Source organism: Protopterus annectens, chromosome 2.part1 (genome assembly GCF_019279795.1).
Source record: "Protopterus annectens isolate FY-2018-M chromosome 2.part1, PAN1.0, whole genome shotgun sequence".
Lineage (NCBI taxonomy): Eukaryota > Metazoa > Chordata > Ceratodontiformes > Protopteridae > Protopterus > Protopterus annectens.
This window is the reverse complement of record NC_056729.1, coordinates 965,831,144-965,903,232: the sequence shown is the minus strand read 5'-3', so window position 1 is coordinate 965,903,232 and position 72,089 is coordinate 965,831,144.

Below are 72,089 nucleotides of genomic sequence, written 5' to 3'. Positions count from 1 at the left end.
TACAATTACAGGTTTACTTATCAAAACATATGTGCAATTAGCACAGTACACTGTCATTTACATACAAAAAGAGACAAATGATGTACAAAAAACATACATTATATCATTATACCTGCCTTGCTTTCCTCCTCCCACTCAACGTTTCTCATAGTTTTCCCAATTCCCTCATTTCCAGTAACTCAGCAAAACTTGCTAAATATTCTTCCATACCTCCTCCCCCAGTTTTTGCAATTGCACTATTTCAGGATCATTACAGATACTTCCACATTTAATCATATTGCAGTGCTCCTTGTCAACTGACCTGTTTTCTTTCCCCTTGTTTCTACCCTGGTCTGTGCTAGTAGAACAGAAACAGTCACTCAGTGCATGCTCCTGTAAATTACCCGTTATACTCACACCATGTATGCCCTGTCTGCATTTGCAAGATCTCCACCTCTTCCTAGGGTTGCTTATTTCTAAACATCTTTCTTTGAATGTTAATTCCATTAATATCTAAATCTACATGGCCTTTCTCATTCACTTTTCCAATGATATCACTGAAGAACCCACCCCCCCATTTATTTATTTATTTATATTTTTTTTCAGGGAAGTACACTGATCGATATTGACCAATTTCAAGCTCAGCTTGGGTGAAATACAAAACATTTCTCAAAAATAAATAAATAAATAACAGAAATGTAAGTGGTAATGGAGTACTGCAAACTATTTACATAGAAAAAACTAAAACTGTGCCATCAGTAAAACAGAGATAAACAATTACGAAAACAACACTCAACAAGGGAATTTATTTTTAATTTTCAGCCATGGTTATAAGTATTAACTGCTAAAAATATGTTCAGGTTCAAGGTTGGTTCGACTACATTGGTTGCATTTGTGTAAATATATACTTACCTCTATAGAGGGTCCCTATTACATCATCGAAAGAACAGGTCACTGAACAGCATTTCGAGCAGCATTTTGTCGAACATGCTGTTTGTCTGACTGCTCTTACTGAGATCACATTACGATAAAGCTCGGGAAATTTGCCCTTTCCCCACTGTAGTGCGATCTTGGAGTTGGGGTATATAATTAGCGTGGGGTGTGGGGGGGGGTTCAATGAACAGCATTTCTGATGAAATGCTGTTTGTTGAAGTGATGGTTTGATGATATAATATAGACCACCACTATAGCACCATGTTTCGTGTATGTATTCTTCCCATAAGTAATGAAACTATTTGTTTGGCAGTGAAATAAATACTGCTTTTATTATTAATTGCCCACCCTGCAACTTAGACCTACTCAAATATTAAATTATGTAAGCTGGGATTCATATATTTAAAGACATAGCATTTACACTGCACCAAAATGGTCTTCTTTAAATATTTTAGTAGTTAGTAAATAATAAGTTTTACTGTTACTTGTGAAGCATTCTTTGTTCATCAAGTAAACTAGACTGTCACATTTAATCAAGTCCAGTGTGAACTATTAATAACATCAAATAATGGTGCCTTACACAATTAATCACAACCAGACCCTTGAAGAATATGATAGCAACTGCACCTCTATTCCTGGAATTATTATATTGCAACAATACAAGGGGCCAGATTAATAAATGGTTAATGTCCTCGCAGCTGACATGCATACAATAGAGTGCTGTTCTATATTCATTAAATAGCTTTACACATCACGTAGACCTGCCAAGCAAAGGTAAATGGCAGAATATGCTAATGAAAGCATAACTAGCTGAATCATATGCTTATTAACTAATTCAAGAAGGCGGAGCCATTCAGGAAGCTATAAAGTAATCGTGTAGACTTGGTGTATCTCTTTGCCATGAACCTCACAACCTATTTGAATACAGCCACCATCACAATTAGAAAAAAGCAATGTTAGGGGCTGAAGCAGCTTCTCTTGTGTATGTGCAACAGGCTGAAATCTATGCTGCTGTTACCGGTGCTACTAGACCTCATCCAAGGAGAAGAAGGTGTTCAGACCCCATTTAGCACATCATGGACGGCATGATATTGAAATATTAGAGCACTACATGGTTGATAGGGAACCACTACAGGAACTCTACATCCTCTGCTGACCCCAGCTCAGACTCAGAGGAAATCATGAAGAACCTATAACAGTGGAAGCTAAGGCATATGCGTAACATTAAGGATATTAGCTACTGGTACATTGCAGAGGTTGACAGGGGATATACTATGGGTGTCACAGGCCTCAGCCTCCAGAATATTGCACCAGTGTCTTAATGCTATGATTGATCATGCAAGGGAGTACATTTATTTTCCTTGCATACCAGAGGAGAGAGCAAGAACAATGCAGGAATTTTATGCTGTAGCACACTCTTGACGTTTTGGTGGCCATAGACTAAATTCACATAGACATAAAAGCCCCACCTGGTGAACAGGTAAGAACATACATCAACAGGAAGGGGTTCCACTCATTCACTGCTAAGTTGTCTATAATGCCCAAGGGATCATCCTTAACACATTCACTCCAATGGAGCTCAAGAAGTTTGCACTGTAACTTCCAATGGGTGAAGCCTAAGTCTTTTGACAGAATCAAATTATGAACTCACATTTCAAACAAATGTTCATATCTCTGGAACCACAAGGGTTATGAAAGAAGTGTAAATGGCAAACTCTTCAGCACAACCTATTTTTACAATGGTAGTATTCCTTAGGTTCTAGGTCTTAACCTAAATTTTGTAAGTCATAGTAAACACGATAACTATTACATTGTAATATTTTATAAACAACTTAAATTATCTCAGCGTCCACTCAAGTTGCACAAATACTGTCAGCAGCATTGTATTTATCTAGCTAAGGGCTTTCATATGAGGCTAAGGAGTTCTGTCTGTGTTACTAGGTTATGGAGATATTTAGAAAAATATGAAAATTATATCTATATAAATTAATAATATAAAAACAACAGTTGATATCTATTTATCTGCACTAGACAGATGTCAAATATTAATGCAGTTGAGTTTCCCATTGTGTAAGCTTCAAGATGAAATCTTTTAAAACCTTGTACATAGAAAGGTTTTGGAATTATTGATGCAACTATGAACAAATCATATTTGACACCTAGAGGCGTCAGCAGGATTTAACTGCAAATGCACCTGGAGGCATCACTCGGATGTAATGAGTTAATGTGTGCACAGGCAACCCATGCAGTTACCATAATTCACACATATGGCAAATCTCTCAGCTTTACACAAGGTTTGTTAGGAGTGATGTTTCACAAGGCCATCTACTTGGTGATGCAGGTTATACACTGGAACAGTGGCTCAAGACACCCATCAGAAATACATACACACCCAACTAGTAACATCAAAGAGCATGTGTTTGGCATGCTGAAGTCATGGTTCTGCTGTCTAGACATATCAGGGGGTGCCCTGCAACACAACCCAGGCACCAGAGCAGAAACTCTTACAGTCTGTGCCATGTCACACAATCTCATCTTGAGCAAACAGCTACAACAGGGACAGCAAGAACTAGGACCACACATTCCTAGACCACAGGTAAGGCTAGCACATACAGATGAGGATTCTGAGAGAGAACGTCCAGCTGCAGAGGGAGCCATCAGACCTAGTCATGCAAAATATGCCTTTGTCCTGGCTAAGAGGCAAAGGATAGCACACACACATCCACCATCTACGAGTCAAAGGTCAGCGCACACATTCACCAGCTAAGAGGCAAATGATAACACATGCACGTACCACTGAATGATACACATAACAACCTAGGCACAGTACCACTGAATGATACACATAACAACCTAGGCACATACAAATATTAAAACTGATGCTAGCCAATGTCCACAAACTTTACCTCCCCATGTAACATCTGTGTACGGATTGCATCAGACAGGGACAGCCCCAAAGCACATGACTCGTAACTGCAGTAATATCAAGAGTGTGAAACCTGTAATATAAGAACAAATGAGTAAAATGATAAATGTGCATGATATACCTGCATACTTTTAGGCATAATGGACTCAATTAGATCCTGTGTGATGTGTTCACCAGTGGCATTATTGGCTTATAGGGCTGATATCTGCAATATACAGCTATGCATTGTACACAATAACTGTCATCAAGCTAGACATTTACCCACTGTGCACAACACAGTCAAGACAATATCAACAGTTCCACAAGTACAGCAGGAAACAGGAATGCAATGTCCATGATTTGAATGCATGACTTACAATACTAACTGAAAAAAATGCCTTCCAAAATGAGTAAGTACAAAAACATCCAAAATCCTCTTATCTAATAAATATGCATAAAATCAACACAGTGAGAATGACTCTGTTAGTAATCCACTCTGTGTATCAGACATATATGCAACCCTAAGTCAAACAATAATGAACAAAGGGCATGACACAGTCATCATCAGTTGCACGGGAGGTAGGTGGAAGCAGTAGGCCAAGGCTGACACCAAAGCAGTGAGTATGTGTGAGTAAGAAACACAGAACATTCAGCAGCACAAGAAATATCTCAGGGCCACTAACAGGAGATGTATCCCAATCAACATCAAGGCTTTCCTAGCTTGCATGTGAGTGAGTTGGTATGGGCAGTTTTTGTGAAATGCGAATCTGTGTCTGCATGAACACAATCAAGTTCTGTGCTAGCACTACATCCCAGCATATCAGACAGCTATGATCCTTGCATGGTAGAGTTGTCAGTTCAGTGCCATTGCTCCTGACCATGCAAACTGCCTCTGCCAGGAGTTGCACTGTCACTTCCACGTCCCTGGTTCAAAGTGATAGGTGCTACCTGAACATGAGCAATGTTTTATTTTATTTTTTATTTTATTTATTTATCATTTTGTTAACTGGGCAAGTCTGACTAGGACAGAGACTATTTTCAGCAGAGACCTGGGGAAAAATGCTCCAGATGCATGTCATTGGATTGTGGGAGAAAACTGGAATACCCAGAGGAAACCCATGCAAACGCAGGGCCAACATGCAAACTCCACACAGAAGGCTCCCCAGCCGAGAATCAAACTAGAGAACCTCTTGCTGTGAGGCGACAATGTTTACTGCTGCACCACTGCACCACCCTGTCTGCTGAATGAGCTCTCTTCATGACTATGTCCAGGACCACAACCCTGTGGCTTACCATATCTAGCTTTGGACACCTCAATCACTGAAGGAACAGTGGAAGTAGTGTCACTATGGGGAAGGATCTGGCATGGCCACATTGGCTAACACCAGAGGATGCTGTGACTCTATGGACACATGGATGCCAACCCTCCACCAGCAAAAGTTCCATCACAGACACTGCCCAAGCTAGTGTGTCACTCATCCTATCCAGTAAGTCACTCAGTAAACTTTCCCTGCCTGGTACAGCTTGCATTATTTACCCTATATAGCTCTTCATGTTGTCCATGCAAGCACACTTAACTGGTTTGACCATAGGCGTTTTTATGGCAGCCAGCACTGCTGCTGGCAGTGAAAATGTGCTTGTATTCATATAAGCATGACGAGCAGCATATATATGCGATAGCAATGCTGCTCATCACACTAACACATAAACATTGTGTAGGCTTCTTGCAAAGCCTGCATGATTGTTCATGAAATAACACATATAGACAAGTGCTGCTGTAATATACATTGGCTCATATTAAACATTGTTAGAGCCTTGGGAAATGAAAAAGGATCTAAAACAATGACAGCTTGCTGCCTCTTTGACATGCATAGCATTTGCTGATGACAGTTATGGCAACCCAAAAACAAAAATTCCTCTAACACAAAAAAATGATAATACAGCATATACAGCATGCAGCCATAATCATAGGTAGGTGCAGAGGTACAGACAGACAATCTGCTACCAAAACAACATGAGCACTCTATTTCTAAATGTTCACAGCAACTTGACACCTGAATAGACGAACCATTCTGAAGTTAAGCTAACTATGGGACTCCGTATCTCCAAGGCAGCTGCTGACCCTTCCAACACCCCATTAGGCAGCTCTAACATCTGCATCAGTGTTCTTGTTTCTGACTCACTCAAAATGAAATGAAAAGAACAGTGTTATGTTTTACGAGCGCATGGAAATATGATAGCAACAAAATAATACTGACGTATTTAATTATTTTTGTTAGCTATGTTTTAGGGCCTAACTGAAGGATAGGATAAGGCTGTGCAGCCAGAAATTATAATGGAGTACTGAGTACAGTTTATGCATTATTACTATCAGGAATTTCTAGTTATAACAAATCAATCAGATTTCTTGGCAATGACTTTAACAGCAAGATAATAGTTGTGTGCTTTAGTAAGGACAGCCTGCCTGTTTTGACCAAATGAAAGTTCTCTGAATATTTGACTATTTCTATATTTTTAGTTAAAAATCATTTCGAGAAGGAAATCAGCATGATCATCTTTGCCTCAGGAGTAGTGATAGTACTTGTATATAAGAAATCATTAAGCTAGGTGTGCTCATAAGCTTTACAGAATGTTATCATGTTGACAATACTGTGTTACAGCAATTAATAAACTCCAGTCCTTAAACCCCTAAAATCATTAAATGTGTATCAATACGTCTAGTAGGATTGTGACCTATCACCTCCAGGCACCTAGGGTATTAACAGTCAGAGCACAAAAAAGTAATTTGGTTGATTTGTTAGCAACAGCAGTCCCTGGATTGTGACGACTTTGCATAATTTACAGTATAAATTCTGCCATTTCAGTTTATGACTTATAAAATAGTTTCTAAAGCAACAATATGTAAATATGTGCCCACACACACACACGCACACACACACACACACACACACACACACACACACACACACACACACACACACACATGCAAACACTCTTTTTAAAGTATCATCAAAGAGATACACAAATATATATATATATATATATATATATATATATATATATATATATATATATACATACACAATGTCTTGCATATATCTGTTCACAATTGCACAGGCACACGTGTGTGTGTGTGTGTGTGTGTGTGTGTGTGTGTGTGTGTGTGTGTGTGTGTGTGTGTGTGTGTGTGTGTGCAGCACTTTTGTCTGCTTGTAGGAGACAGTCTTATATGTAGCTTAATTTTATTTCACACCAGTGTGAATATAGCCTGCATTAAATGTTTGTTTGCAGCAGATGGCTAGGCAGGACCCAAAGGGCCCTTTTCAGGCACAAACTAATACTACAAATAAAGAATACATTGGCAACTTGAATTTCATAATATAGCGAGATAAATATGTACAGAGAAGTAAGTGTGCACATAATAAGAATATTATAAAATGTAGTTATATGAAAGTCAACTAAACAGGACAAAGAAATTAACAAGAGGACATTACCTATAAGGAAAAGTAAGGTCACCACCACCATATTACAGAGTAGATGGGGTTATGGTGATAGGAAGTACTTTAAAGGATGATTACAAAGTAACTCAAACTGATGTTCAACAATGTCCTGAAGTTAAATATCCTTACCTTACCTGCCATGTCCAATGTTATTTAACCAACATCTTTATGTTAAACTTGCTGGAGATCATAGTGTTAAAGTGATCACTTCAGGTAAAATATAAACCCAGTTTTGTATATTTGGAAGTGGTGGTAAGCATCCTTTTTTCTTAAACCATTATTCAGAAAGTTTATAGAAAGAGCCATCTTGAAAACAACCCATAACATTAGCGTACCTCTCAACTGTCCCTGAATTTCCCTCACATTTTGTCTTGTTCTTGATAAAATTATTGATTTTCTGATAAATCACTAAGGATTGCAGTCAGTCAATAGTAACCGGCAGTGTTTCATATTTTCACACATCATTCATAAAATGCATGCTGACATGAAGACTATTGTTCTGTTGATGTCTTAAGTGAATTAGAGCTATATTTAAAATGTCCCCAGTTTTGGACCTTTGCCCCCCCCCCCATTATTTTTTGCTGTGTCCAGAATTCCAAAGCAAAGAAATTGAGAAGTATAAACACTAACAACAGAGTGACTACATGCCTATTAAAAATGAAACATCTTGCCACCCAAAAACATTGATTGTTTCAGTTGTTTATATCAGCTGTATCACAGGATTAACTCACGATTGATGCTGTTTGATCACAAGGACGAATGTGCTGCACACCATATGATGTAAAAACTAAATAAAAACTCCAGCCAAGCTGGAACTTCCAATGAGTGACCTCTCAAACCTCTTGAATCAGAGGCACATAGGATATATGCAAATTACCCTTATGAACACCAGGTATTTCAGCTAATTGGCGATTCTGAATGCCCATGACTTGTTTCTTTGTTTTAATGGACGATTTCAGGCCAATAAAGCCAAACACCACTAGCTGTGGATATGTATATCCACAACTAGTGGGGTTTGGCTTTATTGGCCTGAAATTGTCCATTAAAATGACGAAACAAGTCATGGGCATTCAGAATCGCCAATTAGCTGAAACACCTGGTGTTCATAAGGGTCATTTGCATATATCCCATGTGCCTCTGATTTAAGATATTTGAGAGGTCACTCACTGAAAGCTCCAGCTTGGCTGGAGTTTTCGTTTAGTTTTTACTGATTGGTTCTTCTGTGTGACCTTCTCACTCATTGTTTTAGTTTGAACTCCATATGATGCATACGTCCCCAGACTTGCATAGAACATCAAGACAAAGCTAGGGAACTTCAGGAGAAGAAAGCACTCTAGTAGCAGTTTGCTTCTCCTTCATGTTTTGATGTGTGTGTGTGTGTGTGTGTGTGTGTGTGTGTGTGTGTGTGTGTGTGTGTGTGTGTGTGTGTGTGTGTGTTTGTTTTCTTATTTGTATTTGTTTTCCTTTTCCAAAAGCTTCAGCAAAGTTTAAACATTTAGACGGACAGAGAGGAATATGAGGAAAATGAGATATGCTCTGCTATATTTTGGACAGTTTAGAGATAAGCGGATTGTGATAGCTTGTGCTATTAGTAAATAAACCTTTTAACCATCCAGAGTTTTGCAGACTGCCCTGATTTTTTTTTTTGACATTTTACTTTATCCCTCCTGAAATGCTGAAATATATATTTTTTTTTTTTTTGGAAGTATATCCTAATAGAAAGTCTGACTTCTCAGTAATAGTTTATCGGCCCGACTTTTTCCTACTGTGGTTGGGCTGTCCAATCAACATGCTCATTTTTTCATTTTTGAATAGTAATGAGTCATTATTGTATAATTTTTAATTTTCCCATTAATTTTTACATTCTTGTCATTGCTATGTGTGAAACAACGTATTCTGCAATTCTATATAGCTATTATTCAGGGCCACATTGTTCTTTTGGTATTATTTGCATGCCCTTTAATCATGATGGGTAGGATTATTTTAAACTGTAACTAAACAGCTGCAATGATTGCCTTTTTTCCCAACAAAATAAATCCAAGATTTGTGGCAAAGATCTTTGACAGCTCCAAATGATTTGTGTCGCAACATGTCTTGTTATAGTTTATGAAATTTAGACTTGTTTAATTCACAACAAATTAATGTATTTATTTAGAAGTAATGTGAAGTCACATATTGCAGGGAAATTACATACAGCAGGACATAACTGTTTGCTCAAAGTAAACTGTAACAGAAAATATGCAAGTCAAACCTCAGAAAGCACAGGCACACTATTAACACTATTAACACATTCCTTGTATGTAATTTTTGTAAACTTTTCTCAGGACTATATTAATAATTATCTTTGTATGCAATTTTGTGAAGCTTTTCTCCGGGCCTCCACTGAAAATGGGCTCATTCTAGGCCCAGTGGACTTTCCCAGTTAACAAATGCAATAAACAAATAATGGCACATTCATTAAGGCAAATTACAAAAGCACACAAACACAAATGCTGAGGTATCCTCTGTTCAGACACTGTTAGAACCATAGAAGTGAAAAGAAAATATTAACTTATATGGGGAGAAACACAGCAAGTATGGGAAAGTGTGATGTTAGCCACCATGCTATCTGTATTCCTCATGCGGTTCTCTTGCTATTTAGTAACTTTCCTGGAGAATGCCTTGGGCATATGCATTCATACACTTAAGTTCCTAATTTATGTATCTATTTAGCACTTTCATTGGTCTCCAAACAAGACACTTTATAAATGGGTAACAGCACACCATGTTAAGTCATGGTGTGTATATCAAAATACCTAAATAGCCACAGTTCTGCAGCTGTTCCTGAAACCATACTTCATTAAGCCCAGCTGATCAAGTTTATGGCATATGCTGCTGTTAAGAAAAAGCTATCAGTGTGTTCCATTCTTAGTATGCCCTTATTCCAGACTGTGATCATTTGCATGATATTACAAAAAAACTAAAACAGAAAAAAAAAAAAATGAATGCAGCTAAACAATGTTCTTCTTTAATGTGAGAAAAATCCATCTTTACAATATGTCCTTCAAATATGAAGCAGTCAGCTCACGAACGACCTCTACACAATGTCATGGACGGTTCCAACTTATAAATGCACAACAGAAAGGAATGTCTGGTCAAGGGACTGTCCTTTGCACCTTCAGATAACTGATTACAATCTGACACATGAAGACTTTTAGAAAAGTCTGCTTGATAAGTTAATGGCACTAAAACTGTTAGTCCTCAAAGAGATAACAACAAAAACAAATTTATACTTGTCCTTACAGTTTTGCTCTTCTAGAAATATGCTAAATGTTATAAAGAAGATGAGCAGAAATATACAATGTGGCTTCTAGCATGCAGGTTTTTAATGTTTTAATAATATAAGCAGTAAAGAAAGTGTTAAGTAATAGAATGATGACCATAAAAATCTGCTGATATTGGAAAGTATTATATTAAAAATATTTCAGAATATGAAGGAGGTTTTTTCATTGTTATTAAAAAAGTCAGTTTCTGAAAATTTTAAAATAAGTCAATCACTGTTGTCTAAGCTGCAGGATGGCTGTATAATGAAGGACATGATTTTTATGCATCAGTTAGCCTTCAAGGAGACTGCCATGTATACCTTTTGTAATGCATACAATGTAAGGCAATCTACAATGCCAACTGATGATCATAGAATAACAGTGTTGTTCATGGCTTCTGTTCAAAGTCAAAGGCAGATGTTAATGTTTATTACACAAACAGGAAATCTGCATTTGAGACATACCAGGACTGTGCTGTTTTTAACGATAGAAAAGTTAAAAAAATAACAGTGTTAGCAGAGTACCTCGGTAATGACATCATGACAGTGCATGTATGAAAAGTACATTTTAAACAGAAACTAGAAGAGCAAATATAAAATAAATACTAATATGCTTGTTCAGTGATCTACTTTCTTCCCTGGATTTTTTATATCTAAATTTATAATTTATATAGATTGTAAAACTACTGAAGACTTCCTAGCTGCAATGCCACTACAGGGAAGTTAAAAGAAGCAAATATTAATTAAACAGAGAACAGTAAAATGCATGTTACTATAAAGTGATAAAGGAACTTTTTTTATTGATGATGTGTAATAACATGGGAAACTTCATAAAAAAGTTGGATAATTCTATAAAATATCTGGAATGTTAAAAAAAACATAATTGAACCTGTGAAGTCATGGTAAATGTATATCATTTTGTCAACACCAAGGTCCAAAAATGTTCTCATGTTACATTTATTGCGGAGTTCTGTTAAAGGTCAACAAATAAGAGCACCCTGTTGCCAACAATCAAGCAAGCATCATTTTCTTCAAATATTTGAAATCTGATTAAAAACAAAGGGATTGCACTAGACTGAAGTGAGTTTACAGGAAAGCAGTGCTGCATTTATAAAGAGTTGTTGCACTGGCAAGCAGATTAATAAAAAGAAAAAAAAAACTAAATGGCACTTATATACACCCATACTGCATAAGTCAGTAAAGAAATTAAAAGAAGTGCATTAGTGTCATAAAGCAAAAGGGAAGGAAGCAGCTTAGCTATGAGGCAATGCTGTAACTGTCACTGAGTAACCTATACAAAGAGTCAAGATGGAAGATAATGCCCAAACACTTTCTGTAATCATTTCCTCATACTTCTGACAATGTACTCATACAAGGATGTTCAGTTATCACCAGTTTTGTTTCTGTTGTATGGATCATATCTAGGAACCATGATTTTCCATGTTTCCATAAAATATAAAAGAATGGAAATGTAGAAATGAGCTTTCTAAATGGATTCTAATTTCAGTACTAAAATGTTTGTGTATGTTTGCAAAAATGAGGTCATGAAATGGATTCTAGGCTCAGAATTAAAATGTGTTTCTGTGTGGTGTGTGTGTGTGTGTGTGTGTGTGTGTGTGTGTGTGTGTGTGTGTGTGTGTGTGTGTGTGTGTGTGTGTGTGTATGCGTGTATATGTATGGTTATTTATATATACATAATATATGTGTATGCGTGCATGTGTGTGTATATTGTTTGACCCCCCCCCCACCCACAGTGTGCCCTCCTTCTAATTATCAGCTGCTCCCCAGTGCTCTTAGCACAGCTTCATTTGTACCTTAGTTTCTATCTGCACGGCTGGGACCATTGCATTGGTGGGTTGAGAAATGGAAGTGGCACAGATGTCAGCAGTTAGCAGTGTCGCATATTCTGTCCTGCAGTCCAGGAGATTTTTTTTATGCTGTACTGGGCAGAGATACTGACAACATGCACATAATTGCACATAATTTCAGTTTGTTCCTGCTCCACTTTTCTATGCAGAATTTTAACAGCAATCCATTGTTTAATTACAGCACTGCCCCATCAATAAGAACATGTAAGAATAGTGGCAGAAACTCCTCCATTCCACAATAGTGGGCAAGCTGACAAAAAAAAAAAAAAAACTTTCCTACCTTGCCCATCTGGCTCTTCCGGCATCCAAGCCACAAACTGAACTCACATTGTCTGGGTCAAAGCCAGCTTTTCATCGCTCTGTGTCACAGGGCTGGGTCCACAGCACCATAGATTGGGAGGGTTGGCATAATGGTTATGGTTTTTACCTTTAAACACAAGGTACAGGGTTTGATTCTCACATGGGGTAATTGGCTAGGCTTAAAATGGCCTACAAGGACAGTTAGCCTAGTAGTAATCTATGAACTTATAATATTAATGGAACTGTCTCTTTGATATTGTGCTTATATTATCAAATATATATTTTTAGTCTGTTAAACGTGTTTCTGAGAAGTATCCCACATTCCTACTGGAAGCAATAAGCTATTTGCTGTTTGCCATTCACATTTTATACTGAATAGATGTCCAGAGTTTTGGCTGGGTGTCCATCCCTACTTTTCAAGGGCCTTTATTCCTATTTTCAATATCAGCAGGTTGAGAGGTGTCCATGTGTATGTCTTGTTACAACAGACAGGGAGAAGATGTGTCTTAGTTGTCTCTCTGCCTGAACTAGTTTAATTCAATTTCTTTGGTGGCTTTTCTAGCAGTAACAGATTTCAGAGCAGTGGTGCCAGCAGAAACAGGAATATTAAGAGTGGGGAACTCCATTTTGTTTTTGGTATTTGTCATGTCCAGCACTTGTCAATAAACTAAAGTGACTTTAATTTCTTTGGGAGTTTATCCCTTAGATTATTTTCTAGCTATTTAATCGGTCCTTGTTCACATGATGGCATCTTTTCTCTTTGCTCTAGAAAAATATGACAGTGCATCAGATTTAGTACTGTATTCTGTACCTAGAGTTCATAGGTTCATAGGTAGGTACTAGGCTATCTGCCCAAGGGCATTTATAAGCCTAGCCAGAGTGTGTCAGTGTTCACCACCCCATTGATTAATTAACTGATCCTCTGTCAAGTAGACCCAATGAAGTGATCCCAGGGGTGTATTTTCTATTACCCATCCACTCATCAAGGTTTCTCTTGAAGAGTGTTAGTGAGGGGCTCTGCCTGATGTAATTTGGAATTATGTTCCAAAGCATGGAGATTCTCTATGACAGGAATCTATCCCTCCAGCATGTTCTATTTATTGTTGTGGCAAGGTTTAGCTCACTAGAGCACGTGGCTCGAAGTGACTTGGATTTCTTTAGGTGGAGCATGTCCATCAATTCTGAGTTGGACATGGCTTTGTAAGGCAGGCAGAGATCACCTCTGAGAAAGCGATATGCCACTGAGTACAGCCGGAGTTTTTTCAGTCGGGCTGCATAGGACATATGTTTGAGACCAGTAATCCTCTTGGTGAGGAACTTTTGTGGTCTTTCCAGCTGTTGAATGTGTCTTGTGAGGTACATCCCAAATGGGGCATTGTACTCTATGATGGGTCTAATGAGTGATGAGTAGAGGGGCACTATAACTTCTTTATTTCTAGATGTGAACCCTTTAGTAATTAGATGGCCCACATAGAAGGACTTCCTAACTACTTTGGCAATATGATTGTCAAAGGAGAGATTACTATCTACCTGGGTCCCCAGATATCTTATTACCTCTTCTGTATTAAGGGGGCTGCCACCTATGTGGTAATTCGTGGGTGTTTTGTTTTTCCCAAATGGGATGACTATGCATTTTGTGGCATTTAGCTTGAGGCCATGACTTTGACACCAGGTATCCATCTCAGTAAGGCCCTTTTCGAGGATGTCTGTGTCAGCCGGAGAGTCAATTAAGGCTCCCAGTTTGCAGTCATTGGTGAACTTGGTTAGCCATAGTCCTCCTGTGTTTACCTGTACTTCTGAGAAGTATATGCTGAACAGTAGGGGTCCCAGGACCGAGCCTTGCGGGACACCACTTGTGACTGGTTTAGAGTCGGACCTGGAGCCCGTTATTCTTACCGTGTGAGTTCTGTCTGTTAGCCAGTTGACAACCCATCTCATAACGTAGGGGTTTATGTTCAGGCTGGTGAGTTTTTCTGCAATACCTGAGTGGGGAATGGTGTCAAAAGCCTTGGCAAGGTCAAGGTAGGCTGTGTGAACCACCTTTCCCTCATCTATGGCCTTGGTGACTGTTTCGAAGAAGTCAACCAGGTTTAGTAGGCATGATCTGCCTTTAACAAAGCTGAACTGGGTTGGGTCAAGTGTTTGGAGGTTCCCAATGTCTTTGTTAATGAGTTCCATGATGATGCGCTCCATAGCCTTGCAGACCAGGCTAGTCAGGCTTATGGGGCGATAGATACCAGGGTCAGTTGTGGCCCCTCCTTTGTGGAGAGGAATAACTGTTGCTGTGCGCCATTCTATGGGCACGTAGCATGTGGAGAGGCTGAGGCTGAACAGCGTGTTTAGGTGGGGGGTTAGTTCATTCTGTAGTTCATGCAAGACGCAGCCTGGAACACCATCTGGTCCCACTGATGCTGTGTTTTTGGATTTTGAAAGGGCTGTTTTCACCTATGCATCTGTGATTTTTGGGGCACTACACTTTTCTGGTATTGTTGTGGGCCCTTTGGAGGTGAGGGGGGGGTGAAGTTTGCACTGAATCTATCTGCCAGGATGTTGGCAATATCTGTAGGTTCAGTATATTTTGTGCTATTTTGCACTAGTTCAGTGCATATCTACGAGTTACCACTTAGATTCTTAACATAGCTAAAGAAGGCTTTGTGGTTATCTTTTGAATCCTTGGCTATTTTTCTTTCAAAGTTAGCCTTGGATGATTTCATGAGGAACCTCAGTTTCTTACTGATACTGATCAGGGATGTCTTTCCTTCTTGGGATTTGCTTTTTTTTTTAACTAGTTTCCTCCTTCTATTGTATAGCCTGTTTATTGCAGGGGTCCACCAAACTGGTTTCTTTCTCTTAGACGAGTGAGTCTTGGTTTTGCTAGGGGATGGCACAATCCATGCATCCTTGTAGGTGCTCATAGAGTGCATTTGTAAAGGTTTCTGCATCTTGGGCAGCGTTATCCTTTAGCGTGGGGGCTGTGAAACTTATCACCTCTGTCTTAAGTAAGGTGAAGTTTGCTTTAGAAAAGTTTTTTACTGTGGTTTCCTTAGTTAGGGGTGGTGGTGGGGTGTGGACATCCAGAGTGATTAGTTTATGGTCTGATCTAACCAGTGATGGGTTGACCTCCAGTGTGGAACACCTGTCGCCCATGTTGGTGATGACCAGGTCCAATATGTTTTCACCTCTGGTAGGGGAATTTACCAGCTGATCCAGGGCATTTGAGTTGCTGAATTCCAGGAAGCACTGGGCCTAGGAATTTGTACTCGAGTAGTTTTCCCAGTGAATGGTAGAGTAATTGAAATCGCCCAATATCAGGGTGTTTCGTAGGACCTTCATGTTTTCCAGTGTCTCCAGAAAGGTGGAGTGGTGGTCCTGGGTCATGGAGGGTGATCTGTAGCAGGCCACAATTTGCATTGCAGATTTGCCCGATGTTAGTTGCACATGGATGATCTCAGAGGTATCATGCTGTGCTACTAACCTGGTGCTGTAGGTATCCTTGATGAATATGGATACACCCCCTCCTTTTGTGTTTCAGTCCGTGTTCTGTGGCCAAAACGTGTGGTATGAGTTGTAGCCCGGTAGTGCTGGGGTGCTCTCTGGAGTTTTATACCAGGTTTCAGTTACTGCACAGATGTCAACGTTCTACATACTGAGGATTGCTTTGAGCGGGTGCATTTTGAGATTTAAACTCCTGGCATTGAGTAGCATAACCTTCAGTTTTTTGTTAATTGTGCTGTTTACGGAGGTGGGTTTGACTTTTGAGCCTTACCTAAAAAAGACACTATGGGGGCAGCAAGAGCCTTGGCCAGTATTCGAAAGCCTAGGGGTGACAGGTGCAAGCCATCTCTTGCGAAGCAACATGGCTTGTCGAGCATGTCATCCCAGGCTGACAGACACTGGATCCCCTTTGAATGACACCAGAAGCTTAGCCAATTGTTGAAATTGATCATTTTTTCTTTATACTGAGGTATCATTCTTGGTGAGGGAAGGATGCTACTCAGGGTCAAGGTCATACCAGCCTGGGCTACATGGTCAGAGAGCTCTTCCATGTCTCTTTTCATGTAGTCCAGGGAGGTACATCTCAGGTCATTCACACCAACATGAACAATGACAGAGTCATATCTGTACTTGTTCTGGATTGACCTGAGTGCTTGTGTTATGTGGTGGATTCTGGCTCCCGACAGGCAGCTAACAGTAACCTTCTGCTTGTCCAGCCTAGTGAGTGGGACGTCAGTTTGCCTGACTATAGAGTCACCTATTACTAGTGTGTTAGGTATGTTATTTCACCTTAAGGGCTGTGATTGTGCGGCACACTGATTTTGTGTTTTATGTGTTGTCTGGTTTGTGACAGGAAGTGCAGGTTGTTTGGTTGTCTGCTTTGGAGGTCTCTGATGCTTTTGCAGGTTTTTATTTAGAGCCTCCAAGTATGATTTTGTGTATTTATGTGTATTTTTTGCCAGTGCTGTTATAGTAGGTCTGTGTGCAGCTGGAGTTGTGGTGCAAGTGTTAACCTTCTCCTCTTGACTGTCTGTTCCAGTCTTGGGTGGAGACAGCTTAGCTTCCAGTTTGGCTGTATAATTGCATCTCTTGCATATGTTAGTGTTTTGTGGTAGGAGGAGGGAGTTGTCTGTGTACATAAGGCAGTTGTAACATTGCCTCAGGATACCCAGATTCACCAGCTGGACTGGAGAGTGCACCTGAAGTTGCCCTTTGGTCATGCCTGAATAGTAGGGTGAGCTGCTTAGCCACTTGGTTGGTGAGGGGTGAATAAAGAGCCTTGCCGTGCTGGGCAATCAGTGTCAGGGTATATTAGTACTTGCTATTAGGTCTGAGCAAGTGCTGGGCTGTAAGATGCTTTTTGAGTGCTTAGGTTGAGAGTTACACTAGTTTCAAGAAAAAAACTGAAGACGAGACTTAGTGGAGCTGGGAATAATTTAACCATAGCTAACCGGCACTGCCCAGTGCACAAAACCATGCAAAAGCAGGTTTTATAGTAGGGAAATGAAAGAGACAGAAATTAGCCCAAAATGGCCAATAAACTACTAACTTCTGGGCTGAAACTACTACTCCAGGGACAGATAGGTTGCTCAAAGCTCCCCTCTCTCACAGGTGAACAGAGAAACTTCCTTCTATCCAAGTAAGGTATGGGCAACTCAGAAACTAGTATCACAGCCCTGAATTCAGCACTAGCCTGAAAACTGGACTATACTAGCTTAGAAAGGCAGGAAACAAAGATTTTTTTTTTTTGAAAAGATAAGGCAAAAACAGTAAACAATACACTTAAAACAGCTTTAAATGACTACAAATGATCAGAAAAGGCTATCGTACTTTAGTGTGTAGCCTACAACAGTTAAACAAATTATTTAAACAAAAAAAAACTTTTTAAAAGTGCAGGCAGTCAAATAAGTACAATATGTGAATAAAACAAGCTTTTAAATCACAATAAACCCTGGAAAGTTTGTGTTTAGGTGGAAAACAGTTAAGTAAAGCAAGAAAGTACAGAAAACTTATACTTAATCACTCCAAAGTCTCTCTCCTAAGCTAGAAGGCTTGTATCAGTTCAAGGCTTTCTAGTGCTACCCAGTAGGTTAGTTACAGGAAAGATGGGAAAGAAGTGCAGATGTGGTCTTTTAAACCAGAAAGTTGAAAGAGACGGACAGACTGTCCAAATGTTCAATAAACTACAATTTCTGGTCCAAGAACCTCTCCTCTCATGGTAGACAGGCTACCTAGTGCTTACCACTCCCACTGATAAGCTAGAAGGCTTTCCTACAACACAAAAAGACTTCCGGGGCTCAGAAGTTTACCAACAGTCCTGGATACAGCAACTCTGTATCTGGACTTGGCTAGTTACAGGAAAGGTGGGAAACAAGCACTAGTGTGGCTTTTAAACCAGAACATTGAAAGAGATGGAAAAAAATGCCCAAATGGCCAATAGCTATAATTTCTGGGCCAGGAACCATTCCTCTTGTGGTAGATAGGCTACCTAATGCTTACCACTCCCACCGATAAGCTAGAAGGCTCCCCTCCAACACAGAAAGGCTTGGGGGGCTCAGAAGCTTACAAAGAGTCCTGGAATACAGCAAATCTGTACCTGGACTAGACTAGTTACAGGAAAGGTGGGGAACAAGTACAAATGTAGGCTTTTAAGCCAGCAAGTTGAAAGAGATGGAAAACTGCCCAAACGGACAAATAAACTACAATTTCTGGGCCAAAACCTACTCTTCCCATGGAGCATAGGCTACATAGTGCTTACCACTCCCACTGATAAGCTAGAAGGCTTTCCTCCAACACAGAAAGGCTTGGGGGCTCAGAAGCTTACTAACAATCCTGGATACAGCAACTCTGTAACCGGACTAGGCTAGTTATAGGAAAGGCGGGAAACAGGCACAAGTGCAGCTTTCAAACCAGAAAGCTGAAAGAGATGTTAAAAAACTGCTCAAACAGCCAATAGCTACAATTTATGGGCCAGGGACCACTCCTCTTGTGGTAGATAGGCTACCTGATGCTTACCACTCCCATTGATAAGTTAGAAGGCTTCCCTCCAACACGGAAAGGCTTGGGGGGCTCAGAAGCTTACAAAGAGTCCTGGATACAGCAAATCTGTACCTGGACTAGACTAGTAACAGGAAAGGCAGGAAACAAGTGCAAACACAGGCTTTTAAATCAGAAGGTTGAAAGAGATGGAAAAGCTTCCCAAACGGCCAATAAAATATAATTTCTGGGCCAGAAACCACTCCTCCTGTGGTAGATAGATTACCTAGTGCTTACCACTCCCACTGATAAGCTAGAAGGCTTCTCTCCAACACAGAAGGGCTTGGGAGGGCTCAGAAGCTTACCAACAGTCCTGGATACAGCAAATCTGTACCTGGATTACACTAGTTATAGGAAAGGCGGGGACCAAATGCAAAACAGGCTTTTAACCAGAAAGTAGAAAAAGATGGAAAAACTGCCCAAATGGCCAATGAACTACAGTTTCAGGGCCAAAACTCACTCTTCCCATGGTAGATAGGCTACCTAGTGCTTATCATTCCCACTGATAAGCTAGAAGGCTTCCCTCCAACACAGAAAGGCTTGGGGGGGGGGGGCTCAGAAGCTTACCAACAGTCCTGGATACAGCAAGTCTGTATCTGGACTTGACTAGTTAAACAAGCTTAGAAATTTTTTTTGTTATAGAAAAGCAGCTAAAACAGCAGTAAATACAATTCAAATTGTAGTGCAGGTCAGCACACCCGAGTGTGTAGCAACACTACGGCAAATACAGTTCAAATAAATGCAAATAAATTAACAAATGACTAAAAAACAAGTGCAGAAGGCAGTAAATTAGAAGGATAATAACAAGCAGTAATAAGTGCAGAGTAAGAGCGACTGAACAGATAACAGCACGCAGAAGAGCAACTAAGACAGTTACAGTAAGAGCAGATGAATAATATATATATATATATATATATATATATATATATATATATATATATATTTTTTTTTTTTTTTTTTTTGAGGGAAGGAACAGAGCAGGATTAAGAGGCTACAGGGGTTGTCCTTCCCAAATGCTCTCTTTGTACACAGTAGGTGTGCCTGAAATCAGAATATGATCTCACTGCACTCAGATGACTGAGCAAATGAGATGGGCCCAGAAGGAGTGTCCATTAAGATATGGATTTGTTCCTTTACTCATAATATGGGTAAGGGAACCAACAAACAGTTTAAAGAAATAATTTATCATTATATTTATGATATTAGGAATAGTAATATGCAGAATGCTTTGGTTAAACATGTCAATAATCATAAGGAACATAATTTTAATTTCATGGCAATAGACAAGACTTTTAGCAATGTTATGAGGAGGTGATATTAAAAATAGAACTGAATGTGGATTGTGAAATGGAATGCCACTAAACATCTGTATCTAAATGGTAAATTTCACCTTTACTTAAAAAGGGGCACTGCAGGATTTGATTGGACTGTTAAATCATGTGACTTCTTAGGTTTCAATATTTAAATGGATGTTCTTTAATTACATGATGAGGTGCATACTTAGACTGAAAGCGTTACTGTTTTCTTATATTTTATGACTTAATAAATTTCATTTAAGTACTTCACTGTGGTCTGTCTTGGTCTGTCTCAAGGAGTTGTTGCTTGAGTTTATTTATTTTATTTATTTATTTAACATCTGTTTACAGGAAGTGTCCGACTGAGCCAAAAAAGGACTATTTTTAGTGGACGCCTGTGGAGAAAAGCTCCAAGTTACATTAGTAAAATCAGTGTTAACATAGAAAAAAACAAATATAAAACAAGAAGTTACATAGTAAGGAGAAATAGATATTGAATCGAGATGATCCAACAGGCAGAAGTACAAAAGAATAATAATAATTAGCAATACATATTGAATTAAGATGACACAATAACAGTAGTAAAAATAATGCAGCCATGACGTGGACAAGGCAGCGAGCACAAAAAACAATTAATCAACCAGCTACTGCAGCTAACATCTAGGTCAGTAATGTAGGAGCCAAGTCTGTTTTAAACACAGTACAGCTTTTACTGTAATATATCTAGCTTGTCCAGGATAGGTAGTTTCAGTTTGTTCCTTTTCTCCTTGAACAGTTTATTCTGTCAGTGTCATTGTTCTTGGAGAGTTATAAGAACTTTAAATCGGTTGAAACAGAAGTGAAGGTAAAGAAATATTGGAATATGAATCTATCAGACAGACTCACGTCCCAAAGATGACAAAATAAATAAATTAATAAACAAACAAACAAATAAATATTAACATTAATCAAAAAGATATGATAGGGACTTCCAATAAGATGTCATCACATTAGGTGGCTCACGTATGAGCTTCCAACCCTAATATGGCAATAAACAATAATCCACTAGTTTTGAAGAGTTTTGCCACCCTTCCTGTTAGAAGAATTCCTTATGGTAGCTAAAGAAAATCAGTAAAAGTGAAAAAATAACATAAGATTGGTCCTTCTACACCACAAAAGCAAGACAGGACTGAAGTAATACTATGCGGTCTGTAGACAGGTTCCTCACCCAAAGACTGCCCATTCTCTGGAACAGACTTCCCATACATGTCAAACAGAGCACATTGCTGTCCCTCTTCTAGAGAAATCTTGATGAGTGGATGGATAATAAAAAGTTCACCCCAGGGATCACTCCAGTGGCTCTACTTGATAGAGGCACTAGGAACTAATGTCGGGTGGCACGATGCCAGGGCACTTCTATGGGCTAGGCTTGTAAAGGCTCCACGATCATTAGCCTAGTACACACCTATGAACCTATGAACTTATAAACAGTGGTAAACAATGGAGGACTCTCTGCATTCAAATGAGAAAGATCCCATCCCAGCAGTGGGAAATAGAGACCAAAACACAAAGAAATATTTAAAACTGGTGAAACTTTAACAGGAAACATAGCAATTACAAACCAAAAATAAATGTCACTGAATTAACTTAATCCAGACATGCAGATGAAATTTCGTCTTTGCAAATGATGTAGAAAGAAACAAAGATATATCTAGCTGATCATCAGACAAAACAGGAAGAACTTTGCCAAAAAATGGTGGAACTGGATGACAAACTTAGAAAATATGATCATTATTTTATGGAAGTGCTAGAAAAAGTCAGAGGAAGCAACTGCAAAAACCTTATAATTTATAATAGACTGCATACACCAATGGACAGGCATACCCCAAAATGCGACAAAGAAAGAGTATCAGTAGCCCACATATTGTCTGTTTCCAGTATGAATTCCATGTGGCTCCCAAGAACAGTAATAATAAAGTTTAAATGCTTTAAGTTAAAGGAAAGAATCCCATCCAACTTGTAGAAAAAAGCACAAATTTAAAAATGGGTGACTCCAGAGACTTTGTAAGTAATAATTTCTCCCTTCAAACAGACTTGAAGAGAAATGTCTTCATTCCATGCTTTAGATGCTTTAAGAAATGTAAAGAACTGGGACTGAAGTTAATACTGATTTTTCCAGAACTCCGTTGGCTCTCTTATCCATTGGGAGCTAAAACACACTTTGATCCACATCAGGCCACACAGAACCTTGAAAAGAGACAAGAAGAAATTAAGAAAACTCAACTCAGACATGGCAAGAGAACAATTACAAGCTATAGACACATAAGGAACTGATTCAACCATCAAGGGCTTGGCTGCTGATAAAACCAATCCCAGTATTTAAAACAGGTGCAAGAAAAATTGAAAGAAAAAAGGTAATTCTCAAGGAAAACAAGATAAGCGATGCAACCTAATATCATAGCGTTACTACCAGTTCCGGAAGAAGAAGAAGAAAAAGGTCAGTCTTAGATATGTAAATAATTTTTTGACAGTGACACAAAGTGTAATTATTTTGTGTTATTCGGGCAAGGAGTTTCATGGGTAGTTAAAAAAATATTTACTTACATTTAAAGGGATGCAAAACTATAATTTGATAGCCATATAAATATAAGATAATAGGTGACACCATGGTTTTTGAAACACGCAATACATTATTATACGTATTAGTTTGTGGCCACATTTTATCATAGGATTTATGGGGAACCATGGATGAAGGAGGCAGATTGCATGGTTCAGATCACAAAACAAGATGCATTTTGATTTCCCCTGAGACTAAATTGGGTCATGCAAAAAACTGATTGTTGCAGTACAGCTGGATGTCATTTCAGTGAACAAAGGTTTACTGACGTGGGGGGGGGGTGGTAAAAGCATTCAGTTGGTAGAATGGGAATGGGAGTGAATACATTTCAGCACAAATAACATTAAGAAGAATGATTCGATCCCTCCCATATTCCAACCAGCTCATAATGATGTGGACTGGGGGGGGGGGGTTGAATTTAACTACCTAGAAACAAGCAGCATAAATGATTACTTGCCAACAGGGAAAATATACACTTCTTTTAAAGTTGATAACTCTAATCACTCAGCATTAAGGGTGGCACAGCTAGCGAATGAAATCAATAGGGAAGGTGTGTAATATGCACAACAAATATATTTACAAAAAGTGTATAACATAAAATGGTGAGGATAGAAACAAAATGTAGAGGCCAGGGATAGCTCAGCATGAGTTACAGCACCAAGGATTTATGATATCTGCTAGGGAAATTATTATATTAAGATGTTTAAGAGGTACATATCTGGGTCTACTTTAATTAAACAAAAGCGGAATCCTTCGAATATGAATCCATCGACACAAACAGTGAAGCGCGATAACGTCAAACACGCAAAACCTCAAAATTTAAACATCGAAACCACAATAGTCGGCCAACCCCACCAACTGTAACATACTACCTACGCAAACACAACAACAAAAAACACATACATACACTAACCAAAACCCTACTACTAACCCTAAATTAAAGCACCAAAACCCCACTTATAACTCTACACTAAACCCCACATACACAACTATCTATGCACTACCCTTAACCCCCTCCCTAACCCTAAGGTCCATAACTACCGCACACTTACCCTACAGAACTACACCCACACAAAGTAAATATTCCACACACATACACTTAACAAAACCCTACACTAAACCTTACATACATTACCTATCTATGCACTTACCTTAACTCGCACCCTAACCCTAAGGTCCATAACTATCGCACACTTACCTTACGGAGTTATACCTCAAATGGGCCAACTATGACAATTCGACATTTCCGATTTCGCTATTTAGTGCGTTTGACGTTTCCACGTTTTGCTGTTTATGTGTCGACGGATTCGTATTCGACGGATTCCACTTTTGTTTAATTAAAGTAGACCCAGATATCCACACCCTGTTAAAGCACTATTAATGCTGTTACTATTGGTTACAAAGAAAACAATTACAAGAAAGTGAACAAAAAATGAATCCCCAACAATGGAAGAAGTTATGCATGAGATGAAGGAGATAAAGGGTATGGAAATCCCCTTAATTATGAGAAAACAGAGAAATGAACATTCAAAAAGTGGAATAAGTGGGATTCAGTTCAGCGTCATCAATAACGAGTAAAACTATTTTACAATATATATAATAATGAATCCCCACATAAACATTGAACTTCACAACAGCAAACATTATAACATCAAATCAGGGACATCAAAAACCTGGAACTTCGAAACCACAACAAGAAACATGAAACCTGCTTTTTTGCAGGGGGAAGCCCCTCTGCATCTCGCACACAAAATGAAGGACTTTTTTTTTCAATGCTCCCTGTTGGATCTTTAATGTTTGAAGATCTGGATACATGTAAAATACACTATATTTTAATTGGATAATTTTTTGCCTTAGAAACAGTGGAAAAGAAAAATGTTGTTTTGCAAGAAATTGACTGTTCTGGCAAGGAAAGAGAGATGAATGCATATCAGAATGCTTTTTAACTATAACATATCTCTCAAATGTACCTCATTATGAGGAACGTACCTCATTTGGAGTCTTAAAAAGATCATGTTCCTTGAAGTTCCACATTGAAAGGGTCTGTCATACATTCAGTGTTAGGAATTTTTAACTGATATCCATGGTAAACAGTAAAGAATCATATTAATTCATTAAAAGATCTTGTTTATAAGTAAAACTAGCATATTTTAACCATCCTATGACCTTCGTATTTAAATTTCTTAGTAAGCTCTTTATATGTGTTCCACATTTTGCCCATTTGTTCCACATTATGATGGCTAGTGTTCCTCATTTTGGAGAAGGAAGGTTGAGAACTATGACTATAAAGTACACATTTTAGCTGTATTATAAGCTTCTTTCCTAGTTAGAGGTGTCAAATATTATCACTGTAATCCAGCAGCTGTTAACCGACCACTTTCTTCATCTTCAAGGAACTTATAACAAACATCTAAACTACTTTTGCTATTGATTTATATATAATTACTAGGTCCTGGAGAAAACTGAGCCAAGCACAATGCCTGAAATGCTTCAGCGCACTGTGTCTGATTAAATAATTTGCTCAGAATCACTGGAGTCTGAAAGAATCATACCATGTACTACAGAAAGCAGTTCATGGCCTTAATCCTCTATGCTAATTTTTCTTATTTGGTCATCAGTCTGTGATACAAGGCAGTGATTTTGTTAATCATGCTGCCTTTTATAAACATTTTGTTGATGACATCTATATATTATGGAGAGGTGATGAAGAGCAATTGAAGCAATTTGTTTCATATTTACACACTAGGACATTTTTTCTTTGAGATTTACGAGTAATTATTCTAGGGAAGAGGTTATGTTTTTGGATGTTTCGCATATATAAAAACAGGAATGGTCTATTTGCAACAAGACTTACCATGCAGAAAGAATACTGTTTTCCAATGAAGTAGTATGCATCCATCGCACATATACAGGAATATTCTCAAGGGTCAGGGAATGAGAGTGTCTCAGTTAAATAACTCGGACGAAGGTTGTTATTAGTGATCAGGTTTCACTTAAGAAAGTGATTTTAAAGACAGAGGTTATAGACATACTGAATTAGAAGAAATGCGTAATGAAGTACAATGTTTAAGATCTAGTACTGCTAAACCATACTTCTTCAAGAATTGTTTGAGGGAGTTTGATGATATTACAATAGTTGGGAATGTGGTGGTTGGTCGAGTTCCCCTGACCCAGTCGTATGCAAGTGACATAAGATAAATATGTGATGTCAATAGATCTAATTGGCATATTTTGACAACAGATGATCACATCAAGAATATAGTGGGTGAGAGGCCCTATATCAGGTACAAGAATAAAAAGTCTCTTAAATGCCACTTGTGTTATAGGGATAATTTTATAGAATGTCAAGAAGACTCAGTTATACAGGGTATACACATTTGTCATTGATGTAATTTTTGCTCACATATAGACACTTCTAACACATTTGTTCACCCAGATTTTGGCCAGGTATATTTCTTTAGAGTAGTTGCTGACTGTAGAATCCCTAATGTGATTTATTTAGCTACATGTGAATCATGTGCTAGTTTTCATGTGGGCAAAATGAATTGTTCATTTTTTGAAAGAATTAGAGAACACGTACAATATAAGAAAAGATGATTGTAGGAATGCCTTAGCTAGACACGTGTTAGAGCAGGGTTGCTCACACACATTTCTGTTTAAGGCTATTGAAAGAGCTGAGTTAGGACCATGGTGGGGTGATTTTTAAGAACTACACTGAGAACAGAGAACTTTATTGGATTGTTAGGCTTCAGGCTGATAAAATGTTTGGCCTGAACAACAGTCTCTTTAAAATCAGTGCTGAAGTCCAGGGATTTGTTAAGATAATGAATGCACTTTTTTGATTTGTTAATTGTTTTATTGATTTGTATATTTAAATGTGATGTGCATGCTCAGTTGCAGTATGCTCTGATGAAGCACCTGTGTGTATGAAAGCACTTTTTTGTTTGTTGTTATTAAACAATATCTTAAACGTTTTATTGCTACCTTCTTCTTGCCTCTTGTGTTGCTTTTTATTTATACATTTTTAGTTCTTATCTATTGTTGGCTCAGTTTATCCATTGAGGGAACTTTGCTGTTTTGTTAATAAATAAAATTATGTTTAATGATAAATGGATTTTAGCAACAATATTAAGTAAAATCCGATGGTGGTTATGGAAAAGGGAATGGGGGTCTAATAGGGATGAAAATTTAGTATGATTGTAAGGAAAATTATGAATATTTGTAAATATATTTGCATGTCTACATATTTGTACGTTTGTAAATATTTGTAAATATATAAATGAGTTGTTAATTAGATTTAATTTGGTATATAAATAAAGGAAGCCTACTCTGTTCAATAAGTACTGTTGGAACTTTTCCTTCCACCTGATGTACCATCAACTCAGACAGATGGGGCCTTGGTTTAATGTCTCAACCTGTCTTTGTACTGGTGTCCAGTTAAAATGTTTTATTAAATGACAATGGAAGGATGTGGATTTGAAACAAGTCAGTGGAAACAAAATACACAGATTTGCCCTGGGATTCAGCAAGCAACCGTGCAGGAATAAGTTATTCCTACAGGGCAGGGACCATTCCTGTGCAGCACGGTAGTGCACCATGCATATTTATGAAGGCGCTCTGCCATGCTCTAAAATGGACATGGTTCCATGTACAAGCGCAGGGGGGATGTCTGAGAGAACAGCTCTCACAATACACATACCCCCTGCACCCCATAATTGCCTTTTTGCAATTAAAAATGAGTGAGTATGCTCGTAACACCCCCAACTCATCAGGAAATCAAATCTGTGGTCAAAGGCATAAGGGACAATCGTCCCTACCAAGCCAAAAGTTATTAAGATAACACAGGTAGCATAAGCACATAGCACACACTTCCCAACCCGTCAGAGTAAGGAATGTGGACAAAGCCAAAAGGGACAATTGTCCCACAAAGCAGAAAGTTGAAAAAATAGGTTCAGCATTAGCAGGGATATTCTGAAGGGTATAGATAAAATAACACAACAAAACTGTTTTTTTTTATAAATGCGATAAAGTTTAGCCACAGCTGCGTGGGTGTGCCCATTGCTTAGCTACGCTTAGTCCAGCTTAAACAGCACAGGAAGTTAAATAGCAAGAGACATCTAACATAAGCAGTACTGCAATAGTGTAGTGGTTAGAGTGTATGCTGTGCAAGCAGCCATTCCTGGTTTGATCCTCACTGTAACCAATTTGCATTTTACATGTGAAAGAACTACATAAACATTTTTTTTAGCATTACCTACAAAATAACATATATTTGTTAACCGGAGTACTGCATTAGTTCCAGATGTGAGGTGTCAGTTTAATAAAGTTGTGAAATCCCCATATAAATGCAAGTACTCCATACAGTATATTCACACATGAATAAATGTAATGAAAGCACATTGGGGGATGTCAGAGACAGTAAACAAATTTATAATATGTAATGAATGATGAATCAGTGCCATACAGCAGATAGTCTATAACATGAAAAATAAGTAATGCTAAGCATTGCACAGCTCTGCTTACCAGGTGTAAGCATTGTTTTAAATATGACTGCTAAGCAATGAGTAGCCCAGCTAAGTGGATTTGCCCATCGGTAAGCAGTGGTGAAACTGTCCCTTTAAGCAATGCCAACCTTAGCTAAGCAGGTTTGCCTGTAGCTTAGCTTAGCTCAGCATATTTAAAACTGTCCAATCACAGCAAAGGTTGGGATTGGCCATATTTAAACCCCACAGGTGGAATACAGCTCATAACTGGTTACAGCTTCCCACTGTAGGCAGGATGGCAGGAGTTGGAGAGGGATTGTGCTTCCGGGTGCAGCACTGGGGCATACAGGAGTCCAAGGTCATGGTAAGACTCCTGGTAAAAAAACATGATGAGAGACTGCTGCAGGGCCAGTGCCATGGCTCCCAATATAAAGCAGAAGCCTGGGACTGTCTCACCCATTATCTCACCAGTGCCACTGGTATCCCTCGCACTGCTGAGCAGGTCAGGCACCACTATGCCGACTTGAAGCAGAGAAAGAGGGAGCTCTTGGATGAGTGGATCCAAGAAGCAAGGCAGAGGGGTGATGTCCCAGCAGTGTGTAAGTAATCATACCATTACTGTTTACTAAAGTCCAGCATGTGTATGTGATGGATAGGTATGCCTAAATATGTCTCTGTTTCCTTTACAGCTGCAGCTGAGTGGGCTGTGAATCAGGAAGCCCATGCTAGTAGGCTGCAAAGGCTGCATCATGAGGCTGGTGAGTAACAATCCTGCTTGTAGCAGTCATACCAAATAAATATAAAGTAGTAGAAAGTTACCTGGCAGTATGAAAACTGTTGTATGGGTTGTACTGAATAAACCAGACAATATGACAGTAATAGTCCCATATAGGTCATATTTAAATAAAACTGTAACTGTCTGGCAATAAAGCTCTAAATCCTGGACTGGTTGTGTTTACTCTGGTATTGTATGGCATTTATTGTTGCAGCCTCTGAATAGTAATGTTGTGTTAACTACTGTTACCCACACTGTGCTACATGAAAAAATGTCTAGGAATGTCTGTATATGACTGTTGTAAGTACAAGATCAGAATGTACAACCAAGAGAGACTTAGACAGAAAACACTGAAGAGATAGACAGCAACATTCAAATAGCACCCTCTACTATGACTTAAATTATTGTACTTTTAGCAGACACAGCCATGGTTCAAATCCTGGGAGTGGAAGTAAGCTCTATGCATAATCATACCTCTCAACTGTACAGATTTTCCAGAATGTCCAGATAATTGGCTCATATTTTCTGCCTGTTCCTCTGTCCACCTGGCAGATCAGTGGGATGATCTCAGAACTGTAGTCACAAAATAATGACATGCATTTGATTTTCAGACCTCAAAACCTTCAGAAAATGTATATTAAAACAAATCCTGTCACTCATGCAACTCTCCAAGTTTATGACAGCAATATTCAAAACATGTCTCTATTTGTACCCCCATGTTGTCAAGCTTTGTCTACGGTGTGTGCATTAAGAGATTGAGAGGTATGTGCATAATATTAACTTTGAATCTGGGAATATGTGCAGAAACAGTCAGGTAGTGTTAACAAACATTCCCTCCACAGGTCTACCAGGTAAGAGATGTACAAATTTAGCTATAAGACAGTTGAAGTATACACTGTGTACAAACATACCACTTCCTAAACCAAGGCCATAGGGTATTGTAATAATACCTGTACCTTAATGGCTAGAGCAATAATCATTAAAGTTGTGAGCACTACAAGGATATATAAGTTGTTAATTGACATCTCTCTCCCCCCACCATATCTGCAACAATAATCTAAATACACAAATCAATCAGTATGTTTACACCAAACCTACTGTTGGGACATATGACATATTGAAATGTGTTTCTATTAATGTTCCATGTTGAAATACTATCATTGGTGGCCTGTTGCTATCAATGTAACCTGTATGCCATGGTAATGGCCACTGTGGTTCCATATATGCATGTGTTCTGTTTGTATGCAACTGTTCCAAATCTGGTGTTTTGGGTTAATGGGAATATCTATACATGCTGTTATAACTAATCCTGGATTGTGTTGACTATTACTAACTCACATATGTTTTAAAACTGCAACACCATAGCACATATAGGAAGGCCGGTCTCATGGGACCCAGCTCTCCCATGTCATCTGACCATGGCACCAGGTCCCAGCATGCCTGGGACCTATCCCGGGACCTCCTCATCTGCTGGTTCTGCACCACCTTCGGGTGTAACTGCCTCAGGGGATGGGGCTCGTCCCCTCCCTGAGAGCAGGCACGACAGGATCCTGTCACCTGAAGTCAGGTATGGGGATTGGTGCTCTGAAGGAAGTTTAGAGATCTCCTATGCCAGCTTGAGGGACGCATGGTGCATTTTAGAGGGTCAGCCTACCCCTCCTGCTCAGTCCCCAGCACAACCACGTTCGGGACCGTGAGGGTGCAGTGGTGACTGTCCATGTGTGGCGACCTCAGTGCTACTGTTTCCATTTGGGGGCTCATGAGCTTCAGATTTCCAAACACCCCTCCCCATCCAAAGCGTTTACCCCCCACATGTGTCATATACCACCCTTGAATGCTGTCTTGTCTGTCTTCCTACCCAACCTACCTCTCCAAATATACCTACTATCCTTCCCCAACATCCCACTCTCACCTTAAAAAAAAAGGGCAATCTGTTCCCCAAAAAAAATTTTGCCCAATACATAGCTGTCCATTTTGCACACATGTCCACTGGACACATGTAATTTGGTCTAATTGGCTTCACAACACATTATTGTTGTCCTCACCCCTGTCTCAGGGGTTTGAGTGTCGAAATCTACCTCCAAATTCAGTACATATGCACAGCTGTTACTGTAGAAGAAATGGACAGTTATGGACCTTCCCTACACCTGTCCTGCACATCCCGAGCTACTTTCCCTATTGTTTTCCCTCTGCCTGCCCACTTCTTCACCACTTTCCTATTACCCCTTTTTTTTTCTTTCAAAGAAATTAGCATGGGGTAAGCGGGAGTAAGCACTTTTAAGCAGAAGTAAGCAGGTTTAAGCCTGTTTGTGTGGTGGCAAGCAATGGCTACACAGATTAAGCACTGTCAGCCTAATTGTCTGTAAGCATTGCTTACCGCCGTGCAAACCCACTTACAACTGCTTAAAAGTGCCTTAGTCACTCTGTATCCAACAGCCCTTGTTCTGCCAAGCAACAAAATAATCAGCCCTTGCAAGTCTCAAACCCACGACACTGCACACCATTGCCACAGCGATTTACCACCAAGCCATTTGAGCTGCACATAAATGTGATATTTTCATATCATAACATATTATGGAGCACAGTCATTCAACAGTAGGGAAAATGTATTTATATATGTAGATGTATTATATATATATATATATATATATATATATATATATATATATATATATATATATATATATAAATATATATATATATATATATATATATATATATATATATATATATATATATATGTGTGTGTGTGTGTGTGTGTGTGTATGTATTGCATCCCATTCAGACAATGGATCCAGACTCTGAACCTCTCTCTGCAAACCATCTGACCAAAGGCACTGTTAATTGGGGTGAAGGGGCCCAAAATAGAGATCTCTTGTAATTATGGCCATTATCCCTTCCTCCACAGCTGAACTGCTCTGCCTTGCAACACAATAGCCAGCATTGCAAGTCTTGACCCCAGAACCCTGCACAACATAGCCACAACAAGTTAACAGTAAGCTATCGCAGCTGTAAGATGTCTGGATGATTTCTCTAACATATCATGCAGAACAGTCAGTCTACCATAGGGAATGTACAATGTGGAGGCAGTAAACATTCCAATGATACATACACAAATACACACACACACACATATATATATATATATATATATATATATATATATATACATATATATATATATATATATATATATATATATATATATATATATATATATATATATATATATATATATATATATATATATATAGATATATATATATACACACACACACACACACACACACACATACATATATAATATATATATATATATATATATATATATATGCATGGACCTATACATATATAGCTACTTATAGATATGTATAAAAAGAGTGTATATAGAGGGTGCACAGCATATCAAACAGCCATTATTCCTACAGTTGCCAGCTTTTAAAATGGCCAGTGTTTGATTCTTTCCTACAAATGAGAATTATTGCATGAAACATATACCCACACACAATGCAAATTACATGACACCGCACACAAGTTTGCATACATAGAAATGTTTATTTGTGTACTGTTTCAGTTGTTTATATTTCTTATAACAGTTAGGTATTTGAAATACACAATAACTTATTAATGCAACTCTCAAATAAAACATATGATACAGTAATCTGCAAAACATAACATTCTTTGCTGTCCAGACTAAAGCCTTCAAGCAGTACAACAGTAAAAAAAACACTTGCCTTGAAAATAAGAACCAATCAACACTTAATTACAGATGTAGTTCACTAGCCTCCAGTTACACTCTGTACTCAACCCCTAGGGGGAAAAGTATTAGTTGTCACAATGTAAATATATCTGTTACATAACAATGCTTAACTTAAAACGTCGCTATCACACTGACAGAACTGTGTGTAAGAAAGTAAGCTCTACCCCACCACTGATCCCATGGTGAAACGTATGAAAATGTACAGCCATATACCTTAATGTTTCTTACTACTGATATCCCTCACATGTTGTAACACCCTAGGTTAAAACATTTAATACCCCACCCCTATAAAATGTCTTACAAGGGCATATAACAGTGTTCTCCATACACTGACCTCCAGACTGTACAAGGTCACACATGTTTTGTCCAGCTGTAGCCCTCATATATATGGACCCTACCCCACAATTTGTGTGGGAGTCCACAACATCACTGGAATGATAGCAGGAATGCCAGCACTAAATAATGATAGGCCATTACCTAACAACCTCTTACTGCATGACATCTGGACAAGGCCTGGTATATAGGTGGAGGACAGAGGCTGAAACACAGGGCCATATTTGAAATATTGCTGTTATACACTGAAAGTTGCTGGTGTTACAGGACTGGTTGCAACATACCCTTACTCAGGAATATGAAGTCAGAAACACAAATGGATGTTGCCATGTACTGATAGCAATCAACGGAGAGAATGCCACTGATATGTCAGAGACAAGACCTGTGTGGTGAACAGACAAAACATAACAGCCAGTCCTCTGGCCATCATGTGGATAGGCTCACAGTTGAGAGTTATGCAAACAGATTGCATTCCATGCAAAACTAGCATGTACACACAAACCCTGTAAAACTAGCAGTATTCAATGCATATAACAGCAATATTCACACACTGTCCCTAGTCTGGAACCTTGTACAAACATGTAGTTGGCCTGGGTCCGCAAGTCCTGTTGTAAGAGGTATTGCTACCTACTGTCTGTAACACTGCTTCCCACAGACAGGAAGGATGTCTCCCATACAGGAAAGGTAAAAGGACAACGCCCACATGATGCAGTCATTTATAGTAGTGGGTTGCTATAACATTGGCTATTGGAAGTACTACACAGCTGGCTGCATGCAATTAGCAAGTGGGGAACACCTATTGGCGCAGAGGCTATCACCTGATCATGAGCATCACCTACAAAACCCATGCTGCAACCTACTCAAACCAGCTCAATCCCTGTATTGTTGAGAGACAGAAATAAAATAAATAAATAAATAATACTAAAAAACAAAAATACTACCAAAAAAACTAACAAGGAAGTCATCCAAGTGGTACACAGAAGAGAGCACAATAATAAAACAGGTCTGTGAAACATGTCAGCATGTAATTGAATATAGTACTTGGTCTGTAATAATGGGATAGATTATGTTGAAAGATGTATATGTGCCATCAAGACTTGCTGTAATGATGTCCCTGCTGAACAACTGCTATGGACATAGCATCTGGCCCTGTGGGCAGTGGGCCATACCTGTCAACTGTGCAGATCTGCACAGAATGTCAAGATTTAAGCCATCACAGTGTTCATTCTGTTACTCCAAACATATATATTAGTCTGGCAAATAGCTGAAGGTGGAAGTAATGAAGTCATGATAGACACATGAGTTTCAGACCCCACCACCTTCAGAACAGTCATGGTAATGTGAAATGTATCATGCACAAACTTCATAGATTTGTAATAGGCATATCTACAATCTGTCTCTATATATCCCCCCTAATGTTAGGCTGTGTCCACATGTGATGCTCTGCTTCATAGCAAGGCAGAGCAGTGCAGCTGTAGAGGAAGGAGGTTCAGAGTGTGGAACTAATGACTGAATACACTCTATATATATATATATATATATATATATATATATATATATATATATATATATATATATATATATATATATATATATATATATATAGACATGTATATCTACATATATACAGATATATATATATATATATATATATATATATATATATATATATATATATATATATATATACACACACACACAAGTGTATGTCTACATATATACAAACACACACAGATTATATATATATACATATATATATATATATATATATATAGAGAGAGAGAGAGAGAGAGAGATAAATATATTTTCCCTACTGTTGAATGACTGTGCTGCATGATATGTTTGAGAAAACATCACACATATCTGCAGCTAAGATGGCTTAATGGTAAATTGTTGTGGTTATGGTGTGCAGGTTTCTGGGTTAGACACTTGCAAGGGCTGATAATTTATTTGCTGGCCAGATCAAGGGCGGTTGGATACAGAATGATTAAGGCACTTGTAAGCATGTGTAAGTGAGTGCAAAATGGACAGTTATGTAGGGTGTGACATTTCTTGTTGGGAACAGATTGCCCTTTTTTGTTAAGCTGAGAGTGGGATGTTGGGGAAGGATAGTAGGTATATTTGGGGAGGTAGGCTGGGTCAGAAGACAGACAAGACAACATACAGGGGTGGTATATGACACATGAGCTGGGTAAACACCTCGGACAGGGAAGGGTGTTTGGAAATTGGAAGCCCATGAGCCCCCAAATGGAAACAGTGAGACTGAGGTCCACACCCATGGGCAGTCACCATTGCACCTTCACGGCCCTGAAGGTGGCTGTGCTGGGGGCTGAGCTAGATGGTCAGGCTTACCCTCTAATTTCGCTATGAGGGCCTCGAGCTGGTGTAGCATATCCCCCAATTCTCTGCAGAACTTCCTATGCACCAGACCCTGGACCTGACTTCAGGTGACAGGATCCTGTCTGTGCCTGCTCCCGGGGGGGACAAGCAGCATCTTCTGAGGTGGTTCCACCTGACGGTAGTGCAGGACCAGCAGATGAGGTGGTCCCGGGGTGAGTCCCAGATGTGCTGTGGCCTTGTGCCATGGGCAGATGAGGTGGGAAAGGTGGTTCTGCTGGGAACAGCCTTCCCAAACATGCTATTGTGTTGCAGTTTTAGTACATATGTGGGTAGTAATAGTCAACACAATCCAGGATTATTTATAACAGCTTGCATAGATATTCCCATTAACCCAAAACTCCAGATTTAGAACAGTTGCATAGCAAACAGAACACATGCATATATGGAATCGCAGTGCCCATTCCAATGGCATGCAGGTTACATTGATAGCAACAGGCCACCAATGATTGTGTTTCAACATGGAACATGAATAGAAACACATTTCAATATTTTTTGCACAATAGGAAATATGTCACAACAGTAGGTTTGTTTTAAACATACCTATTGATTTGTGTGTTCAGATTATTGTTGCAGATATGGTGGTGGGGGGGAGATGTCAATCAACAACTATTATATCCTTGCAGTATGAGGTTCTCAGACCTTTTTTTCCTGTTTATGTCTCCCAGGTACCATGTCCCAGAAGTGCCTCCCTGCTTATACTCCACAGGAGAATGAAATAATAATAAAGTTCCTTGTGGATCACCACAGAACCCTCTTTGGGTATAAAGCCCATGATCTACAGGAGAAGACTGCCCTGTGGAATGAGCTCCTCCACAGTGTAAACGATGTTGGCATGCATAATGGCAGTTATGAGCAGGTGTGACATTGTTGCACTGATCTTATCTGCCACCCCCGTCAGCATGCTTCTGCAGTTAGGAGAGACCAGCTAGCCACAGGTGGGGGTCATGCCATCCAGCCCCCACTGACACATGTTGAGGAGCTCCTTGCCAGCCTTGGGGCATCTGCTCGCCAGCCAAGCCAGGAACCTGATGATAGCATTGTGGAGGTGGGTGCTACCCACATAATGGATGAGGAGCATGCAGGTTAGGCCCCAGGGCACATCAGTAGACCACTGTTGCTTATCCATCTTCATCTGTAAAGTATCTTCATGTATATGTCAGATAACATAGTCTGTTGCTGCAGTGTAGTAATGAACAGATGTGCAAAATCTCTAGTATTGTGGATTTGTACTGTTGAAGTACTAAAATACTGCTCCCACCCTGTACCAATGCCACAGGTGTGGCTACTGACATTACATCTCTCACACAACTATGCAAGTCCCTCTGGTATACCTCTGGGGCAGCAGCCTATAGCTGGTGAGTATGGAGTTGTTTTGTTCAGGTTTGCCAATACACTGGCCATGTTATGGCCATGGTATTTACCATGCACACATTTAGCACACCTACCCATAATGCATGCTGTACATGTTCACTTATTGTTGCTGTCAACTGCACTGCCTCACAGTGGTCACCATGGTGGCATATCTAAAGGGTATGTAAGAGTCCTGCAGTATGCCTAACAACCTGTCAGTGCAAGATGTGTGCACAGAAATGAATATAATGGTGGGACAAATGGCCTACAGTAGGGGCATGTCTGAAACATTACCCTTATACAGTGGCTACAACAGTGTATACACCACTATTCCAGTGGCAACTGTTACAGATCTACAAAATGGCATATCACAATACCACATTCCACACCTTTTACAACCTGTAATGTGATCCTAACATGAGCAATGAATGTGCAATATGGAATCCTATGTTAGGACAACAAATATGGAGAATACATACCTTAACAAACACAGGAACCATATGTGTGCACACACTCCAAATAACATATTGTGGAAGTAGCTTTTGAGGTACTGACAGCATTCACTCTTCTTGAGTACGCACCTCCCATCAAATACAGGGCCTCAATATCACTCCAAGTAATGGTCTGCTGTCCAAGAAGTATGTCCATGACATTTGAGGCACAGTTGGCGGGTGGTGGCATGGGACAGGACAGTGTGGTGACTATGGCAAGTGTGTCTGTACACAGCAGCCATAGCCAGATGACTGGTGAGGTACCACACAAGCAGATGTACAGGGGTGTTCATAGGAGGGTTGCTGGACATAATGTCCCTGGCAGAACTGCCAGAGCAGGTGTCACCAGACGCATGTTTCGGGCCATCATGGAGGCACAGGCACATATGGAACATTATACCAGACAGAGTCTGAGGCTCCAGAGGGCTACTCATTCTGCTATATTTGACAACATCCGTGATTTTGCAGGTGCTCACCGTTATTTTGCGGAGGTCCTAGATAGACGGTTGGGTGAGATGGTGGGAATCCTCAACCGTGCAATGTCTGTGTTAGAGCATATGGTGGGAATAGGGTGACAGCCACATGGACGTAGGTCAGCAACACCAACAGGTGGAGATCTACGTGGACATGCAGCAAGTCAAAGCTGCTCCTGTAGTGGTAGTACCAGCATTAGCACTGCAGGGGGTGTTGTCCACACCACAACACAGCAGGCCATGTGCACGTGATCCTGGCCAGTCCCAACAGGGACCCGGATCCAGTGGACATTTGTCATCATCAGGAGAGAGTATCATATCTGGGCATGTACCTGGTAGTGCCTGTGGAACCCCTGGCAGGCACAGTTTTTGTGTCCATGGCCGGACACGATGAACTGCACACCCTGCCATGTATGGTCTGCAGCTGTCCAACAAACCCCTGTATAGGGAAGTCATATGACAGAACTGTGTGCATACATTCATACACACATCACCAACACAGCTAGGGCACCTCCATACCTACACACACCACATCTGCACAGCCCAATTGATAAGGAAAACCCCTAACACACACACACATGATGTCAACCAAATGGCTCAGCCTAGGTCTTTGGCAAATCCACAACACACCCTGTGAATATGATGATATCTGTACCACATCCCTGTCATCCATACCACTGATGCAGGGACAGGCTAATATGGTTCTGATGCACAGGGTGACTGTACTAAGGTTTAGCAATGCAATGCTGTGTAACATGTTTTCATCTGGAAAGTTTAATGCTTACATGTCAGGATGTGTAGCTGTCCAGCCATGATGCATTATAGCTGTTTTTAACACTGACTGATTGTGGTCTCCATAATGTATTCAGTTTGTGTTGTAGGTGTCTATGTGTCAGCAGGATGTTGGTCTGCTGTTGTTTCCTACAAGGGGATAGCACTGTGGTGACACACTGACTGTGTCATATCCTGGGTACAGCTGAACACAAGTAACAGGTCTGTATAACAGTTACTGCATGTCCCACATGGCTGATAGGTCTCAGGGGTGTATACAGGTGAGTGCATGGTGGCTGATATCAGCAGTCCTTTTACAGTGGACAATGGTAAGTATACTGGGTGGTCCATTACAGCAGCAGCCATTTCTAACTATGGCAATGGGGTGCACACACTACATTTGTAGGTACTGGGGTCCATGGGGGTGTGTGTGTTCTAGGTGTGTATCAGGATAATGTCCATGGAGATTGACATTTGCAGCAGGCCATCTATCAACTGATGCCATTTTTGTGTGATCCCCAGGTGACAGTTAATGCAACATCCCAGTCATCTGGTTGCCTCTTGCAGTGGCCCAGTGAGGTGCTCCTATTGACATGTATGCAAAATATGACTGTGGTAGTCTAGTTGTGGTATCCATGGCATGTGGATACATCTGCACATCTGTACAGCACACAAAGACACAAAGCAAACATCAGCTGAACAACAGGTTATTTGAATTTTTTTTTTTTGAGAGATGATAGACTGACACTGATGATAGGTATGCCATTACTAGACAAATTCACCACAACAACAACAGGAAAAAAAAAATGGGTGGTAATGCTTTATGCTAGATGTCTAAACCTCAAAAAATGCACTCACTCGAGGCACTCCTTAAAATAGAGAACATTGACATCTGTGCAGTGACAGAGCATGGTTCAAGGCTCCCAGAGAACACCCTGCCTTACCAGGCTATAATTCTACCCCACATTTAACTGGGAAAACTACCCATGTACCAACTCTTGTGCTCAACGTTTTCTGGAATTCATAAATTCTAACACCTTGGATCATCTTATCCACACCCCCACCAGGGACAGCAATATCCTAGACCTGGTCATTACCAGCATGGACAACCGATGTTCCACACCAGAGGTCAGTTCCTTGTTGGTCAGATCTAGACATCCCACACCACCCCACCCCATTAGGGGAAATCACTGTAAAACATTTCTCCAAAGCACTTCACACATCTTAAGACAGACTGCTGAATCCTATACAAATGCACTTTGTAAGCACTTAGACGAGTGCATGGATCATACTATCCCTAACAGAACCAAGATACTATCCTGCAAAAAAAGGAAGCCAATATGGTGGTCCCCTCCCATAAACAAACTCTACAACAAAAAAAAGAAACTTGCAAAAAAGAGTAAAATCCCATGATTGGAGGAACTCCGTGGTCAGCCTCAGTATGAAGCTGAGATCCCTCATAAAATCCTCCAAAGTTAGTTACGAAAACAAAGTTGCCACTGATTCTAAAGACAGCCACAAAGCATTCTATAGCTATGTCAAGAATCTCAATTGCAACACTCGGATCTGCTCTGAGTTACAGCACAATGGCATTAAATATACAGAACCAACTGATATTGTCAACATCCTGGCAGATAGGTTCAGTGCTAATTTTACCCCTCTCTCACCCCCTAAAGGGCCCATCTCTATACTGGAAGAATGCAAAGTTCCTGTAATCATGGCTGCACAGGTAAAAAACACTCTCCAAAGCCAGGAACACAGCATCCATGGGACCTGACAACATCCCAGGCTGCATTCTACATGAACTACAAAATGAACTGGCACCCCATCTAAGTATCATGTTCAATCACAGCCTCACCTCAGGCTTTGTGCCCACTGAATAGTGCACAGCAACAGTTATCCCTCTCCACAAAGGGGGAGCTACCACGGACCCTGGGAACTACCACCCCATTAGCCTGACAAGGCTATGGAACACATCATTATGGAACTTATAAACAATGACATTGGTAATCTCCAAACTCTGGACCCTACCCAGTTCAGGTTTGTAAAAGGCAGATCATGTCTCCTAAACCTGATAGACTTCTTTGAAGCGGTCACCAAAGCCGTAGATGAGGGTAAGGTGGTTCACACATCCTATCTAGATCTCGCCAAGGCCTTTGACACCATCCCCCACTCTGTAATTATAGATAAACTCAATAAACTGGGTATAAATCCCTATGTCACAAGATGGTTTGCCAACTGGCTCACTGACAGAACCCACACTGTGAAAGTAGCAGACTCTAAATCCAACTTCAGACCAGTGACAAGTGGAGTACCACAGGGTTCAATCCGGGGTCCTCTCCTGTTTGGTATCTACTTCTCTGAAGTACAGGCTAACACAGAAGGTCTTTGGCTAACAAGGTTCACAGATGACTGCAAACTAGGAGCCATAATCAAAACTCCTAACGATGTGGACATCCTACAAAAGGACCTCACTGAGATAGATGCCTGGTGTCAAAGTAATGGCCTCAAGCTCAATGCCAAAAAGTGCATTATCATCCCTTTTTGTAAAAACTCTGTACCCATGAGCTACCACTTAGGCGGTAGTCTACTGAACACCGAAAGTGTGATAAGACACCTTGGGACACAGGTGGACAGTAGTCTCTCCTTTGATAATCACATCACCACAGTAGTCAGTAAATCCTTCTATGTGGCACATGTCATCACAAAAGTTTTCTCATCCAGAAAAAAGAGGTCATTGTTCCCCTCTACTCATCACTCAATAGACCCATTATAGAGTACAACGCCCCTTTCCCTTTTGGTATGTACCTCACAAGACATCTACAACAACTGAGAATGAACACCAAATGAAGAAAAAAAACACACTGAAATCCAAATTCAAGTTTAAAAGTTAGCGCTTTCGTTTACTGTATTAAGCAAACTTCATCAGACAAGATTAAATACAAATACAGCCATATTTATATATAAAAAAGTTAATTAATATGACATCATTTCCTTCAAACCGAAACCAAGCCTCCAATTAAAGTACCAAATCACAAAAATAATAATCCATTCAGAAAATATTCAAATAATACATAAAATGTATGGAAAACATTAAATTTATATATCAAAAAACAAATAAATAAATAACCATATTAAACATATAAATGTATAAATGTGTATGTTATCTCATTAATGCCCTCAGTTTCAACATACTTTTAATGGAAACTGAGTCATTCAAACCTGGGGCAGATAAGGCATTCAGCCTTAGCTGCCAAATTAATTCCCTCAAGTGGAGTACCACAGGGTTCAGTTCTGGGTCCTCTCCTGTTTGGTATCTACTTCTCTGAAGTACAGGCTAACACAGAAGATCTTTGGCTAACTAAATTTGCAGATGTCTGCAAACTAGGAGCCATAATCGAAACTCCTAACGATGTGGACATCCTACAAAAGGGCCTCACTGAGACAGATGCCTGGTGTCAAAGACATGGTCTCAAGCTCAATGCCAAAAAGTGCATTGTCATCCCCTTTGGTAAAAACTCTGTACCCATGAACTACCACATAGGCGGTAGTCTACTTAACACCGAAAGTGTGATAAGAGACCTTGGGACACAGGTGGAGAGTAGTCTCCCCTTTGATAATCGCATCGCCACAGTGGTCAGGAAATCCTTCTACATGACACGCCTCATCACAAAAAGTTTCTCATCCAGAAAAAAAAGGTCATTGTTCCCCTCTACTCATCACTCATTAGACCTATTATAGAGTACAACGCCCCTTTTGGTATGTACCTCACAAGGCATCTACAACAACTGGAAAGGCTGCAGAAATACCTCACAAAGAGGATTACCAGCCTCAAACAGATGCCCTATGCAGACCGTCTCAAAAAACTTCAGCTTTACTCTGTCGCATATCGCCTACTCAGAGGTGATCTCTGCCTAACATACAAAGCTATGTCAAATCAAGAGCTGTTGGACATGCTCCATTTAAAGAAATCCCAATCCCTCTGAGCTACACACTCTAGGGACCTAAACCTTGTCACCACAATAAACAGAACATCCTGGAGGGATAGATTCCTGCCCCAGAGACTTCACATATGCTGGAACAAACTACCTATCTATATCAAACAAAGTTCCTCATTAGCACTCTTCAAGAAAAATCTTGATGATTAGATGGGAGATAGAAAATTCACCCCGGGGATCACTTCTGTGGCGCTGCTTGACAGGGGCACAGGAAAATTATTTTCTTGGGTGGCAAAAGCCAGGGTACCATTTGGCTAGGCTTATATAGACCTTAGGGCCAATAGCCTAGTACCTAACTATGAACCTATGACAGCAGTTCTCAATGACATGTCCTATACACACAGTACCAACAAATACAATGAAGAACAAAGACCAGGAACCCAATGAATTAAATATATTCCTCTCTGACGTCTCGATATACACTGCCTTCTTGGAGTACATAGTTACTTCATATCACACACTTGGTTTATATACACTGCTAAATAGGCAATTAAACAATAAAGTCATCAGGTAATACCATCAAACACTTAAAAAATATTTAAAGTAATACATGCCAATTAAAATAATTAAAATCAACATTCATACCCTTTGGAAACAAAATATCAAACTTTAATATATACACTGCTTCTTTATAAAGAAATGTATTCTTGCTGATGCCCCCCAAAATACCACACTCTACTTTTTCTAAAATTGTGGCTTGTAAACCATGAATAGAACTACCATGTGCTTCCAAAAAATGTTGTGCCACTGAACTCTGTTCCTTTTTATTTAATATATCATGAGCATGTTCTAATAGCCTTATTTTAAAAGCCCTTTTGGATTCACCCACATAAAACTTATTACAGGGACATCAGAGGGCATAAATAATGCCCTCAGTGTCACCCATATAATTCCATTTACATGTGTGTGTGTGTGTGTGTGTGTGTGTGTGTGTGTGTGTGTGTGTGTGTGTATATATATGTGTGTATATATATTAGAGAGAGAGATGTGTGTGTGTGTGTGTGTGTGTGTGTGTGTGTGTGTGTGTGTGTGTGTGTGTGTGTGTGTGTGTGTGTGTGTGTGTGTATGTGTATATATATATATATATATATATATATATATATATTTAAAATATAAGCCCATAACATGTAGTGGAGTCATACCTCAGCACCAATAGTCACAACCTCTTAGTGCAAGGGGATGTAATGTAAGTATTTCAGGTATACATGTAGAATGTTGCTACTTTCTTACTTACTTTCTGTCCCCATGTCTGGAACATCCCCCACCTGTTTGTTGGCCTGTCTCCGCAGTGTATGTTGTAAGAGGTATTTCCAACTACCCTCTGTGATGCTGTTTGTCAAACACCCACATGAAGTCCTGCTCACAGTGAAGGAAAAGGGTCAACACCTACATGAAGTGCTTAGTTATAGGAGTGTGTTTCCATGCAATTGGCTATAGGAATGATACCACAGCTGTTCCACATGCAATTAGCAAGTGGGGGACTGCAATTCATGCACAGGCCATCAGCTGATCATGAGCATTACTTACAAAACTCATGCTGCTGCCTATGCAAAACAGATGTACTTTTCCACATCCACCAGAGTAGGAGAGAGAGAGACAGAGACAGAAACAAAGACAAAGTAAGAAAGGAAGGGAGTAAGAGAGTAAGAGCCAGGCATGTTTGTGTATGATCCGTGGGTGGAGAGTGGTATTTGATTATTATAATGGTTTCCTATATTGTTTACTAATCCATACTGTCACATAGTAATTGCACATGGCTGTACACATTTATGGCTGAGGATTGCCTACAACAAACTCTACAGTATTTGAAAACTGTTGGCCTTGTAATGTGGAGAATGGGATGTATAGGTCCTGAATATAATGATGTAGCAAAACCCGCACTGTAATGGATCCTGTCATTACACAATCACCCCAACACCCACACAGGATACTGATGACACACACACAAACACACACTTATCAGTACTGAGTTTCAGACCCCTACCTGACTATGTATTGCTATTACAGTGTTACGCAGTTATTGCACATGCCACAGAGTTTACATATTAGAGAGCTGTCCAGAGGTAACTTTGAAGTGAGTGACATCAGCAACTTTTGCTAAAAGAGGGGTAAGGGATGTGTAGTAAGTGTGAATGTCCACAAAAGCAGGTGTTAATGAAGACACACACTCTTCCTCTCTCTCAGGGAAACACACACATTATTACAGTTGGTAGGATCAGAATTAGAACTCCTACCTAACTAGCTTGCTACACTACAGTATTATGCAGTTATCACAAGTGTCTCAGAGCTCATATGGCTGATACATGTCCAAAGGGTTATTTCAAGGTGAAAGACTTCAGCAGGCATGCTAAATTAGGGTAATAGAAGGTGTAGCAAGTGTGAATGGCTTCAAAATCATTAATTTACACACACACAAACACACACACACACACACACACACACACACACACACACACACACACACATTTGCATGTACTGAGATGCATAGGTTCATTGCTTCACAGGTGTGTAGTAGGTGAATGGACCTGAAGGCTGTACAAGGCTAGGCAAAGGGAATACCTTGACATCAGGCCACATGACAACAGTCTCCAGTGTGGCTCAGGGGTGTAGTCCCTGGAGTGGTCCCCACAGGTGGGTATTGTATTCACCATACACTCATCTGAGTTATTATTGTGGGTGGCCAGTGATGTGCACTGCTTCCCATGTATGTGATCTATATTCCATAACATGGACAGTGTCTGGGTTGTGCACGTCCCACACGCATGTTCTTTATAATGTGGAAGTGTACTTGAGGTCTCTGAGGCATGTTGTGTGGACAGATTGTTATCTTCTGATGTAGCATTCCTGACCTCATTTGGTGAGACCTGGCTATGGAACTGAGGTCACGCTTGCACCGCCATTGACAGCATGATACAGGTATTCAGTGGAGTTAGTGGCATCTGTCCATACAGGGCATGTGTATAAGGCATGGTATTCCCTTTGTGGGTTACATTTGCAGACTCTACAGTTGTTGCAGGTGTCTAGTGGGAAACATAGCAAAAGGGCCACTGTAAGCATTTATTTTCCTATTGCAGGGATGGAACAGGGTGCCATGTCCTTTTACTTGCTGGATAACATACAGTCAGGAGATGTAACACATCACAATACTTCCTGATGTCAGTAACACTGTTGTGGTCAACAGGCATATAGTCCACTGCAATCACACCGTGGTTAGTATCTGTAAGGCAATATGCAGGGAACTACCAATATAGTGGTTGTTGCCTACCCAATTGTGTTTGTGTATGAGACATGGGTGGAGAGTGTTCTCTGAGTAATAGAAGGGTTGCCTATATTGTTCACCAATCCATAATGTTACATCTAGGACTATGGATTGTCTACATCAGCCTCTCTGGTGTTTGAAATTTGTTGTCCTTGTAAGGTGGACATTGTGACATATACTAGGTCCTCCATATAAAAAGTTAGCAGAATTCACCCCACAATGCATCCTGTTATTACACAATCACAGCAACTTCCACACAGGATACTGATGACAGACACAAACACACTTGCCAGTACTGAGATTCAAACCCCTACCTAACTATGTATTGCTACTATAGCATACTGCATTTGTCGCACATGCCATGGAGCTTATAGGATGGATGTTGTCCCAAGATACATCATAAGCCCTTGTAAATACTGGCATTGGGTGATGTAGTAGGTGAGAGATCTCAACAATAATTTTACCCTAAACACACATTTACATTTGTCATGGGTGAGGTTCAAACCTCTATCTAACAATCTTTATGAACCATTATGTTACACATTTACCACATGCACCACTGACCTGACATGGTTTAGGGTTGGCAACGGGTACTTCTACGGTGGATGATATCTGCAGGACTGCTAAAATCAGGCTCTGAGATGAGTACTGGGTGTAAATGGGGCCAAAATCTTTGAAGTGCACACACAAACACTTTCCACAGATTAGATTTAAACCCATACCTGTGTAGTTACTGCTACTACATTATTCTGCAGTTATGGCACATGCCATGGAGTTTACATATTGGAGAGTTATCCAGAGGTATCTTTGAATGTGACTAACATCAGCAGTAGTGGAGGGGGTAAGCGGAGAGTAGTAAGTGTGAATGTCCATAATATCAGGTATTATCAAGGATACACACACTCTGTCTCACACAAACAGTTTCAGAGTTGTCATGTCTGGGATTAGAACTCCTACCTAACTAGTATGATACGCTATAGCATTACGCAGTTATCACACGCATCACGGAGCTTATAGAACTGGCCTTTCTCCAAAGGGGTATTTCAAGGTGACTGACATCAGCAGGCTTGCTAAAGTAGGGCAATGAGAGGTGTAGTGACTGTGAATGGCCTCAAAATCATAAATCTCTACCTACACACAAACACACACACACACACACACACACACACACACACACACACACACACACACACACATACATACACACACATACATACACACACACACACACACACACACACACACACACACACGCACAGTTTCAGTTGCCATGTGTGGGATTCAAACTCCTAACTAGTATGTTATACTATAGCATTACACAGTTATCAAATGCACCACATAGTTTTTAGGGCTGGCTTTTATCCAAAAGGGTATTTCAAGGTGGCTGACAGCTGGCTTGCTAAAGAAGGGTAATGGGAGGTGCAGTGACTGTAAATGGCCTCAAAATCTTTAATTTCTACACACACACACACACACACACACACACACACACACACACACACACACACACACACAGAGTTTCACAGTTACCATGTCTGGGACTAGAACTCCTACCTAACTAGTATGTTACACTATAGAATTGGCCAGAGGGTTATTTCAAGGTGACTGACATCAGAATGAGTGCTAACATGGGCAATGGGAAGTGCAGTGTGCATGAATGGGCCATAAACCCTTCCTCTGGAAACACACACACAACACTCAGTCACACACAACTTTACATTTGGTAGGACTGGGTATACAAATGCTAGATGAATACTGATTTGTATGCTGCGGTGGTGGTGCTGCGGTAGCATTGTCGCTTCACAGTAAGACGTCCAGTTCGATTCTCAGCTAAAGCGTTTTCTGTGTGGAGACATGCGTGAATGGGTGTACCTTTGTTGAAGGTCGTGCGTCAGGGCTGGCAACTCGATATGTAAAAATCTACTGCCACTCATTAGCGGACCGGAGTTCTGCTGTGGTGACCCCTCACCAGGAAAAGCCGAAAGTTACAGCAACAACAACAACTATCATGTTACACAGTTATCACAAACACCACAGACACTATAGGGCTGAGGGCTACCAAAAGCAAATGTCTACAGTGAGTGACATCGGCACATCATGTGATATTGGCTAATTGGATGTGTGGTGGGTGGGAGAGTCCTCATGATGGCAATCTCTTTGTCAGTGTCTGTCTCTCTCTTCCCCACAACTCTGTGTGTGTATGTTTGGCCTATTATAATGTGTTGGCCTTGGATATGTGTGAGTATTCCTATCCAATGTGTGTGCAAAGCATGAATGGTGCGCAATGTGGTGTATGTGCACAGATATCTGCGACTAACAGATATGCATAGTCCACTGTTGTTGTCAGACATGGGCTTCATTTCTCTAAGTGTAGCAGCATGCCCAGTATGACCTTCTGTATTGAGTGTGTGAATCCATTCCAGGTAGATTGTGCTCCAGTGCAGGATTTTGTGTTCTACACCTACAGCTAGCAACCTGTTTCTGCAGGATATCTGTAGATAGGTTGATAATATGGAGTCACAATGGGCGAAAGATAGTGGGATACTGTAACTATTGTGTCTGTGCTGCTTGTGTTACATGGTTGGTGTTAGCAGAGATATTCAGACATATGTACTGTTTTACACGGTGATGTACTATGTCATCAGCTATGGACAGATATATTTATTTGCTCACAGTTATTTCCTGGGAAATACAAGATGAATGAAGCTGTGTCCACTATTGTGGTCTGCAGCCTACATATTCTTGCACACTCATGCCATTCTGGAGGGGTAGCTGCAGACACTTGCTGATGGGTCTGTGTAAATGGTCCAGCAGCTTGGCAATGTGATGGCTGAGGATCCCCTGCTTGTACATCTATTGACATAACAGAATGGCCATATCCTGCTGTAGCCATAACTCTCAGCTGTATAGGTTCACCCAGGTTACCCAGAGGCATATATCTGGTCAGTTCTCCTTCACATTGTGGTTTACAAGCAGGTTTTTAGGCACCCATTATTGGGTTTGCAGGCAGGGGTAGTATGGGCACACATCAGAGTTTCAGACTTCACAGACTCCATGATGTCCATGCTTCGACACCCCCAACTCTGTTATTCTATCCTCTTCCTAACATTATGCAAGCAATACCTGAGAAGTATATTTATAGTTGTCCCTTTATCCCAGCAGTATTTAGGGGTTGGTCTACATTTCATGCAGTAGGACATGGTGGGCATGCTACTGAGATTTGTGGACATGGCCTTGCATTTGTGTTCTGTGGACTGTGTTATGTTGTTAGTTGGGACCCCATGAGATAACATACATTGGCAGTACGGGTAAGGCACAGGCCTTTGACAGAGGACTGTAGGGCATTTGGTAGTGATGCAGGCCATCTGTAGCAGGCCAGTGCATTCTGTCACTCCTACAGTCCCAGGCTGTGAACCACTGGATTCCCCTGGGGTGATAGGGTAAGTGTGTGAGATGTTAATGGCAATAGTTCCTGTCCATATTAATCTATTGTGCTGGATGCTGGCAGGGTCTGCTTACAGCTAGGGACACACCTGCATGGGACACCTCTTCAGCATGCTGCATTCTGTGGGTATTCCCATACAGAAGTGGGGGTCATACTGTACTCATTCCCAACAGCAGGGATATGACCTGTGATAAACCTGTGGCTGATGGTGGGGTGAACTGAATGCATGTGTGATATGGAAGCTTCTTGTAGCTGACTCACAGATATACCTGGGACATTCCTCTTTTGCTGTCTTGTTGGGGACATAGGCAGTCTCTCAGTACTTCATAACTGTGCCTTTTGTGGCCTGCCATTCATTGTCCAGACTTTAACAGTATTCCATACTACACAGACAACTAATGTGCTGCTAACCTGTATGTACAATTCCAAAGGTGTGTGCAGTTGACAGTTAAATGTTATGTACTCTGTCTAGGGTACTTCCACCTGTGTACTGTGTGTATGTCTAGGCCCACATTCATGCCATGTCCATCTTTCAGATGGTGACAGATATTGACATCTGAACAGTGAATATGGATGACTGCTGAATTGGGTCTTGCTGTGATGCATTGCGGTTGGCACTGCAGTTGTCAGAACATGTTCCTGTCATCAACAGTACTCGCCATATGCCACCGAGACACAACCCTCCATGCCTACATGTTGACTACTTCCACACAATATACAACACAAAACAACCTAACACACAGACCCCCTGCATATTGTACACATGCAATAATCTATCCTGTAAATTGGGCCAGCTCAGGTAATCTGTGCTCCACTGTTATTAAACCCACACATACATGTTCTGCATTTCTACATAGAATTGTGGGTGGGTGGCACACCTGACAACTGTAAGCATTTGCTATAACTGTACTGGTATGTCAGGTACTCTGTTGGCTTCCATTTTGTTTTGTATTCTGACCTATCATGCAGACTAGGGGCATATCAGTAGAGTACAGATCTTAGGTTTTATTGACCTACATTTCAGTTTCAGACTTCTTGCACTTCAGAATTAACATATAACTGCCTGACCTGTTGTAGTCTGTCTGTGTAGGTCTGGAGGGGTGCTGTTCTCCATTGCCATCAATTGGAGGCTTTAGCACAGCCTTTCTTTATGGTCATCTACACCTGTCCTGCTGGCTGAGGTTGTGGTTGGGTATGTGAGCCTCACTGACATGCATGTGTATGTCCTATGGACACACATTTGGCCCACCACATGTCCTGCAGTGGGATTTGTCACCTTGTCTAGTACCCTACTTTGTTGACACCAGTATTTGTTATGGATTTCATGCTGCCCATATAGATGTCCACTACCTGCTGCCATCCCTTTCAGCCACCCGATTCCCTTGCATGCTCACATCCATACCATAGATACAGCTAGCAGAACATACTACTCCATTCAGCAATTGATAGGAAGAGTGACTTACCTTGTGGGTGTGCCAGTATTGAGGATGGAGCTGGAGGGCTGACTATGTCAGATGCACATAGTACACTCCCTATACATGGTAAAGCACAGGTAGTGTCATGTTTGGCATCCCTTTTACTTTATGTGCGAGTCAGAGAGAGGTGTCATTCCCTGGGTTCCTACCATGTCAATGTATGTGCTATGTATTGCCTGTTTGCCAAAGCCTGGGCATACTGGGCATGCCTCCTTCTGCCTACATGGGCAGGCTCAGGGTGTTCCTTGTCCGAGTCACTCTGTGCCTATGCTGGGCTTGGCAATGGTCAGGGGCTCTGTGGCCCTGCCCCATGCTGTTCCTGCTGTAGCTGTTTCTGCAGGATCATATTGTGTAGCATGGCACATACAATGAACATTTGTGTAAATGTAGCTGGTGAGTACTGCAAGGCTCCACCGGATATGTCCAGGCACCAAAACTATGACTTGAGCATCCCAAACACACAATCTATTATGATTCTGGTTTGTGTGTGTGCCTCATTATGGAGTTCTTGTTTGGGTGTGTGCACATTTCTGATGGGTGTCATCAGCCACAGCTCCAGTGCATAACCAGCATCCCCCACTAGATGGCCATATGGGATGTCCCCACTGGCAAATCTCTGGTACAGCTGTGGCATCACACATGACCTGACAGTTGGTGGAGGGGAAACCCTTGCGGTTTATGTAGACCCTTCCCCGCTCACTGGGTGGTGCTTTGATGTGTATGTGCATGTAGTCTATGGCACCCACTTCCTCGTGGTATTCTGCTATTTGGTGGAAGAGACGCATATTGCTGGTCAACGCCTCATGGGTGTTGAGGAAATATATGTGCTCACTGGCATGTGCTGACATGGCATCCAGGAACTGGTGGAGTACCCTGGATGCCGATGCCTGTGAAATCCCCATGATATCCCCAGTTAGCCTTTGGAAGATACCTGTGGCTAGTATTCTTAAGCCTACACATACCTTGGTATCCACTGGGATGGGTTCCCTTCTGTTGGTTCTGTGTGTGAAGTGTGGCTAGCACAGCTCAACAATTTGCTGTAGGATGTCCCTGTCCACCTTACAGCGCTCCACTATCTCCAGCTCATGTAGCCCCTGATAGGTTACCCTGGGTCTGTACACTCTTCTCCTTCTCCTCACTGCGGGTTGGTCATCAGCATTCTCATCCTCACCACCCTCAGCCTCTTCCACATATTGATATATGAGTGTGACAGCAGCCCCTATCATTTTGTTAGTTTTGTCAGGTAAAATTTCCCCGTCTGTGTACACCGGTGGTGTAGAGTTTGTGGGAAAAACCAGAGTGAAAGGTGTTTGCATAGTTTATAGTAGTGTGCTGGGCTGGGCTTCCGCCTGTGTAATTGGATGATTCTGATACATGTCACCTGCAAGCTATGCTACTTCTCCTTGATTGCCATCCTACTGCTGTTTTCCCTTCCCATTGTCTTCCCGTTTAAGCCCCGAGGTGCGCCACACATGCCCAGTGATCAGATGTGAACAGAGCAGCTATTTCCTGTGGTTTTTTTTTTTTTTTTGTATAAAACCCGTTGTGCAGTTTGCACACCCATTTAGGCAATGTAAACACTGCTAGGCAGCCTCAGACATACCCCCTTCCTTAGCTGTGCTTAGCTAAGGGCAAACACGGGCCACAGAGCTCCAATAAGCTTACAGCATGCATGACACTCCCCTTATGAGGTAATCTACCTTTTATACTTATACCATGGTGTTGCTGCACCTACTTGGTTGGGTGCAGGCTAACACTGAGGGGAAATCTGTGATTCAGTATCAGTCCTCTCATTTACATAAAACTGACTGCTAATTCATGGTTACAAAACTGACACTCAGCCTTCCCCCTTAGCAGCCACTATTCCATGGTATTGCTGTCTTATGCATGCCTTTAACTATTATGGCAGAATGCTGATTTTGGTTTAAAAGCTTATTTCCAACTTTTTTCATTATTTTCGGGACAATCCCATTTGCGCACCGCTGCCCTATGCTTAAACGGCCAAAATCGGCCAAAAAAAAATAAAAGTTATTTTTTATAATTTTGCAACTATTTCCCATGCCACTGGCCATATATTTGGCCATTGGCATGTGTACTACATTGAATACATGCTTTCTTTGGAGCTGTCATGTCTCCGTTTTGTAATTTGCAGAAATGTATTCGGTTAGTAGCCGAATATATTTCTGCAGGTTAGACTATTCCTGCACAGATTCCTGCCTGGTTCCTGGATCACCAATTCACCTAATTTGCATGTTTTTCACCTGAAAATTGGGTAATTAGCATACAGGAGCTGTGTCCTTGCAGGAATAGTGTAGGAGCGCTTGTGCACATCCTGGGAATTCGTTCCTAAATCGTTCATCGGCCATATTGCGTGCAGCAGCTCTTGCACTATTCTTGCACACAGTGCAGAGCTTGCTGATACCCAGGGTTGTACTGTAGTACAAGTCTACATACTTTATTTTCAATGACTTGCAGTCCACTATTATTCACACCACAATAAAGGATTAACAGAGTTAGGGATGTATATGTTTCTTACAATTGCACTAATAGCTACTTGGGATAGTATGTGTGAACTTTTATAGTAAAGTTTGAGTTTTCCATTGTCTTAAGAGGCAACTTTTTCACTGTGTTATGTCATACATGCATACAAATATTTCAGGCAGGGGCAATAATGCCCCTCCAGCCTGACAATATACCAAAACATAAGTACCCATGTTGTTCTTAAAAGTATCTAAACTAGTGCTTTCTTGTATATGATTTGGTACTCTGCTCCATGTATCAGCTGCTCTCTGATAGAAGCAATTAATGCACCTCACATTCCTATATAATCTTCCACCTAGGTTGTTTGATGATTCTCTATGATTTTTGATAACCCCAAACATTCCCAGAAGCAATTTTATTTATTTGACATTTGTTAACAGGGATAGTCCATCTTTGCAAAAGCCCTTTTTCAGTGGAGGCCCGGGGAGAAAAGCTCCACAGTAGTAGTAAGCAAGAAAAATTTACAAATATTGAAGTTGAATACAGTGAAAAATATACAATAAAACAGTTAAGCAAATGTAGATAAAGCTCCACAGTACAATATAGTAAGAGGCATTATAACATTGAAGAAAAAACATAGCAAAGAAATGTACAATAAAACATTTAAATTAATTTACATAACACATTGGGTTATCTTCAGAGGGTAGTTGTACAATACAGAGCAGTTGTTAAGTGAGTTATGGTAGTAGAGAAGAGATGAATAGAGAGGATAGAGGTAGATAAAGGGGTGGGTTCATGTTGGATGATTACAGAGGCAAATCCATATGCTATTAAGGTACCTTTTGAGAGTTTTCTTGAATTCATTGATGTGGGAAATATTTCTAAGGGTCATGGGGAACTTGCTGCATGCAAGAGCAGAGAAGTAGCTGTAGAAATTCTGTCCAACAGATTTTTTTAGGTTTGTGAATTTGTAAGAGACATCGGTTAGAACTTCTGAGGGATTGAGGGGGCTTGTAGAGGGAGATAAGTGAGGAAATGCTAGGGCAAGGGGAGGGCTTATTCAAAATAGTATGGATAATGACAAGTTGGGTAAATAAGAGCTGGTTAGGAAACTCTAGCCAGCTGAATGCCTGCATAGTGAGACAGTGGTGTGATCTTGATGGCAGATTGGCTGCAAATCTAGTAACTTTGTTTTAGGTGGTTTCAATTTTGGGAAGTAGTGAGGACTGTACATTGGTTAAAATTTGAGAGCTGTAAAAGAGGTTGGGGAGAAGGTAAGCTTGGGCTAGTGAGATTTTGGAGTTGGGTGTGAGGAACATTTTGTTTCTATAGAGTAAACCAAGCTTTTGGTGGGTTTTCTTGATGTAGTAAAGTACATGAAGGTCAAATTTTAGTTGATCGTCCACTATTACTCCAAGCTGTTTAGTGTGGAATTCAGCTATGATCATAGTGTTGTTGAGGGAAATGATGATGAATGAGGATTTAAAATGGTAAAGGAATTTTGGGAGGAAGAGACGTTTTGTCTTTTAGGGTTTAGTATAAGTTGATTGTTAGTAAGCCATGTTTCAGTGAAATTGAAAGATGTTTGTGTCAGGGTTAGTAGGTCAGTGAGACTGTCAGTGATAGAAATGATGGTGGAGTCATCTGCATACTGTATGAGGGAAGACTGAGGACAAGAGGTGTGACGCTGGTTATTAAAATGTTAAGGAGGGGGTCTAAAATAGAGCCTTGAGGGACACCCATTTTGATGGGGAGAAAAGGAGAAAGAGCAGAGAGCCATTTTACAGATTGCAGCCTGTTTGTGAGGTAGCTATTGAACCAGGAGATAGTTGCTGAGGAGAGGTTGAGTTAAGAGAGTTTGGAGAGGAGGATGAGATGAGAGACAGTGTCAAAGTCTTTGGAGCAATCTAAAAAGATGTAGGACACTATTTTATCATTGTCTCTAGCTAGGGAGATGGAATTAGTAAAGGAAGTAAATGCAGTAGTGGTGCTGTGGTGAGTGTGGAAGCCATATTGAGTAGGGGTAATTAGGTTTTCACGAGTAAGGTAAGCTGAGATTTGTTTATAAACACAGTCCTTAAGAAGTTTGGAGAGGAGAGAGAGTATGGCAACAGATTGATAATTAGAGAGCTGAATAGAATTTCCAACTTGTGGATTGGTATAGTGTGGAACTTTTTCCAGAGGGCAGGAATGGTGGATCCACTAATTGAGTGGTTTATGAGGATGGAAACATGATATGCTATGGAGTCAGCAGCAACGTTTAGGAAGAGAGGAGGCAGGCTGTTAGCTGAAGAGGAACATGGTTTATGTTTCATAAGAAGTTTTTTGATGTAGGTGGTTGGAATGGGTTTTAATGAGAAAGGACTGTTTTGCAGTTGGGGGTGGTAAGGGATGTGGGACTGGTTGGGTGGACAGTTTGCATAACTTTGCTAATGGAATCTGTGAAGTTTGAATTGAAATTTGAAGTAGTTTCTAGGGGTGTGTTATTGGGGCAGGGGTTGGGAGTTGAAGGATTCCTGGGTGGAAACTTTTGTTGACAGTATTCCAAAATATTTTAAGGTTTCTGGGTTCAGTATCTTGGGGTGAGATGTAGTAGTTCTTTTTGTCAGAGTTTATGTGTTTTTTGGTTAAATTTCAGAGTTCCCTATATTGTTTGTAGTGTGTGGGATATTTGGTCTTAGTCCAGAATTTCCAGGTGCAATCTCTGTTATGGATAAGAGTTGGAGAGCCAAGGGGAACACTGTGATTTGACTCTGACAGTTCTAGGAGGAGCAAGGGAGTTCAGAATATTTAGAAAGATGGAGATGAATTGAAGGACAGCTTCATCTAGAGGTAGGGAAGAGAGGAAAGACCAATCAATAGGAGAAAGAGAATTACCAAATGTGTCCTGGTTGAAGTTAGTTAACATTTGGCATTCTTTAAATTTATGAGGACTAGAGAGGTGGGGAGAGAATCTTTGGACATGTATAGGGGAGTGGTCACTGACTGAGTCTGGTAGGGATTCAGGGTGATAGAGGTCAGGCGTAGAAACAACTATCCAATCTGAGATACAGCAGGTCTTTGTAGGTTTATGAAGAAAAGTGGGTGAAGAGATAAGTTGGGTGTATCCGTATAGGTTTATGTTGGTGGTGGGACAGTTAGAGATGAGGGTGAGCTAGATGATGTTAACATCACCTAATATTATTGTTTCATTATGTATATTGTCAGGCAACCAATGTAGGATTCATTCTAATAGCCATGTGTTCTCCCCAGGGGGTATATAGATGTTGACTATGGTTCAAGTTTTATGTTTGTTGAGTTTTCAGTTGGCCATAATGACTTCAGCTGGGTGAAAGAAGGGGGAGAGTTAATTGGGGGAGATATGGATAGGAGGTGAGAGTACATAATGACAATGCCTCCACCTTTTTTCTGCATTCTGTCCAGGCATAGAATGTGGTAACCGGGGTGGAGAATTTCTTTGTCTACAGTATGTGGTTTGAGCCATGTTTCAGAGAGACTATTTATATTGGGGGAGTATTGAGCTATCTAGGTGTGGAATTCAGTTATCTTGTTACGAATGCTATACCTGCTGAAGTGTTTGTGAGATATTAGTAGGACTTGAAGAGTTAGAGTGTAGGCCAGGGTTGGGTGAATGTCACCTGAGAGATGAAGGATGTTTAGTGGGAGGAAGAGATGTGATGTATAGGGGTAGGGTGAGTGAAATTTCTGTTTAATTCTGTGGAATGAGGGGAATTCTGGAGACAGTTTGATTTTGTGTAGATTGAATTCAGTACAGGAGAAGAGTGAGGGTGAAAAGAGAGAGGTATAGTGGCTGTGGGTGGCAATTATGTTATAATAGGAGATGAGAGTAGAGGGGAGTAGGATTAGCTGGGTGTGGTAGGAACTGAGGTTGTTTAGGAGAAGAGAAAGAAAGGATAAGAAGAGTGGGAGGAACATACTGGAGGGTGAAGAGAATACAAGAGGGGATAAATGTTAAATAGAGGAAAGATGTATGATAGCAAGCTATAGGAGGGGTTATGAGGGTAGAGTAAGGGTGGGAGGAGTTAGGTGCAGTGAATAGAGAGGTGGGAACAGTTATTTTCAGAAGGGTAGGATGTGATTGGTTGGGGAATACAGGAAGTTGGGGATCAGGGAGGGTGGGGTTAAGATGGGTAGTTACAAAGGTAATTCATGTGGGGTTGGGTGAGAATGCAGGTAGGGTAGGGGAGTGGAGTGAGCCCGATTGAAGTGAGGGTGAACGGATTGGGCAGAAACCTTGAGGCAGCTTGCCAGACTACAGTAAAAACAATCAGTTAGCAATGTGTGCCTTAAGACAGTGGAGCAGTTAACAGTAGGGAGTTCCTTGATGTAAGAAATGTATGCAGATAATAGCAACCTAACACATGCTGCTTTATTAGTTCTGTACAATTTTGCTGCTCTTGATATTAGCAGTTGCTAAAAAGAGAGAATAATGGAGGGAGAAAGTTCAGGGGATAGGATAGAGGAGTCCAACACTATTAGTTTGAGTTAGTGAGCATGACACTAGTGAAATAAGCACTAAAGTGTTTCACTACAGAAACTTGCCTAGTACACCAGGAAGATTACTAAAACTAATAGTTTCCCTACAGGTGAAATGAACTCTTGTATTTTCTGCCACGAGGAAGCTGCAAAGGAGTGGGAGATCCAGTTAAGCAGGATTAGTTGGGTGTGCTCATTGGGAAATTGAGAACAGCAGCTGTGTATAAGGTCTCCTCATAAATTTGTCTAAGAGACACTGCACAAGTTCAAATATTGCAGCCTTACTTAATAACTTAAATTTTCATATTCGTGGTTGCCCTTGGTATATTTTCACTGTACTCTTTTTCAGTTTCCTTATGCTTATTTTCTTATAAAGTTTCCATAGTGTTATATCATACTCTAGTTTGTGTCTAATATAAATTATAATAATTTCATCATTTCTTATTGCCTAGACTTTATTAATGTTTTTATGCAACATATAGTGATTTCAACACTTTTTATCTCCTAGACTTTATCATTTTTATGCAACCTATAGTTCTATAACTTTCATTAAACAATTGGTTGATGCGATTAGATAAAACTCAAAGCTAGATCTACCCATATACCCAGGTCCTTAAATGAATCTACAGTTTAAATCACTGTGTGCTGCATTAAATACTGTATTTGTCTTTCAATCTATGTCTCCTAAATCTTATATGCTTAGTTGTTTTACGTATTTATCAGTATATATCACTTTCCTGTGCCTAAATATTCAATTTATCCATGGTCTTTTACAGACATGCCCTATCTGTATTACATGTAATTAGTTTACCAATTTTCAAGTCATCTGCTTACAGAGTGTAGAACACCTCAGATGAAAAAGTTAGGCCTGAAAGATACAAGTATAGGCTAGGGCAGAGCTCTCTGGGACTTCCTTTTTTTTCTTCAAAACAGGTTTATTGTTTTAACATATAAGAGAAATATCATAACAATTTTATACAAGTAATTAAAAATAGGTATTATTATAATATTCAACAAAACAACTAAAGTATTTACAAAGACATCCACTACAATCAGATCAATTAATTAAACTAAAATACCATGCTATTGAAATTAAAATTTTTTTAACAAATTTTGTAAATTATCCCATACAATAAAATAAGATGTTTTTCTATTTGTTCTAGTCCTAATTGTGTTTATTTCCATATGGCACACTATATTCATAACATTTTTAAATTCATTGAACGAAGGAGATGTATCTGAAATCCAATTTCTAGTTATTATTTTCCTAGCCACTGCTAGAATAGACCATAACAAGGGAAGCTTAACCTTTTTAACACTTTGAGGTACAGGTGTGTTGAATAATATAAGAGATTTAGAAATAATGAAATTATCTGTAAAAAGAGCCTGCAAAAATTCATTAATTGACTTCCAGTATTCTTTCAATTTTATACAGTCATAAAACATATGAGCCCAGTCAGCATTAATTTCTACATTACATCTCTTACATAGATTATCTTTATTATTTATTTTATTCATCATCAAAGGTGTATAAAAAGATCTATGTAAAAATTTCCATGTATAAAGTCTCCAGACAATGGAAGACGTAGTTCTATAAGCAGATTCCAATATATATTGTTTATCTTGTTGATTTGGTGGGTCCCCATTAATAGAAGTGAAATAATTCCAGTATGAATCTACACTGTAAAAAGTTTCTTGTCTGATAACTTTATGTATGTATGAAAGTTTACCTTTATCAGAAACTTTATGTTGTAAATTTAATATCAAGTAATCAATCAGTGTTGGAATAGATTCTTTAACAGTTATAGACATTAAATCTATTTTATTAATGAGATGTTGTCTATAGGTCTGAACCTCTAACCAGCAAGTTTCTCTTAGATCAAATTCTTGTTTTAAGAAATCTAGATTTTTAACTGTATTATCAGATATCAACTGATACCAGTACTTTAGATCATTATCTATAGCTAAATGAGTTCCTTCAGAAGTAGATGACAAAAGCATGCCCTGAGTATACATTATAGGAAATACAATAAAATTCCATTCCCTATACTTAGGGTGCATGAATATAAAGTTACGATAACTAATAATAATATTTAATGGGTAACAAACCATATGTTTAGGTGTAATAGGTGAAGTACAAAATTCCTTTAGTAACCATAACATGGAGTTATTTACAATCATATTTTTATGTGTTAAGGAGATTTTCATGAAGTGTATACTAATTAGCTCCCAATAATCTTTCCATTTTGTGACATATGACTGATCTATTAATAAAGTAATAACTTTTACAATAGAAGAGATAGTATATAAATTAAAGTCTGGAAAAGAAATACCCCATTGAGACCAGCTATTAGTATGTTTCTTTAATGCAATCCTAGGTCTATTAGGTGCCCATAAGAAATTTAACATTAGTGTGTTCAGTTTCTTGATAATTATTTTTGTAGGTGGAAGTATTATTGATTGTATTAAGTATAAAATCTTGGGGAATATTATCATTTTAATAATTGTAAGTCTCTCCTCCATAGTAAAAACATATTATTCCAGGTATTAAAAAGATTTTGTATATTAAGAAAACAGGTATTATAATTATTATATATAATAGATTTAATATCTTTAGATAGTATTATACCTAAATAAGTTATCTGACCTGAATTGGGTACATATTTAGTAAAATCACTAATGAGAATATTTTTTCGTGTATATATAGGTAGTATTTTAGTTTTTCTTCATTGAATATTAAACCAGAAATACTTTTAAAATTCATCATGTTATCAAATAGAGACTGTATAGAAGAATTAGATCCTGCTGATGTAATTAGAACATCATCTGCAAAAGTTGAATTTTGGATGTTGTATTTTCATCTATTTCAAAACCCTCTATGTCAGTACTGTTTCTGATCAAATTAGCCCAAGGCTCCATTACTAAAGTGAATAATAGTGGAGAAAGTGGACATCCTTGTTTTGTACCTTTAAGAATGGGTATTTTTGTGAAACATATGTTCCTACCTTAATATAAGCCAACGTTCCTTTGTATAAATGTTCAATTAGATTTACAAATGCATCCGAGAAGTTTGTGCACTTCATTAAGGTAAACAGATAGTCCCAACTTACTGAATCAAATGCTGAACTTATATCAAGACTAATAAGTGTTAAATCTTTCTTTTTCCTATTTGCAAAATCTATTAATGTTAAAGTTCTTCTTATATTATCAAAAGTATTTCTATTTACAATGAAGCCTGTCTGATCTATATCTATAATGCCGGGAATGATTGTCTTCAATCTATCAGCAAAGATATTCATAAACATTTTATAATCAACATTAAGTAATGAGATGGGGCGATATGAAGAACATCTAGTTGGATCTTTGTTAGGTTTTAAAATTGGCGAAATAAATGTATAGTGCCAAGATGAGGGGGGGGTTATTAACTCAGTTTGGGCCAAAATAAAAACCTTATGTATTAATGAATATGTATTTTTAGAAAGGATTTTATATATCTCTGGTATAATACCATCATTACCCGGTGCTTTGTTTGATTTAAGCTTATTTATTTGTGTAATAACTTCTGTATATGAAATACTCTTGTCCAATAGTTTAATCTGTTGTTTATTAAGCTTTTTATTCATATTTGTGGTTATAAACTCCTTTATTTTATCTTTAGGTTCCATGTTAATATTATTATGGTTAATTTTGTGAAAGTGATTTCTAAATTCATCTAGTATTTCTGGTATACTAGAAACATTCTTCTTTTTCCTTAGAGAAAAGATTTCTTTGATTTGGTTTTGTTTATTCAACCTTTTTGTTTTCTTTTTAAGTCTATGTAAGTATTTGGGGCTTATTGAATAAGACAAAAACTTGTACTTCTCTAAAGTTATTTTAACTTTATGAGTTAAAATTTCTTTGTATTTCTCATTTAGTTTGTGTATTTCTTCAATAACTTTCTTGTCCGTAATATTTTCTTTATTATTATGTTTATAAGAGTCTAATTTACTTTGAATATCTAACAATTCCTTATCCCAAGATTTCCTTTTATTATTATACCATCTGATACTTTGTCCATATAGATATGATTTTAAGGCATCCCAAACATAAACAATGGAGACTTCAGGAGTGTTATTTATGTCTAAAAAATGTTTTACTTCTGAAAGTATATATTCTTTATAGTCTTTTAGTTGAGTTAAGTATGCTGGTATCCTTTTGATCTGAACATTATGAGTATTTTTTATCATGAATTCAAAACAATTGAATTATGATCAGATATAGGACATGAAATGATTTTGGAATTAATTAAATCTGTTACCATCTGGTTAGAAATAAAGACCCTATCTATTTTTGAATAAGTTTTGTATCTGTTAGAAAAAAGGTGTATGGTAATGATTTTGAATCTATCTGATTATTAATATCATTCAAATGATAAGAATTAGCAAAATCCTTTAAATGTTTTGCATTAGATGTAATTCTTCTCTTTCCTATAGTGGTAGTATCACTTTCATGTAGTATACAATTAAAGTCACCAGCTAAAATAATATCTCCTATAGAGAATGATATGATCTTATCAAGATGATGTTTCACTGTATTAATACCAATTCCAGGTATCCAATATACATTAATTAAAGTGTAAGTCTTCCCATTAATTTGTATTGTAACCATACAAAACATTCCTTTGTCATCCTGATAAGACTTAATGGTTTTAGGAATGGGCATACTTTTATTCCATAAAATAGCCACTCCTCTTTTTTTCTGAGTGTGCTCTGAATTAACCAATACTGTATATTTGTTTGTGGCTAGTTTATCAATATCTTTTTCAAGAGATGGGTTTCTTGTAGGAAGACTAAGTTGGCCTTATGTAAATTAATGTATCTTATTAGGCTTGCCCTTTTACATGGATTATTCAATCCATTAATGTTTAAAGAAATTCCTTTTAAAGATGTCATTTGGCATTTTTAAAACTTAAGAATCTTATGATCAAAATAACAAATAACAAGATAAGTAATGTTACATCTCCTCCTTTAGGTGTACCTTTAAATATAGCTGTATTTATTGAACCTCTTATGGGATTTCGTATAGGATTCAATTTTGTTTGTAGTGACAATGAATGTACAAAATATATTGTGGATGTCAAAACTATATACAAATAACAATGAACAAGTGAAAATAATGTAAGGATTAAACCTTGCATCCAGCCTGGAGTTATAAACTCCAACTTAGAGTAGTATTTACCACTCAAGTTAACCCCTACCCTAAGCAGCAGTCGTCAGCTACCACCTTATCAATTTAATACTAGTTATATTTAACTGAAGTTAACAGTTTTCAATTCAATTATCTAGCAAGACAAGACTACACATTTGGTAAAACAGCATCATATAAACTAAAATAAACCTTTTTTTTTTTTTTTTTTTTTTAAAACTGTTCATACTACTATATACATCCATGTAATATAAAACACTTGTATTCAAATAGCATTCAAATAATCTTGATGTTAGAAATCAAGAGGAGAGAAAAATAAGTTCTAACATTCATTTAAATCAAAAACTTTGGCTAATATGATTCAGACATTACATATATTAGGATGCATCTATTTTCTGTCATGTAAATATAGTTAACAGCTTCCAAAAAAAACCTTGAATTGCTTGTATATGAGCATTTACTTAAACTCATTATTGCCAATAGAATAAAATATTGTATTCATAGAAATTGTTATAAATCATACTTCATAGTTAAGCAGATTCTCATAAACATTTATATACATATCTACATACACACACATACACACACACACACACACACACATATATATATATATATATATATATATATATATATATACATACATACACACATACACACACATATACATATATATATATATATATATATATACACATGCATACACACACACACATACACACACACACACACATACACACGCACATACACACACACACACACACACACATACACACAAACACACACACACATACACACACACACACATACACACACACACACACACACACACATACATATATATATATATCTGATCTCACTGAGTTGTATCTTTACTGAGCACCATCTTACATTGCTGTCCCTTCAATAAATCTGTCTGCTTTATACAAAATAATGCACAGCAAACACATTTTAGTAACCAGATTTTACAAACATGCTATACTACTGCTTTAAAATATATCACATGACAATTTCTTCCAGTATAGAGTTATAAAATTATTTATGCTTGTCAATCAGATGAATTAAATGAGTTATAGTAATGTATATGTTTGGGACATAGGTTTTAACACATATTATTAATCTGCTATTCCTGTATCTGTGATGTGTCAGTGTGATATCTAGGTCAAAGGTGAGACCAGCTGCTTTCAGCTTCTCTGTGAGAATTCTGAGAGTTGAAGCTTTTGAAGTAGCTCATGGACACTGTGCATGAGACAGCCCACATCCCAGATTGTCTCTCTTAACATTTTGGCAGGAAACTTATTAAAAACTAGTGACAAACATTCATTTAGCAGTGTAAATGCATCTAAACATGACAAAACCTTCACAATGCATTCTACCGGTTATTACAGACTATATGTAAGTGAAATCAAGCCCAAAATTATTAATAAGTAACAAAACTCAACATTTTTGTCCCAACTCAACTCCTATGCGAATCTTATTATTTACTGTGTCTATATGATCAAAAGTATTTCTATATATTAATAAAGAAAAGAAAAAGAGAGTAGAAAGTAAAAGGATGTAAGGCAGAAATAAAAAAAAAATGTAAGAGAAAGCTATAAGAAGTATATACAATAGAATATTACTTACTGTTTATATTAATAGAGTTAAAAATAAAACATATTATTTACTATTATTTAGTTCTAATTATTATTAGTTAAAGCATGACAGATTATTTACAAACAAGCATAAGCAGTGTAATCAAGAAAGTATAATTAGGTAGTGTCATTCCTGTATCTGTGATGTGTCAGTGTGATATCTAGGTCAAAGGTGAGACTAGCTGCTTTCAGCTTCTCTGTGAGAATTCTGAGAGTTGAAGCTTTTGAAGTTGCTCATGGACACTGTGCATGAGACAGCCCACATCCCAGATTGTCTCTCTTAACATTTTGGCAGGAAACTTATTAAAAACTAGTGACAAACATTCATTTAGCAGTGTAAATGCATCTAAACATGACAAAACCTTCACAATGCCTTCTACAGGTTATTACAGACTCTATGTAAGTGAAATCAAGCCCAAAATTATTAATAAGTAACAAAACTCAACATTTTTGTCCCAACTCAACTCCTATGCAAATCTTATTATTTACTGTGTCTATATGATCAAAAGCATTTCTATATATTAATAAAGAAAAGAAAAGAGAGTAGAAAGTAAAAGGGTGTAAGGCAGAAATAAAAAAAATGTAAGAGAAAGCTATAAGAAGTATATACAATAGAATGTTACTTACTGTTTATATTAATAGAGTTAAAAATAAAACATATTATTTACTATTATTTAGTTCTAATTATTATTAGTTAAAGCATGACAGATTATTTACAAACAAGCATAAGCAGTGTAATCAAGAAAGTATAATTAGGAATAGCATTTGAAGAACATATAAACTTTTAAAGGAAAAAAAATGTATCAAATTACTGACCTTATTTTTCCTCTTCAGAAAGAGAAACAAGTTAAATCACAGCTTGCCATTAAATCTCCAGATATTTTGACTAGTTATGAAACAAAACATTTCTTTGCACATAGAGAATAACTTTGATTAAATCTTTTTCAAAATATTTGTTGCTTCTTGGAAATGCAGGAACTATATTTAAAAAGATTAATAATAAAATAAAATGATGAGAGAGAAAAAAAAAAAAACATAGTACAAATCATTTGTTTTTTAGTCTCTTCTTCTTCTCTGAAGTCTTCCACGAAGTTTCAGTTGCCAGTCTCTTTAACGAAGGACTAGCCCATTCCATTTCTTCTATTTTTTCCAAAATCTTATTTTTTTTGATAAACAGTAAAGCAGAGTCTAAGTCATCGAAAATTTTAGGACCATCAGGAAGGAAGATTTTAAGCTTGGCAGGAAACAGAAGGTATGTTTTAAACTGTGCTTTTTTAAGCTCCCTTATTAGTGGCAGAAAAACTTTTCTTTTAGCTAATACCATGGAAGAATAGTCATTGTCAAAACGCACAGTTGTTTCATTAATCTTAACAGGAGCTTTAGCCCAAGCAGATTTAAGAACCATCTCTTTATCAAAAGATGATAGAAATCTAACTATAACTGATCTAGGATAGTTTTTGTTAGAGTTAGTATTAGCTATAGATCTATGTGCTCTTCGATACCAAAAGAGAATGCTTCTGGTACATCTAAAGTTTCAGAGAGCCATGTTGTTAAAAAAGAAGTAATATTGTTACCTTCAATATTTTCTGGCAGTTCAAAAATCCTAATGTTATTAGCCTAGATCTATTTTCCAGGTCATCCAGCTTTGTTTGTAAATGTGTATTTTGTTTCAGCAGAAACTCAATGTTGATTTCCTCTTCTTGTATTCTATTTTCCATGTCATTCACAGCTTCTTCTATGCCTGTCATCTGGATCTTCTGTTGTTGCAGGTCCATATGTAACAAGTCTATTTGTTTTGTAGTTTTTTCTATGAAAGTGTCTATTTTAGTATCCATTTTATCCATCTTAGCAGTAAGTTACTGGACCATAATTATCAGAGACTGAAGTTCTTTCTTGATGCTGGAGTCTTGAGAATTTGCCTTACTGGAACTCATTTCAGACTGATAAACTGACAGGAAAATTTCCAAAGTAATTTCTGACAGGAATATTATTAAGATTTCCTTTCTTTTTTAGATATAGTTCAAGAACTATATAAAACAAACATATTTAGAAAGAAAATTACTTCAAAAATTATTTTTTTAAGTAATTAATTCCTGTCAATGTAATGAAATTGGTGGAGCTGAAGAAATCTGCTGCTATCCTGTGTTCATCCTTGGCCATGCCCCCCTCTCTGGGACTTCCTGACTGTAGCCTAGAATTTTGTCTGCCCAGTTCTGTATGATACTTGCCATGTCCTATTTGTGGGTCATGCAGCTATCCATCTTATCAAGATTACATTAGTTGTTCTAATTTATTAATTGGTGTTTTGAGCATAACCCCAATAAATGCTGTAGTTATTATGTAAATTACATCACAGCACAACATTTCTCTTATAGGTATTGGTAGTAGGCTAATGACCCACTGGGGGGCTTTCCAAGCCTAGCCAAGTTTTCCCAAAAGAATAATGATGCCCTGTATCCAAATAAGACATTGAGAGCCAGGCATTTATAAGCTACCTCTGTCCATAAGGGACATGGGTGCCAGGTCTGGTATAAATTTTCTATTCCCCATCCACTGGTCTAGGGTGCACTTAAACTGGGTAATAGATGAGCTGAGCTTCACATGGATGGGAATCCTTTTCCATAGGAGTGGCAGTCTCTGAGATACATATCTATCTCTCCAGCATGTTCTGCTTAAGTCACAGACAAAATTCAGGTTCCTAGGCCTTGTATTTCTAGTACGCTTTGACTTACGAATATGTAAGAAATTTATAACTGTAGGGTTTGTGAATGCCCTGTACTCCAGGCATAGATCACCCCTCAACAATCTATAGAAGACTGAGTAGAGGGAAAGGGCTTTAAGGTGGTTTACATAAGACAGGTTTGTTACACCTTGTATTATTTTTGTAAGGAACCTCTGCGGTCACTCTAGTTGCTGCATATACCTGACCAGTTGGCTTTGAACTTAAAAAGCTTGAGCCATGAGTCTTTCTCCTCTTTTTTTCTTCCAGTAATGTTTTTCAGTCCTTTCACATTTGGTTTAAATTTCTGCTTTTTCTCCTGCCCTTTTCAGTTCCATGACTAAGTTGGCATATGAATTGACACATGATGTGCCCATGGCAACTCCTGTTTTTTTTAAATACAATACGTTTCTTCAAAAACAAAAACATTATTGTCAAGAATCATCTCAATGAACATACATATTAAATTAATCTGATTTACAGAATATTCAGAATAAAGTTGTAAATATTCCTTGACAAAATTGATACCAATCTGGTTGGGAATAAAAGTAAAAAGGGAAGAAACATCAAGTGTGACAAAAATATCTTCAGTTGATATGAAATGTTCATCATGATGTGAATATAAAAGTCTTAAAAAGTTTGTATATTTCTTAGCACAGTGGAACTGTCAGCAACAATGGGATTTAATAACTTTTCCACATAAATAGAAATAGGTTCTATTAACCAACCTATTTTTTAGGCATTACCATCTCTAAAATAGAGTAACAGATTAAAACTGAAGTTTATAGAAAAGCATGCTAGAAGAATAATTTACTTCATATGACCAGCATGCATTCGCCACTTATTATTGGCAATGTTATCAGAGGGCAAGTTTTACGTCTGTCATGACTTACCAATGATAAAGAAACTTTTAAATCCTCCACAGAATTATTGATGAACAACTTTGTGAGTAGAGGTTATAATAGAGGATTATAGAACTAGACTTGCATCAGTTGTAAATGAGAGGAATTGCAGATCAAGACCATACTTTTCTCATAGACCAGGTTCTATTAATGTGACTCATAAGCCTACTCATAAAAGTGTTTGTAGATTATATCTAACTTATACATCAGACAATAGAGATATAAGAGAGAGATTATAAACAAGAATTGGGATGTGCTACTAGCAGATGAAGGTATTCATAGGATAGTAGGGATACACCATAAGATCTCATATAAGAACAGTAAGTCCATTAGGAGGATAGTTTGTCATAATAATACCCCACTTAGATCTGGGATTAATATATCAAAAAAGGGCACTTTTAGTTGTGGTAGATGTAGGTGTTGTAACTACATTGCAAACAATAATACATTTACACAGCCTTCTACAGGTAGAGTATATACTTTTGATTTATATGCTAATTGTGCTTCCTCCCATCTCGTGTACTTAGCCTGTTGGGTCAGTTGTCCTAGATTCTGTGTAAGTAAAACAAATAGGACACTGAGGGAAAGACTGAGAGAACATGTCTATAAAATAGATAGAAAAGATATTTCTGTAGTTACAGCAAAACATGTAGTACAAGCAGAATTTACACATATGTTTACATTTTTAGGACTGAGCTTAGTACCTAGTGATATTAGGAAGATGGATATCAAAAATCAAACAGAAGCTCTTAAACAGAGGTGGATTATCAATTTGCAAAATGATGCTGATGCTCAGTTTTATTGTGTTGAATAATAGTAGCGTTGAATTAATATGTTTTTCTCATTGTGTTTAATCTCAGTGGTTATATGCAATTCAACCATTATTGGGTTGATATATTTATGGTTTTTCTTTTTTCCCTTTTTGTATTTAGTGAACATTAAGTATACTTGCATCACTGATGCAGTTTTTGAGATTGTGTCATGTGATTCTTTTTTTAGAGCAAGCATTACTGGAAGGCATGCTTACATCACCTTTATTATCACCACAGCAAGATGCTTTGTTTCTCTCATCATAGATGTAATAACATCAATGTATTTAGTTTTTAAGACTGATAGAACATTCCATCTATTTTAGTAAGAAACACAAACCACCACAATTCTCCAAGTTTCAGGCTCACATAAAATAAACAAGCAAATAATTCCATTTACATAGGTGAACCCAAAAACGGCAGACTGCTCCAGTTCTTCAAATCTCTTTATTCACAAAGGTGTGAGTGCTTTTGCAGGTTATACTGCTTCATCAGATACAAACAGGAATAAAAAAGACTGCATTAAATACTCTAACAAATCACATGATACAGTTCACTTAACTCTAAAAGGGACACAGTCCTAACAATAGATAACATTATGCACACTAACTAAAAAACATATAAAATGAATAAAAACAATATAGGTATAGGTAATATATCCTAAAAGAGGAGAAAACGCTGAGAGAAGAAAGGAGCCACTTTTGAGACTTTAAGTATTTTTCCTCTGTTTATTTGCTAAGTTTTTCTGCATAGCCGCCTGTTTTGAGCATTTTCTGGCTTGTTAAATTTGATTTCTACATTAGTAACTGTATTTAGAGCACAACCTAGAGCTGTTTACTGAATTTCCTGTTTGCACTTATTTTTAAAATCGTTTTTTTCTCAAAACTTGCATTTTATCTGTCTTTGGCCTAGCACTCTTGTGTGGGGTCATTTACTGCACTGTTATAACTTGTTGATACTTGTTAACCTCTGCTATCTCTGAAAAACAAAAACAAAAACAAATCTTGCTTTTTCCCCACTTTTCTGAGATTTAAAAAAGTTCAGTTACAGGCTTGCTGTTCTTGAACTGTTTGTAAGTTTCTGTGAGGCCATTTTTTGCTTGGGCTAAAGGAAAGTCTCTCTGTTGATCAGTGGCAGTGAAAAACATTGAGCAGCCTGCCTGCCCCTGTGGGAGTGGTTACTGACTTGAAACTGTAGTTTTATTGGCCATTTTGGGTCAATTCCAAAACACCTTCATATTCCTCTCTTAAAACCCTCTTTTGAGTGGTTTTGCGTGTTTTTGAGCATAGCACAACAGCGGGTAGCGCCGCCTAATTCGGTTTAAACTATTCCTGGCTCCACAAAGTCTGCTCTTCACTTTTTCCCTTAGAACTGCTCTATCTCTTAATTTAAACACCATATTCTCATTCTTAATTTAAACACCATATTCTCATTCTAAGGCCCTTCACTGGTCCAATTAAGTAATCCTACAAGTTAGCACTATTAAACCATAAGCACTACTTACTCTTACACTCTCTACGATTACCCTGTCCTCTATTGGTCCATCTTAAATTCAGTTTCCCTATTACTCTAGCATGTCCAAAGGTCAGTCAATGGTTTCCTCTCCAGTCCAGCTGGTGAATCTGGGAATTTTGAGGCAATGTTACAACTGTCTCATGTACACGGACAACCCTCTCCTCCTCCAAACAAGTTCAAATATATGTGAGAGATGCAACTATTTAGCCAAACTGGAGGCTGAGCTCTCTCATCTCAAAACTGGTGAAACCAGTCAGGAGGAGAAGGTAACCTCACACAACACAATTCCAGTATCACATAGTCCCACCACATCAGCGAACCAAACACATAAATACACAAAAACATACTCGGAGGCTCTAAATAAAAATCTACCTAAGCAACAGAGTCCTCCAAAGCAGACATCCAAGCAAATGCTACCTCAAAACAAAACACACACAACACATAACCTACAAAGTCAGTGTGCCAAGCAGCCACAGCCCTTAAGGCTGAATAACACACCTGATACTCTTGTTATAGATGACTCTATTGTCAGACACACTGATGTCCTGCTCACCAGGCTGAATAAAGAGAAGGTCACAGTGAGCTGCCTGTCGGGTGCTAGGATCTGACACATAACACAAGCACTCAGGTCACTCCAAAGCAAATACAAATATGACTCAGTCATTGTACATGCTGGTGTGAATGACCTGAGACGTACCTCCCGGGACTACATGAAAAGAGACATAGAGGAGCTTTCTGATCATGTAGCCCAGGCTGGTATGACCCTGACCTTGAGCAGCATTTTACCCTCACCTAGAATGATGCCACAGTACAAAGACAAAATGATCAATTTTAACAATTGGCTAAAATTTTGGTGTAATTCAAAGGAGATCCAGTGTCTGTCAGCCTAGGATGACATGTTCGACAAGCCACGTTGCTTCACTAGGGATGGCTTGCACCTGTCACCACTGGGCTTTCGGATATTGGCAAAGGCTCTTGCCACCCCCATAGTGCCTTTTTTAGGCAAGGCTCAAAAGTCAAACCCACCCCCATAGACAGCACAAGGAACAAGAAACTAAGGGTAATGCTGCTAAACGCCAGAAGTCTTAACCTCAAGATGCATGCACTCGAAGCTCTCCTCAGTATGG